Source organism: Octopus bimaculoides, chromosome 13 (genome assembly GCF_046866305.1).
Source record: "Octopus bimaculoides isolate indiv1 chromosome 13, ASM4686630v1, whole genome shotgun sequence".
Classification (NCBI taxonomy): domain Eukaryota; kingdom Metazoa; phylum Mollusca; class Cephalopoda; order Octopoda; family Octopodidae; genus Octopus; species Octopus bimaculoides.
In genome coordinates, this window is record NC_142940.1 from 33,516,060 (window position 1) to 33,588,148 (window position 72,089).

At 36.0% G+C, this 72,089-nt stretch overlaps 2 protein-coding genes across 6 annotated transcripts in view; one reads left to right on the forward strand and one right to left on the reverse strand.

Moving 5' to 3' along the window:
- The first annotated feature begins 16,912 nt into the window (after positions 1-16,912).
- LOC106872062 (uncharacterized) lies at positions 16,913-56,501 on the forward strand. Of its 4 annotated transcripts, none has more exons than XM_052972422.2 (15): positions 16,913-17,118; positions 21,127-21,420; positions 24,426-24,619; positions 27,002-27,085; positions 27,974-28,107; positions 29,353-29,444; positions 30,455-30,657; positions 31,400-31,561; positions 32,411-32,607; positions 33,201-33,338; positions 33,740-33,912; positions 35,378-39,600; positions 47,178-47,264; positions 49,264-49,392; positions 53,025-56,501. In XM_052972422.2, exons 1-15 carry the CDS (start codon positions 17,106-17,108, stop codon positions 53,181-53,183), a joined length of 6,282 nt encoding a protein of 2,093 aa, XP_052828382.1. In that variant the 5' UTR covers positions 16,913-17,105; the 3' UTR covers positions 53,184-56,501. The 4 variants fall into 4 exon arrangements, with proteins under 4 accessions (XP_052828382.1, XP_014774396.1, XP_052828383.1 ...); XM_014918910.3 differs by having other exon boundaries at positions 16,913-16,968; XM_052972423.2 differs by lacking the exon at positions 47,178-47,264.
- A 7,143-nt stretch (positions 56,502-63,644) lies between these two features.
- The window catches only part of LOC106872060 (general transcription factor IIH subunit 1), a 38,206-nt gene continuing 29,761 nt past the window's right edge, over positions 63,645-72,089 (reverse strand). For both annotated transcript variants that reach the window (XM_014918904.3, XM_014918905.3), the window contains 3 exons: positions 70,436-70,551; positions 68,947-69,039; positions 63,645-66,880 (listed from right to left, as the gene is read on the reverse strand). In XM_014918904.3, the coding sequence (XP_014774390.1) occupies positions 66,797-66,880; positions 68,947-69,039; positions 70,436-70,551 (293 nt within the window). In that variant the 3' untranslated portion in view covers positions 63,645-66,796. The remainder of the gene's footprint in view (positions 66,881-68,946; positions 69,040-70,435; positions 70,552-72,089) is intronic.

Genomic DNA, 72,089 nt, shown 5'->3' on the forward strand with positions numbered 1-72,089 from the left:
TACAGGAGAGCTAGGAAGAAGGGGAGATAAAGTAGTGGTGATCCCAAAATGAAGGTGTGCATTTGTGTGTATGTGAGAGCGTGTATGTGTGTGTTGAAGGGGGCTGGTGACATTGACATGTGTGTGTGTGCATGTGTAGGTGTGTGGATGATGATGTAGGTGCTGGAAAGTGGTCAATGCTAGTGTGTGCGCTGGTGTGGTATGGTGGTGTGTAGTGTGGTAGTGTGGTGTGGTGGTGTATGGTTTGGTGTGGTGATGTTGGGGTGTGGGGGAGGCGAAAGTGAAGGAAGCAAGGGCAGGGTCTAAGGTATGGGGTGGGGTGGGATGTATAGGGTTGGTGGGGTTGGAATGTGTAGAGGTGGGGCAACGAGGGGGGTGACCATGAAGGGAGAGGGTGCAAGGGAGAAGGTGGGTAGGAGTGAAGAGAGGAAGTAGGTGCTAGAGCAAGAGAGGAGAGATGGGTGGGAGGAAGTAAGTGTGAGAAGAAGAGAGGAGAGAGGAAGAGGGTTAGAGGAAGAGGGGAGGAGACTTGAGCCCATGTAGCACAAAAGAGCGAAGAGAGAAGATTAATCCCTGCTCATGGTGAAAATGAGAGTCCGGATGGCCCCTGTGCAAGGACAATCCGAACACAGACAGGTGTTGTAAAGAGTGACTGGTAGAGTGGAAATGGCATGAGACTGGGGTGTTGTTGCCAAGTCGGATGTCTCAGAGGTGTTCCATGAACCGGTCAGCCAAGCGTTTGACCGATGTATAGAGAAGGACAGAGAGAGCAGGAGATGCAGTATATGACATTGCTAGAAGTGCAGGTGAAGGAGTCAGTGATATTATGATGTCCATGCAGCGTCAGAGACATTGCAGAGCAAAGAGTTCGGCTGGGGAGATGTTCAGATGTTGGGGATGCTTGGAAAAGTTAAACCGGTCCACAGCATACTGGCAGATACCCACAAAAAGATAGACTGCTTGGAACTGGCCAGGAGCTGGCGTCTGCTGGGATGGTCAGTGACCCAAGTCGGTGAAGCAGTCCTCCTCATTAGATGTAGGTGGACTGTCGTGGAAAAGTGCACACAACCTAACACGACACACAAAGCTGTCCAAAATTCGTTGCTGGATGGAGTGAGGGGGATGAAGTGCAGACCCCTATTGAGGAGGAAGTGCTCTGCCTCAGAGAGGAGAAGATCTGGAGGAATGGTAACAACAGACTGAAGTGGAGAAGGGTGGATGGGATAGAAGTAGGAAGAGGGATGGGACAGATGTAGGGGTGTGGTGGGGTGGAAGGTGGGGAGGGTGGGGAGGGTGGGGTGGAAGGTTGGGTGGGAGGGGTGAGGGGTATGTGTGGGGGAGAGACAAGGGTTGGGAGGGTGGGAGGAAGAGGGTAGGGGAGGGTGGGAGGAAGAGGGTAGGGGAGGGTGGGAGGAAGAGGGTAGGGGAGGGTGGAAGGAAGAGGGTAGGGGAGGGTGGGAGGAAGAGGGTAGGGGAGGTGGGAGAAAGAGGGGTAAGGGAGGAGTTTGAGTAGTGACATCAGGGGTGATGGAATGCGGGAGTGAGTGAAGTTTATGTTGTTTGGTGTGAGCAAGAAATTGATGAAAGAGATGATTTAAATGAATTATGTAACATAAAGTATTATTAGCATGGGAGGGCAACTGAGAGGAGAAGATGGAAAATGCCAGAGGGAGAAGACGGTCGATGGTGTGTATTTTGGAGAGATTAGAATGAATGGTGGTACGCATAAGGCAGTAGGATGTAGTACGGAGTATGAGTAGGATGGTTGAAGTAGAGTGGAGAGTTGGGTGGAAATGGAGGCGGAAACCTTTAGTTATGAGGCGGTAATGAAGGCAGCGACTGAGAAAGGAAAGGTGGCTACAGAAGCGTGTTTTTTTTGAAAATTAGTAAGGAAGGATTAATAGAACGTTGAAAGCAGCAGAAAGGAAGTGTGGAAAGATGTTATTTAGGTGGTGAAGGTGGAGGAGGAAAGGTTTGTAATCAGGAATGATTGAAAAATGAGAAGAAAAGAGAGAGAAAGGAGAAAAAAGGAAAACAGAGGGGGGAGAGAGAAATGTATAAATATATATATATATATATATATATATATATATATATATATATGTATGTATATCACCTTGGTCACCTTGACCGACCAGTCCGTCGGGCGTCCATTTGACACCACTGGTCACAGCACATTGTCCACTCCTCTCTGGATTGTGCCTTCCTCATCTATGTGGTCCCAATTGCCCTCCTAAAATCGTAACTCCACCATCATGGAGGCCTTCTGAGTGGTCATTTCTGCTCGTGTGGGTACCACTCGACAACTGTGCGGGTCCACCAATTATAGGTGAACTGGCCGACGTGTCCAGCCCATCTAAACTTGCTGCATATATATTCTACGATGACATCCCTCACACTGGACTTCTGTCTGATGATATCACTACTGATGTGCTCTCTCAATGAGATTCCAAACATTGACCTCTCCATGGCTCTCTGAGCCGTTACCAATCTCTGCTCTTCTCTCTTTGTTGTAGCCCATGTTTCACTATCATATAACATTGCAGGTAGAACTGTGCTATTTATGAAGTTGGCGTGGGTGATCCTGTCTAACCTTCCCTTGAGCACATCCCTTATGCCATTAAATACCTTCCATCCAGCCCTTATACTCCGTAAGATCTCCTTTTCAATGTCTCGGCACATATTCACTTCCTGTCCCAGGTAGACATATTCCTTTACCACCTCTATTTCATCACTGCCAATCACCGTTCAACCTGTTGGTACATTGTCGGACCGCATGAACTTAGTTTTCATGCAGTTCATCTTGAGACCTACTGCAGAGCTTTTGATGTTGAGCTCCATCAGCATAGTCTGAAGCTGATCCTTGGTTTCAATGATGATTACACCATTGATGTTGACACCACCTTGCCATTCAATGCCTCTGATGATCTGCTCAAGACATGCAGTGAAAAGTTTTGGAGAGATTGCATCTCCTTGCTTCACTCCCTTCTCGACCAGCATTCGTACAGATAATGACAGCAGAGCTATGTCAATAGTGCATCCAGAATTTACCTCCTTGAGCAGTTGCACATACTGCGCCTTGACTCCTTGCCTCTGCAGCGAGTTTAGCACTGCGTTGGTTCCGACGCTGTCGAAGGCCTTCTCATAGTCTATAAACACAACGCAAAGAGGCAGCTTGTGCTTATTCACTTGCTCAAGCAGTTGTGTTAGAGTAAATATATGGTCCATCATGCTGTTGTTCTCCTGGAAGCCGGCTTGCTCCCTCGGTTGTTGTTCATTGAGATAACATGACAACCTGTTCAGAATTATCTTTGCGAACAGCTCGTACACGTGAGACAGGTCACTCTAGAGTGCTACCAGTAACATGTAATCCTGTTGCATGGTCAGGTCGTTGACGACTAAACTGACAACCCCACCAGGCTCGCTTGGTGAGGAGGGTGTTGTTGGACACCCTGTGGGATGAAAAATAAGACCCATCAAAGGGAGGATGAACTCCTGAACAGTCAACAGCCATCCAACAAAATGTTGGCCTGCCCTCCCGCCCAGCCAGTGGGATGGCGTTATATCATGGCTAAAACAGCATGAAGCACGAAGAGAAAAGGAATATGTTTGGATATATATATATATATATATATATATATATATATATATATATATATATATATATATATATATACGTATATGTATATGTATATATGTAACGTTATAGTATTATGATATATGTCGGAGTCGATAGTTACCAATTGCAATGGGTGTTGATGTTGATTCCAATTTTTTATTTACCGTTAATTAATATAATGTCATGCCTTGACGGGCAGGTGTATGTATTAATATAAGTGGAAAAGTATGTGAGGTAAAGAAAGTTAATTTTGGCCTGTATGTGTGTACACAATCTCATAGTAGTATACATAGAGAGAGATATGGTAAGGTTCCAGAAAAAAGAAATTGACCAAATGAAAATGAGAGTGTGGGACGAGACAACTTCTACATCGATTAATTCCATAGTTGTCACTCTGTGATGTTACTTCAGTCTACTGAGTCAGTCAGCCTCCTCTCTGTCAGTTGTTCTCACTAACTAACTTTTCCCTGAAGGCTGCTAGAGTTTATAAGAATGTAAGAAGCAACCAAAACAATGGATATTTTGTGGGGTCCATTGTTATCTCAGTTCACTTCTCTATCGTACACAAGAGGTTAGAAGGGTCAAGTGGCAAAGACATAAGTTGGCTAGGTGAAGCCATCTGGTAAATGTATCTGCTGTCACTATTGTTTTCTCCAAGAGAAAAGTGCTGTTAAAATGTTAAAGGAAATTGGCAGATTCAGGTTCGAATCTACTCTATGCCTAAATGAAGTCACTACATATATATATATATATACTATAGCCTCAGGCTATAGTATATATATATAAAGCCTTGTGAGTGGATTTGGTAGATGGAAACTGAAAGAAGACTGTCGTATATGTGTATATTTGTGTATGTGTGTGTGTATCTGTGTTTATACCCCCACCATTGCTTGACAACCGATATTGGTGTATTTACGTCCCTTGTAACTTAGCAGCTTGGCAAAAAACTCCGATAGAATAAGTAGTAAGCTTATAAAGAATAAATCCTGGGGTCGATTTGTTCAACTAAAGGTAGTGCTCCAGCATAGCTGTAGTCACATGACTGAAACAAGCAAAAGAATAAAAAAACTATGCCATTTTAATCCCAAGCAATGCTGAGTATTTCTGCTAGTCTATATATATCAAACTGAGAATGTGTATCTGTCTGTCTGTATGTGTGAATCCCTAAAACTCAAGTACCCAAATGATTTCATTGAAATTTTACACATGCATTACTTAGGGTTTATGGAGTGTCATGGGCCAAAAAAATTTTCAACTTCTTGCCTAATGCAGGCCCGGAGCAATCTTTTACACTGGTTCGATATTACGTGTCAAAACCGAAACAATAACATCTATATTGGTAATGTGATATAATAATTTCTCTTTTATTCTTTCACTTTTAATTCTAATGTGATGAGACTATGATATTGTTTCACTTTTATTCTTCCACTTCTAATTTTAATATAATAACGCTAAGATCATCTTATTTTACACATTTACCATTCAATTACCAGTTAATAATCATTGCAGCAATTGCAAGGTTGTAAGGTATTTACAGTTACATGTGCTTAATCTATATATATAAAATTCTTTGTCTCTCTGTCTGTCTGTTCCCAATGCGTTCTCAAATGGCTCTACCAAATTATATCAAATACAAGGTAATAGTATCTCACCTCATGAGTGTCAACATGTAATTTTTATTTCCATTTCCATTAAAACAATATAACATTTTATAGAGATAATCTTTCTATACAGGACATTTTATACCACAATGAGGATGATGACAACGTCACATTTTGTATATGAGTGTGTATGTGTCTGTCAGTGTATGTGTGTGAGTGTATGAGTGTGCATGTGTCTGTCAGTGTGTGTGTGTGTTTCCGCATTCGATGACATCACATTTTGTATATGAGTGTTTGTGTGTGTGTGTGTGTGTGTGTTGTGTGTGTATGTGTGTGTAGAACTGTGGTTTATAGACCTGTGATATAGAATTGTGATGTATAGAACTGTGAAGCATAGAACTGTGAAGTATACAATGGTAATGTATAGAACTGATGTATGGAACTGTGATGTATTGCTCTGTGATGTATAGAATTGATATAAAACTGTGATGTATAGAACTATGATATATAGAAATGTGATGTATAGAATTTTGATATACAGAATCGTGATGTATAAAACAATGGTAGAGCTATAAAACTGTAGTGTATAGAATTGTAATAGAATTGATACGTAGAATACCAACATAAAAAACTGATGTATAGAACTAATGAACAGAACTGTGATGTATAGAACTCTAATGTATAGCATTGTGATGCATAGTACCTGTGGCCTATGCCAGTGGTGTAATCAGCCCACCTTTCTTTCATTGGACACTAAACTCTGCTTGTGAAGACCTGTTCAGGCAAGTGAAATCGCAATCGAAATCAAATTCAATGACAGCACCGCATGACTGGCATCCGTGCTAGTGGAGTTCTAAGAGCACCATCCGAGTGTGATCATCACCAGGGCTGCTGACTGGCTCCTGTGCCAGTGGCACATAAAAAGCACCGCCTTACTGGCACTTGTGCCAGTGGTACATGGAAAACAACAATCGAGCAAGGGCATTGCCAGTGCCGCTCGACTGGCTCCTGTGCAAGTGACACATAAAAAGAAGTGTGGCCGTTGCCAGTACTGCCTGACTGGCCTGCATGCCAGTGGCACGTAAAAGTACCCACTACACTCTTGGAGTGGTTGGCCTTAGGAAGGCATCCAGCTGTAGAAACTCTGCCAGATCAGATTGGAGCCTGGTGCAGCCATCTGGCTCACCAGTCCCCAGTCAAACCGTCCAACCCATACCAGCATGGAAAGTGGATGTTAAACGATGTTGATGATGATGATGATGAGAACTATAAGAACTATATGATATATATAAAACTGTGGTATAAAGAACTGATGTATGACACTGATGTGCAAAACTGTGATAAATAGAACTCTGATATACAGAACAGAGAAATGTAGAACTGTAAAGTCTATAACTATGCTGTATAGAACTGTAATGTATGGAACTATGTTATATACAGCTGTGATGTATAGAACTGCGATATATAGTCACATGTTATATAGAAATGTAATGTACAGAACTTTGATATATAGAATTGTGGTTTATAGAACTGTGATAGAACCATGATAGAACATAGAAACATGATATTCAGAACTAATGTATAAAACTCTGATATACAGAAATGAAGAATAGAACTGTGATGTATAGAACTGATATATAGGGCTCTGATGTATAGAATTGTGATGCATAGAGTCACTATGTATAGGAGTATAATATATTTAACTATTATGTATAGAATGAAATGTATAGAAACATGCTATATATAACTGTGATTTACTGAACTGTGATGCAAAAAATTGTGATGTAGAGATAGTAATGCATAAAATTGTAATGTATGGAACTGTGATGTATGAAACTGATAAACAGAACTGTGATGCAAAGAAATGTGATGAATAGAGCTGTGATATATAGAAATGTGATATATAGAACTATGATTTTTAGAACTGTCATGTATGGAACTGTGATATGTAGAACTATGATTTATAGAACTGCCATGTATGGAACTGTGAGATGTAAAACTAGGATTTATACAACTGTAATGTATAGAACTGTAATGTATAGAATTATGATATATAGAAGTGAGATGTATAATTGTGGTAAGTAGAATCATGATTTATAGAATTGATTTATAGTACTGTGGTATATAGCACTGTGACATATAGGAATGTGGTGTATAAAAGTGAAGCTTACAATTGTCGTGTATAGAGCTGTGATGTATAGAAGAATGATGTATAGAACTGGAATGTATAAAACTGAGAAGTATAGATCTATGATGTACAGAATTGTTTGTACAAAACTGATTAAAACAGAAAAGCAATGGGAGGAAACTTGACAGGGAAAACGAAAGACAGATTTGTTGAATATGACAGCCAATAAAATTAAAGTAATTAGTTTAGCTTTGTTGAAGTTGTCATTCAAAAGATATCTGATAGTAAAAATAACAGGCTGCACCAGACTCCAATCTGATCTGACAAAGTTTCTACAGCTGGATACCCTTCCTATCGCCAACCACTCCAAGAGTGTAGTGGGTGCTTTTTATGTTCCACCAGCACGAGGGCCAATCAAGTGGTACTGGCATCGACCACACTCAAATGGTGCCACCAGCACAGGAGCCAGTCAGGTGGCACTGGCAATGACCACACTTGAATGGTGCTTATATATATATATATATATATATATATATATATATATATGTATATATTGTCAATAAAACACATATCAAAAAGGAAGTACACTCTAAAGAATAGAGCAGAAGTATTTATTAAAACAAAAAGTTAAATTCTGGTCATAGAGTTACCAATGGTCTTGTATCCATGAAAGCCACAGCCTTGTGGACAGCTTGTCAGACTCTATATAAAGACAAAGTCTTTCTACCATGCGGATGTGAGGAAACGCTAGGATAACGAGATTTAAGGGCTAGCGTATAAAAACGTTAATGAGGATGGTTTATCTCCCTTGTACCACAATATAAGAAACCTTTACATACTTATGATATATATATTCTTTTATTCTTTTACTTGTTTCACTTATTTGACTGTGGCCATGCTGGAGCACCGCCTTTGTTGTCAGTGAATCATATATATGAAACAGAAGCTCATTCTAAAGGTTAGAGCAGTAATGTATTTACATGAATTAGATATATGTCTGGTCACAGAATGAGCAATGGTTTCACATCCATGAAGCGCTTAGCTTTATAGATGACTCATCAGAATCCAAATACTGAGGGCATATAGCCTGTCTTCAAACTGGAGATAGAAAACTCATAACACTCCATACTATCTGAGAGATGGTGGCTTTCATGATTATGTAGATGTGTGAAATGGTGGTACAGCTATCAAACACAAACCACATGGTGGCTTTTGTAAGATACTCTGTGTCTAGGTTGTGAATGGATTGTCAGTGGATCATACACCTGAAAAAAGAAGCACACTCTAAAAGTTAGAGGAGTAATACTTCCAGTTTGAAGAAAGGCTATATGCCTGCTGCCACTGGAGTCTGACAAGTCATCTATAAAGCTAAGCACTATATATATGTGAAACCATTGATCATTCTATGACGACATATATTTTACTTCATGTAAATATATAAATATATATATCTTAATATATAAAGCTGAAGTTGTGTGTCCGTGTGAAGCCTTTTTAAAAGTGTATAGAAATCCACATTTTCCACTTTTTCGTAAAATTTTTTACATCAATGGACTTTTCTCAATGTGAACTTTCCAGTGCAGAAATTAGATTTTTAAAATTCCGTTTACTTTGTGTGATTTAAGGGAGATTTAGTTGTTGTTTCTAGCAACTTTTATATTTCTTCCCTTCTACCTGTAACGGCGTTCTTATACACATATATATTACACGCTCAACATAAAATATAGAGAGTAAGAGTGAGAGAGGGAGAGAGAAAGTGATACATACAAAGTCTTTCTTCTTCCTCTCTCCCATTTAATAGTTTTCTTGTATCCCTCTACCTCTAACATATTTTTCATAACATAGAAACGTAAAAACACACACAACCACACATACGTGATCTGTGACAACAACAGACACATACACACATCAACATTATAATTGTCTTCCGTTCTCCCTTCCTCCCCTTCTCTCTCCCTCTTCCTCTCTTGCTATTCTCTCTCGCTCTCTCAAACGCATACATGTGCAGGTAGACAATCATTCACTAAAATATAAGTCATGTTCGTCTATGTTTTGTAAATATACCACGATTTTCCCTGGGGTGTTAGGGTTAGGGTTTTAGGGTTTTAGGGTTGGGGTTTTAGGGTTAGGGTTTTAGGGTTAGGGTTTTAGGGTTAGGGTTAGGGTTTAGGGTTACGGTTAGGATTAGGGTTAGTGTTACGGTTACGATTTTAGGGTCAGGGTTAGGGTTTTAGGGTTAGGGTTTAGGGCTAGTGTTAGGGTTATTGTTAGGGTTAGGTTTAGGGCTTTAGGGTTAGGCTTGGGTAATCATGCGGGTGTTAATCTGAAAAATTACAGAAATGTGAAAAGTACCGACCCTGCCATCTATTATAACTTTTGTTGTTCTGTTTAATATATACATAGATTATGCCTCCAAAGAAGAGAGTTTGCTGGAGAAAGAAAGCAACTGGTTTAAAATGACAGCAACAGACTGCAGCAATTCACCATATTCCAGTAGCTACTTTGAACATAATGCAAAATGGTGCATCAACATCTTCTGCCCAATCTGATAGAATTCTGGAAAAACTGTGTAGCAACAGATCGCCAGCAATTGCTTCATCACAAATTGTTGTCCTAGCTCCTGCTGAAAGTGATAGCTCTGCTATGTATAATCAGGGCAGCGCAAAAAGTTGTTTTGCACAAGCATTTCTATAGCCAATTAGACGGATGAAATTTACATACACTTAATAATGTTACACAAAACAGCCTTCAGACTTTTCCTATTAATTATTAATTTCATTGTCTTTTGAATTATGAACATATTTAAATCATAAGGGTTTTTTCGTTGTAAGGCTTTCTTTTTTAGTTGATTTTCCCCGAGCAAGACTTATCGTAGATGGCGTAATAAGTCACACCCGGACATGGTCGAGTTATACTGCTAGTATATATATATATATATATATATGTATATATATATATATATATATATATATATATATATATATATGTATGTATGTATGTATGTATATAGCAAACATTCCCTAGCTACACACAAGAGAGAAAACATGTTAAAAAGACAGGTCAGTTATCCTCCAATTTTTTGTAAATTCTTAAATATATCTCCTTCTGTGTATATATATACTACCAAACAAACATGATTTTTATTGAACTCCTAATACTTTTTGCTGAATACTCTCTTGTAAACTGTTTTTAACATTTTCTTATTATTACCAAAGAATGTATATATGTATTTTAATACTTTTGTGACAACCAGTACTTAACACAACAAAGCTTATACAAAGCTTTACATTTTACTTTTGACAATCTTTTTCTAAAAAAGTGAAGCCGGTCAAGTGAATAAACATCTTTAAAATTGTATTTTCAAACCTTCTTTCATATATATCTCCACTTGTGCGGTATCATGCAACTTTATTTTATTATATATATATATATATATATATATATATATATATATATATATATATATATATATATAGATAGATAGATAGGCAACCTGGCATGCACATACACAACCAATTCCACTCATAAGATATTGGCTGGCTTGTGCTTATAGCACAGTAGACTTGCCAAAGGTGTGTGCATAGAAAGAGTGAACCCAAACCATGTGATTGTGAAGAAAAGATCAGTTTTTAAGGTGATTTGGTACCTAGGTTAGGTTGTGGAAATGGTCTACTTGGAGCCAGATTATTTGGTCTTGCTGCATGCTGTTCCCAAAATAAACAATCACAATATTCAGCTTTTTGTAACATGTTTATTTACAGATAGATGTTACAATAGTTACTCTATGTAAGCTGTTATAGTGAATACCAGTTGCTAGTTTGTGAGAGGAGAAAATGCATTTGTGCTTGGTGAGAAGAGATGTTAACTCTTAGTGCTTAGTGAGAGATGATCTTTTTACTCAAGATCAGAGTGGCATTGAGACCAACAGACCCAGAAAACCTCTATGAGTGCTCTCTCTCTCCTCTGCTATATTCTGTGGTTGTGTATCTCATGCATCTCAATTTATAACCATGATTTGGCACAAAACTGCAAAGAATTTTCCATTGGATCACACCACCATTAAAAATGCATCATAACAGCTATTGACTGAAATATGGGCGAAGATCATTTGGTATTTTGTGGTCTTCATTTGCTATTGGATTGAAAAGGTTCCAGATGCCAAGCACTGTTACAAGGTTTCATGATGGGCAGTGCACGAGAAATAAAAATCTCCTTAGACAATATTACAATCTATTATTGGTAGCAACATTTTTGATGATCTGATTCTATGATCTGATACTAATTCCTGTCAGCAAAGTTACAAAGAATACAACCTGGAAACTCCTGCTGTGTATTTGAACTCACATTTGGAGTTTGTGCTCCAATACCTTATCCACTCAACCATTATGGTTATATGTTTTCAGGAAATTATCAGATTATGAGAATTAACCAACAAGTTTGAATGAAAGAGGCAAAGATGTTTATAAGAAAATATTCCTGGAGATTAGACAAATATTTTGATATAAAACATAGCAAGAAGAGAAACAACAGACAAGAAGTAAGGTTTATGGACTGCTTTTTTCTTATTTTGATGTCATGGTTAGATAAAGGACAAAGTCCAAATTCTTGTTTTAGGACATCAGTAACTGGTGGGATAAAAGAAAGTTATCTTTCCACCAAACACCAGGCCTAAATGTTTAAAATGGGGTAGGCTTCATGAAGGTACTCAAGGGTCAGATGGCAATGTTAAACCGAAGTGGTAGGTTAACATTCTTCCCAAACATTGTGTGGTAGACTTGTCAAGCTCTTCATTAATATTTGATAAGAATTAAGTGGCAAGCTAGAAGAATTGTTAGCACACTGGGCAAAATGCTTAGTGGCATTTCATCTGTCTTTACACTCTGAGTTCAAATTCTGTCAGGGTCAATAAAATAAGTAACAGTTGACTTACATCCCACCACCGAAATTTCAGGCCTTGTGCCTATAGTAGAAATGAATATTTGGTAAGGATAATTAATGAGAAACATTTAGAATTGCAAGACAGAATTTGCACAAAAGGATGTGAGTGGACATGTATTGCGCCTCATTTTATTTATTATGCATGTATTTTGGCTATTATTGTTGTCTCTCTTGACTCATTGCTGCTTTCCGTTCCTTCTCTTATCCTTTTCTGATGAGTTGTAGTGTACCTAAGTACTGTGTGACATTCATTTTTTAATTTTCTTTACCCACTATTTTTGGGATGGTTGCAGGGGCAGAATCTTCGGACACCTCTTCCATACAGTCCTATCAGAAGCAACCACCATTACACTTTCTCATTGGGTTCCCAAGCATGACCAACTGAGACTATGGGTATTATTCAACCATCTTGTTCTTGGTTTATCATTAGGTCTCCTGCTAGTTGCCTTGACTTGAAGAATCTGTCTTGTAATTTTTTTCCTGTGACATTCTAACTACAGTTAAAGTTAATCAAAATTAAATGCAAAAATGTAGTTAACAGCTGTGAGAATTTCTTCGAGTGATACTTTAATAATAATGATGATGATGATAATAATAACACACACACACACAAATGAAAGAGAAAATAAAGAAAGAATACTATACACGATTTTGATCAATACTAAAAACAGAGCTCAATGCTAAAAACAAGATAATAGGTATTAACACTCTAGCTGTCCCAGTTATAAGTTACAGCTACAATATCCTGAACTGGACACTGACCGAACTATCTAAAATAGACAGGAAAACAAGAAAAATAATGACAGTATCTTGGATGCACCACCCAAAATCTGAAATAGAAAGGCTTTATATACCACATACAGAAGGTGGTAGCGGTCTTATACAACTGGAAAACTATTATAAAATAATCACCATAGGACTGCAAAAATACCTACTTGAGAAGCAAGGAAAACTAATACAAATAGTCACAAAACACGAGCAAAACAAAAAACTGTTTTCAGTATTTAAGGAAGCTGACAAATACAAACAAGAAATCATACTACCTAATAAATACGAAGAAGTAGAAGAAGAAGAAGTAGAAGAAGAAGAAGAAGAAGAAGAAGAAGAAGAAGAAGAAGAAGAAGAAGAAGAAGAAGAAGAAACAACAAAAGCTATAAAACAAATGAAATCCAAACTAAAACTAGAACAGCAATGGACCATGATAAAACGATGGCAAGAAAAGCCCCTACATGGTAAATACTGGGCTAAACTAAATGCAAAAGAAATAGACAGACAAAAATCCCAGCAATGGTTGAGAAGTTCAGGACTCAAAGCAGAGACTGAAGGATTTTTAATTGCTGCACAAGACCAAAGCCTCCCCACCAGAAATTACCAAAAACATATAATGAAAAGAAACATAACAAGTAACTGCAGAATATGTGGCAATGGACAAGAAACAATAAATCATATTATCTCTGGCTGCCCAGTCCTGGCTAAGAAGGAATATATTCACAGACACGACAGAGCTGGGACCTACATACACTGGAAGCTATGCCAACACTATGGAATAACAACAGAAAAAAGATGGTATAAACACACGCCAGAAAAGGAGAAAGCAACCATACTCTGGGATATGCCAATACTCACAGATAGAGAAATTAAGGCCAATAGACCAGATATAGTTGTCAAAGACCATGAAGGAAAAAAATGCTTTCTAATTGATGTATTAATACCAGCAGATGTCAACGTTTCCCTAAAAGAACTGGAGAAACTTTCAAAATACAAAGACCTGGAAATAGAGGTAACTCAAATGTGGAATCTAAAAACAGAAACAATTCCTATCATAGTAGGCGCCTTAAGTATAATAAAAAAATATTCAGACAAATACATAAAAACACCAGGACTTACAAATATATATAACATACAGAAAATTGCACTACTGGGCACTGCACACATCCTACGCAAAACACTTTCAATACAGTAACCATAAGAGCATCACAGCAAACCACAGCACATACCCAAGGTACACAGAGCTGTGCTCGGTAGTGAAGTGAAAGCACATTATAAAAATAAAACTACTGAATAATAATAATAATAATAATAATAATAATAATAATAATAATAATAGAAAAATTGGTGCGACCACAAACCTGAAGGCATCGTCGAAAATGGAAATGCAATGATCCTATAGGATTTTATGATTCAGTGCAACCATAAGATAGAAAATAGGAAGCCGGACATAGTCTTAATTGAGAAAGAAAACACACTATGCTGGATCATAGATATAGCATGCCCAGCTGACAACAAGGTATATGATAAGGAAGAAAGAAAAGTCGAGAGATATGACAGGTTAGTTTGGGAAGTTAAGCAGTTGTGGTCGATGAAAAAGGTAGCAGTAGTACCAATAATTGTTGGAGTCCTGGGAACAGTGAGCAAAAATCTCGAGAAGTACGTGGAACAAATAGGGGTTGCAATAAGGGTGGAGCACTTGCAGAAAACAGCACTGCTTGGAACCGCTCGAATACTCCAGAAGGTGCTCGAAAAATAAGAGGTGTTACCTTAGTTCACTGGTAGTGAACAGCTGACACTGTAATACATTTCCAGCATTAGAAGTTGTGCAAAGGCAATAATAATAATAATAATAATAATAATTAGGGGTTGATAAAATAAGTACCAGTTGAATACTGAGGGCCGATGTAATAAACTTACCCACCTCACCTGAAATTGCTGGCCTTGTGCTAAAATTATTATTATTATTATTATTAAAGTATCACTTAAAGGAATTCCCACAGCTGTTAACTACATTTTTGTATTTAATTCTAATTAAATATTTTCAGTTTTACTTGCTGTGTCTGGAGGAAGGCAGCATTGCCCATAGCTCTTGCAAGCTTTCCTAGGCTGGTTAGACAGATAACATTGATATAAACCAACACCTGCTGAGAAAGATATGAGCATAGAGTGAATTCCACACAGCTAACATTTTGGGAAGTGTGAGCTGGATCTAGTGGCTAGGTGTGTGTGGATGCAGTATCAATGATTGGAAGAGGAGAGAGACGAGTAGGACAGGAATACCTGAATGGAGATGGTATGACCCTAAGCTGTTCTGAGGAGCAGAGGCCATTATAATGGTAGGTGAAAAGGCTGAAAAAGGGGATAGTGGGCATGTGGGCCAGATGCCGGAGGGTGTCTGAGTTAGTCAGGAGTTTCTGCGGGGTTGCTCAACTCGCAAGAATTAGCAGACAAATCTCCCCCAAATCAAATCCTATCGTCTTCTGGAAGAATACATTGAATATTGTAGTTCTGTATAATCTCAAACGGACAGGCTGATCGTAGACAGACTGCCTTCAACTATAGAATTGTTCAATGAAGGAAGGTCTGGGTGTAAACAATGTTAAGCCTCATAGATTTTAAAATTTTTATTTCATTTTTACATGTGTGCACACGAAGAGGATATTGTGAGGGGTGTCGAGCAGGTCAACAAAATCGGAGACCCAAGTAAACAGTAGCTAATATGATGTAGAATAGTAGTAGTTAATTTAATATGATGCTCGAAGGCCATGTTAAAAAAACACCGACACACACACACACACACACAGTGTTTAACATGTACCATAACGGAAATCCATAGGGATCCCGGTTCACAACGGGGGATTTCATATCACAATTGTGGGTAATGAAACGCTTTAACTCACATTTCGGTCTTTTATGAAGGTAATTTATAACTGAAAATAGTCTGGCGAAGGACCCAGATATTTACTGCTTTAATCCATTGTTCCTTGCATTAAATTAAAGAAATAATAAACAGTTAATAGTGTGTGTGTTTAAAAAAAATTTAATCCATACATTTCTCTAATCCATTTATGGCATCGTCTGTATAAAGGCTGTATTAAATGTTGACACTGTATAAAGCCAACAGAGCAGACGAAATCGTCACTTCGTCTGTTCTATTTTTGTTCAGAACAAGAAGAAAAAAAAAACAACTTTATTAACATGAGATAATAAATATATAAAAAATAATTATAAAGCGAGTGAAGTAAATACAGCAATCAGTTGGGAAAAGAAGCAGATACATCAATAGTTGTATTCCCAGAAGGCTTTTGTATTTATTCGACAAATTGTAGTCATTTCAGGTTTACTAAGGGGTTCACAACGTCGATAAACAGAAATTAAACCACAATATTGAGTAATGGAGAGAGAGAGGGGGGAGGAGAAATGTTGGGAGAGAAAAAAAAATTTCCGTCACCAAAATTATCAACCGTACCTCACTACATTATCTCACCACACTCACACTTCTTAGGTCTGATCACTAGTCCCCCCCGTCTCTCTTGCCTTTGTTCTCCTCTCTACACATTATCTCTCTTTTCTCTCCATCGCTCTGTTTTTCCGTGTTAGTAACTCTACACACTGTCTTCTGTTCTTATTGTCTCTCTCTCTCTTTACGCTTATAATTATTACGCACCACACTCTTTTTCTTTCCTCTTACTACTACTAATACTACATTCTCTCTATCTGATTAACTTTCTCCCTTCCTCGGTCTACCTGACTCTTTCTCTCTCTCTTTCTCTCCCTCACTCGGATTCGAGTTGAATCCTCCCCCCTTCACTTCATTTCATCTCTTCACTCACTCACACGTCACTTCCGGTCTGCATCCGGGTCTTGAATTAGTCATGGTGGATGCAAGTTTCTTTTAGCGGGTTGAAGAGGTAAGTACACAGACTAATTGTGTGTATCCCTATTACATTTGGCTATTTAGTTCATCCTGGATGTATTAATTAGGACAAACTTCAGATGAAGATAAAATCGTTTACAACAATGGAACAGGCCAATGGTCGTGAGTTAAATGCGAATCCAGAGTGAGTTTCTCGGTGTAATAAGCACAACGGTTTGGTTGAAGAGTCAAACAAAAATGTGTTGAATTTTTCACAGCCGACCATCAGCTTTGCTTTTTTCTCTTTCCTTCAACGTTATTTTGGTTTAATATTAAAGAATCTGACTATGTAGAGACATTGGAATGCAGATATTTAACACTAGACTTCTGACTTTGGCAAAAAAAAAACCATTTTCTGTTTCATATTTTCTCCTCTTCCGAAATGAAATTCTAATATGCAATTAATCCTGTCATTTCAGAGGGAAGTCTTGCTCTGTAAATTCTGGGTCATATTTCTTCTGATTAGTTTTACTATTGAGAACTACAAATATAGGTACTTACGTAGATATATATGTATATGTGTGTATGTATATAGTTATATAATGAGAATAAGAATAATAATGGAATTAAAAAAAGACATTTTCAGAGTTGAATATAAAATCCGAAACCATGGAACCATTATACCTCTTTCATGTAAACCTGTTTATAAACAACTGATGCTTAAAACGTATCCTTTATATATGTATATGTATTATACACACTCTGACACATTGTGTATTCTATACGTATTTGAGTATGTACATTTGTGTGTGTGTATGTATGTATATATATACAGCGAAAGATAGGTCAGTTTAGGTTTCCTTAAACAGAGATTATTTCATCTGTGCATTCTAAATTATTTCCATCTCAAATCTGTAACTTTTTCTTTAGGTTTATTTAATTATTTCACTGTCTTTAGATTCTGTATTCTTATACATATAGATGGCACCAACCCACAGCCCTCCCTGCCGCTCAGAGGCCTACCTCTTACCCTTTCCTACTACAGATATTGTAAACAAGATTTATGTCTATCTATCTATGTCTTCATTGTGATAGATCTGTATATTTTGTCAATAATCAATTTAGTTTCAACTCAAGTAGGCGTGTGTTATGGAACTGTTTGCCATTGTTTGATGCTTTTTGCATTTATTTTTCCTTGTCCATCTTGCCAAAGGTAGCAGACATATGTGTATGTGTGTTTCTGTCTGTATGTATGTGCTTATATATGAATATGTAATTATATTTGTGTATGTATATAAAAATTTGTGTATATATGTGCATGTGAATAGTATATTGTGTGTGTATATATATATATATATATATATATATATATATATATATATATATACATATACATACATATATATACACGTGTGAATACATATAATATATGCACAATCTGTATATAAATATGCAGATGTATGTATATAGTTCTGTATTTGTATGCAAATATGTATCCATGTATTTAAGCGTATATATGTATATATTTATGCATAAATTTGGGTTCATATGTACATACATATGCATTAATATCTTCGTGTCCTTACATGTTTTTTGTATGGTATACACACGTGTGTATATATATATATATATATATATATATATATATATACACACACACTTATTTCTGTATCTATATATAGATATCCATATATTTGTATGTATATGTCTGTTCTATATATATTTGTGTATGTATATAATACACACACACACGTGTGTTTGGGAGTGAAAAAGAGTACTCAATAAGGTGTGTAGTTTTCCCAACTCCTGTTAATAGTCGCTTATGTCACCAACTTTTCATTACATGTGTGTATCTATTTATCTGTACACATACACAATGTGTTGAAATGCTTTTATGAACTTCATGTGATAATCTACCACTTTCTGTATAAAGTGCTTCTTTAGCTCGTCATACCAACATATAATACACACATTTGTGTGGTTTCTGTCTTCAATATATTTGTGGCAATGTACGAGTACAATAAATAATTGTTTACTGCTATTATTATTGCAATACATTTGGCGATATTTGGTCTGCTTGTGGAATAGTTAAATGAGGCAGCAAGAATTATCGTTAATTTTGTTATTAAAGCTAAGAAAGTGATGAAGAATATTGAATGTTAATAGAAGACGACCATCGGAATGGTAGTTTTTTTTTTTTTTGTCTCTTCAACACCTGACATAGCGAACGCTTCTTCGGCACCTCACATCGAGACATGGAACTGTGTGTGTATGTATAACGTCTGCATACATCAATGACATTGTAGAGTAGCAAATGTTTAATGTCGGTGTATATGACTCTACCTTTCCTCTCTGCAATGTTTAATGTAACCTAAATAATCCTCTATGTCTAGCAAGAAATGAATGCTTTGTTTCTATTTATTTATGACTTTATTTCTGTTTGTCCGTTTTTGTCCTGGCACATTATTGTTTAGACAACATTTCACAAACTTTTCTTAAAGCCAAGAAATTAGTTTCACTTTTTATTCGACCTTATTTGATATTTACGTTATTTTAAAACACCTTTTTTGTTATTCCATTTCGTAAAACCCAAACAAAACATTGAAATAAAATTTCTATTTTCATTTGTTAACCTATATATTTATCTATATTTGTTATTTATTTCTCCGTTTATTGTTTATAATTCTTGGATTATATTCAAAACCTATGTATAGGATGTTTGATAGACCTAAATACTCGCCCCTTGCGCTCGCTCTCTCTCTTTCTCTCCAAAGAACTGGTATAGCAGGGTTGTAGTTTCAAATAAATAGTATAATAACTTCCATGCGACTACTTGTAAGGAATAACAGCCAAATCTCCCTCAAGTCACACCCTATTGTCTTAAAGGGACACTTCGTTCTTATGTTATGCTTAAAACAAACAGAGGTGATGATCGCGGCTTAAATACTTTTAATTATAGGTCTACTCGGTTAGGGCAGAACTGGTATTAACTAAAAGTGCTCTGTCCGAATCACCGAACTCTTCTCCCTCGTCTCGACACACACGCATACACACGGTTTACAAAATTTACTGTTTCGAATACTTGGGTCTCTGTATCAAGACGATGAGTTCTATTTGTATAATACGATGTAAATAACAGCATCGTTGACTAAGTTTTCTATAAAGTCTGCGAATCGGTTCCAGTGTCCGCTTGTTGCCATTCCACTGGTAAAAGTGAAGGTAGGAACATGATTTCCTTAAATAAATCACAGCCTAGGTATTTATAAAGATATTAATCGACTACTAACCCCCGGTAAAGATGAATTATAAAGAGATTATAGTATTTATTTTGCTTGCTTTTAGTCACTTCTTTAAATCTTTCTTTTTATAAGTTTCAAGTTGTATGTTGTGAATAACTAGCAAAGTGAAATTTTAATATCAAATATAACTTTAATTATAATTATCAGTTTCTTTTGATGAGGCTCTGAATTCCAATGTTTTTGTTGAGAGAAGGATTTGATAAAATAAGTATTATAGTAATGTGGTTTCTGATTTACTGATAGAATTTGATCTTGGAATTGTGATATAGAAATTTATAATATAGCACAGTTTTTAATATTCTGCACACTTGGCCATCTCAAATGCCCTTACAGTTATTGCTTTGTGAGACACAACCCCTATTTCATTTATTGATTATATTAAAGGAGTGTATTTCTGGAACTTAAGGTATCAACTCTGAACTTGGATAATGACAATTGTGTGATCTAACTGGGTGGGGGTGAGACATGAATTAGTATTGTGTATTTCATTACTGACTTTAACCACTTCTCTCATTTCACTACTCTCTAATTTATTGACAGGTGAATGGCTAATGTTTTAGACAATTACATGTTTAGAAATGATAAATTGTTTTATTATTTACATCTACATTCCGTTTTGATTGATTTCTCCAGTCTTCATCAGGTATCTTATTTCTGGATGTGTAAACACTACCAGATTGAATTAGAAGTAAAAGTTTATAGTTTGATTTCTGTTTCATATCATCTAACATCATCCAGGAATAAAACGTTTGCTAGTGATTGATGATGAAACTATTCCAAATGTAATAGGTGTTAATATTAAAATATTTTTGTTAATGAGAAGCATAAATTGATAATTTTTCACCTTGTTAAGGACAGTATTGCTGTTGGTTTTTGTTACATATTGTTTCAACTGATGACACCATCTTTTACAGATGATTCTGTTTGGCCCAGATTAAAAAAAAAAAACGAAAAGATACCCAGCTTTTCTGGAAAGTTACTACATGAAGTGCTACTGGAAATGGAAGAAGAACGATTAAAGAGAGATGCACAAGGTAAAGCTTCTGCATTACTTTCTTGTTCTGGCAGCGAATCTGAAGGTGATGAGGTGAAATCTCAATTCCATTGTAAAAGTGATGAAGTTATGATGGAGGAGAACCCTAATCCTGAAGATCTAGAAGAGGATGATGACTCAGATGATGATGAGGAAACTGATGATGAGGACGAAGGTAAAATAAATGGTTTTAATTCCTCTGAAATCTTTCCCTTGTTCTTTTTCCTTAATATTTCTCTATCAAAAATTTTTTTTTTCTTGGATAACACCAATGTTGTCTTTTATTGTGCATCCTTTCAAATCTAGTGCTTATAGGCCTCTATACTTGTTTGTTGATAACTAAATAGCCATATGCAGGTGATGTACATCAGCCCAAAGTTATGGTAAGTCCTTTACACAACTGGTATTTTATCAATTCCAAAAAGATAAAGGCAAAATAATGCTGAGTGGGCTTTGAACACAGGAAATAAGGAGCTGTAATGCAGCGCAGCAAATATATAGGATTATTTTGAGTCAAAGACAGCTCCTGAGAATCCATTAGGGGAAGCATTTACAGTGTTTACATAGGAAGTAGCAGATTTCTTGTTTTTCCTAAGTTTAAATTTATCATTGGACAGTATCAGAATTTTTATTATCATTATATAAGAATACATATATAATGTTGACTTAATTTGTTAATTATATAGTTCTCCTGTTGGTTATTGTAATGAGCTATGCCGCTTACCAATATGATAACTCTTTACTACAAGGCTACAGATATCTCAGTGAATAGCAAGAGACTGGCAGTGTAACTGTTGGGTTATATATTGTCACTGGTACTATGGACATCTGGTTCTCAATAGCTGAGTATTTCTGTTTTTTGTATAGCCAGAAGTCAACCCTCTTCAAGTATATCTATGATTATAAAGCATTCCAGCTGTGACTATCTCATTTTTTTTCTCCAGGCACAGTGTGTCTAGTATCACATTATCTAATGCATATCTCCTTTTGTATGAATCAAAGGAGATTGTGGCTATCTGTAGTAGATTGTGTGGACACAAACAGATTCCTTTTTTTTGTCTTATCAAGTTCTAAACATGTTAAACAAACAATCCAAGTGGAAAGTGATTGTGGATGAGGAATATATGGGAAGATTTTGTATTCTAAGACACAGCTCTTCTATCTTTCCTTCTTTTACTTTCAGATTTCCACCTGGAAACCATGCAGTTTATCATTTAGTTAAGCTGTAGGTTCTATTCAAGTAATGTGTTGAGAATTCTTTAGATTTAAATAGTTTTATAACTGCACTCATCTATTTTGCTTGATTTTGTTGGTGATAGTTCAAAAATTTTAAACAATATGTTTGTGAAGTCTGTTCCAAAGTTGGGAAGACAAATGTTTTGGTACCAGTAGAACAGAGAAGCCAATCACCTTAATCTTAGTGGGAGTGGGACAAGAGGAAAGTTTTTTTTTTTTTTTGTTCGATTCAATAATAAAACATAATTTTGCCTAATATTATGAAATATAGTGTGTGGGGTAAGTTGCTTCAATGCAGGCATATCCAAACCATTCCTGTAAAGGCTCCAGGTTTATACCATAATTCACAAATGGCTTTCAACCTGGATTATTGGATTGTTTTGTAATTGACTAATTGCTTTTAAGAAAAGCATTTGGTTGTAGAAGTTTATGAATGTCCAAGTTATCTAAAAATTTCAGCAACACATTGCAAGAATGTGCCTCTTGTAAATATATCGTATATAAACTTGTTCCTTTGATAACCATCATATGCACACATTCACACTCAAACATTGTGTGTGTGTGTGTGTGTGTGTGTATATATATATATGCACATGTATGCATGAAGGAAACAACTTTTCTTTCTAACATTTATTAAAAACATGTTTGTTCAACTTTGAACTTGTTTCATTAAAGATTTTTCAAATTTTTTTATTAGTCTTTTATGTTGGGTTTAGAAGAATGACTTTCCTAAATCTGTTAGTTTGACTTTTGCAACTATTTTCGAAATAAATTGTGGTAATGGCATGTTATTTGCATATTCTCTGGAAAGTTTGAAAGGATCTTGAGAATAATTTTGATAACTCATAGAATTATCAATGCCTAATTTAAAATTATATAATAGAAAATCCTGGTGGATTGAATGATACATTTCTTTTATGTATGATATATGTATCTTTTTAATGTCTATGCCTCTGCATCATATCTATTTCTTTCCTACAACTCCTCTTCCTAATCCCACTTCCACCACTCTTATTGGCACTATTCACTTAGATGCTATAATGATATGAAAGTGAAACTGAACATATTTCACCCCCTCCCCTCACCTTTTTGCACTCCTGCTTATCCTCCTTGGAGTCACTTACTTTGTTTTTTGCATTCTGAATAAAATCCCACACCCTCTTATTTTCTGCTGAATGCCCCTTTCACCTCCATTCTTCCCCTGTACACTTTCTCTTTCTGCCAATGGCAGCCCTCACTACTTATGTTTATCTCTTACTATTTCTCCCCATATGCTTCTGATCTTGTCCCTGGCACTGTACATTACTTGCACATCACCCACACTTCCTGTCACCCCCTTTTTCAATCTTATTTTCTCCACATTTCCTCTTCAAACTGATATTGACCATTGACCTCACCACTGTCCCTATCTTGATCTAGCTGCTGCTATCTTTTGACACTCTTGCAATCTTGCCTACCTACTCATGCAGTCTAACCCTCTGAAACCTCTTCGCTATCTTCTTCCCTTTACCAGCGGAGTAGCCATATACCTCTTCTTCTGAGACACCTGTTTCTGTCCCTGTATTTTACTTCTACTGCTCATTACTTGGCATGTAGCCATCCCCCAATCAGTACTACACCCACTTCAGTTGAGGGTTCTTGTCTTGCAAGTTACCTAGTGACTTTACCAGTGCTAGTGTCCATTAAAAGGCATCCATTACACTGTCAAGTGGTTGGCATTGGGAAGGGCATCCAGCTGCAGAAATCATGCCAATGCAGACATTGGAGCTTGGCACAGTTTTATGGCTCATTGGTTCCTATCAAACCATCCAGTCCATGCCAGCATATAAAACATGAGTGATGATTGTGCATGTGTGTGTGTATTCAACGACTCTTACACAACTAAAAAATGATTGCTGTTGCATTCTTTTTTTTTTCATGGAATTTCAATTTGTTTTTTCATAGAAACTGATGACGACGACGATGATGTTACGAAAGGTGTTTGTGACAAAGTCAGCCTTTTAGAAGAGGAATCTTCTGATCAAGGAGATGGTGATGATTGTCCAATTTGTTTAAATCGGTTAAAATATCAAGATATTGGAACTCCAGAATCTTGTGATCACAGTTTTTGTTTAGATTGTATTCAACTTTGGGCCAGGGTGAGTTACTGGACTGCTTTATTTGTTTCTCTCCAAATTTTGAATTTCTATCCCCTGTAATAGTGCTTTCTTCTTGTCTTTAGTCTATAAAAAGAATATTTTCTTGAATAAATGTGTTGAAGAACTGTGGATCTTTTTTATGTAAGAAAATTATTTCATAAATTGGTTTCTCTTTTTTAGTTAAAACTTTTGCATCATTGAAATATGGTGCAAAGATTTTTGTAAGAAAGGAATGGAAAAGAATAGAACCCGTTACTATGACATAATCTGTAATATTCTGTTGTGGTATGTAGGTGGGTGTTAAATATGGAATGAAATTGAATACATAATTAAACGTTTCAGCATAGCAAAACAATGTTATAAAAGCGGTAAATAAAACATTTATGGAATGTGGAATTTCCATGAGTGTCACTTATAACTGTATTGTGAAGTTTCAAAGTAGAAGAAACTATGCTATTTAAATCAATATGTAGAAGAGGTGTTTTCACTGATTTGGACATGTGTAAATACATGATACTGGGTGAGGTAAGTGTTGTGTGTTTGCTTAGAACTTCACTTGAAATAAGTATATATATATATATATATACTTATTGCACCCATGCTGGTGGTACATAAAAAGCACCATTCAAGCATGGCTGATGCCAGTGCCACCTGACTGGCTCCCATGCTGGTGCCACCATTTGAGCATGACTGATACCAGTACTGCCTGACTGGCACCCGTTCCAGTGGCACATAAAAAGCACCATTTGAGCATGGTCGATGCCAGTCCCGCTGACTGGTTCCTATGCTGGTGGCGCATAAAAAGCACCCACTACACTCAATGAGTGGTTGGTGTTAGGAAGAGCATCCATTTGTAGAAACCTTGCCAAATCAGATTGGAACCTGGTACAGCCTCTCGGCTTGCCAGTCCTCTGTCAAACCCATGCCAGCATGGAAAGTGGACATTAAATAATGATGATATGTAGCAGATAGGATAACTTAGTTCATCCATTGTTGAACTGATGTGGATTACATGTCTCAGTGAACATTAGCACACATTAACACCTTAAATATGCATTATGACCCTGGGATCCCATTGTCCTGGGATTCTGACTGGTTGAGTGGTGTAATCCAACCCATACCAGCATGGAACACATTAAATGATGATCTCACACACACATAAATATAGTTGTACTACTTAGATAATTCTATTTCCATTTGGCATTTCTTCACTGTTTTTATACATATCCTGTCATTTAAGTGTATATGAGTGTGAATTGATATAATAGCAGACAGCCATCTGAGAGATCTACTATTCATTACCAGCATTCTGTTGTGCTCCTTGGTCAACAGACATTAACTTTAAAATAATTGCCAAGTAGTTCATTTAGTTGTAGTTGTCCATGCTGAAAGTTAAGAACTAATCACTGTAAATAGTGATATCACTATAAATTTGATGGCTTTGGTAGTTTGTACTGCTGAGTTGAATTCCTTTTGTGGCTATTTCTTGGAGGCACTGTTTCTATCAAGTTTAGCTGCTGTAGATGCACTACATAAAGAAGTTACGCTTCACAGTGACACCTCCTTAACTCGATGGATTATGGGAGTCATCACCCTATCTTTGATAGTAACATTTAAATGCTATGTTTAACATATCCTGTTTCACCGTTCAAAGTATGTCTCTGGTAAAACAACAAAGCCTTGGGATTGGCTTTAGAAGTTGAATAATTGAAGATTATAATACAAAGGGTTCTTAATTGTAAGCTTGGCTCCTTCATTAACACCACTCTTTGAGATAATATTTTCTTAATGATTAATGTTGATGATAATTATATACAGTAACACTATATTCTATTAGTCTGGTCAATGGCATTATCATGTGTAACCTATTGTATTTTAACTTCTTTCTGTATTACATGTATATCTCATGAGAATGTTAGACTTTTAGAGTGAGCAGTTTAAGACAACTATAGCTTTGTTACAATTAATAATGTGCTAAAATTAAATATATAATTCTTCAAAAAGAATGATAGGTTGTTTACTATTACTATTACAACTGTGACAACTAAAGGCAATATATCATCCCACCTGCCAATCATATTTGTATACTTCCTTGTCTACTGTCCAGTTATCAGCCTTACTAAATAGATTTCATTGCTTTTATAAAATATTGTTTCCAAGTTGAACTACATTTTCACATATTTGCATGTTATAAATTGTGTATAATTTTTTTTTAATAAGACAAAAAAAATTCATGCTGTATTTTTTAAAGTTTAAATTTGTCTTTTCATCAAATAATTTTTTTACAAAATATGTTGCATAAAATTTTTCATCTATTGCATTAACAAGAATTTTAAGGAACATTTTTGTGCCTTAATGATTCCAATTTTTGTTTTTCTTTAGAATGTCAATACTTGTCCTGTAGATCGACGAGAATTTGAATTAATCTTGGCTAGACATGCTGGTGAAGATGAGATTTTTAAAAAGGTGTGTTACATTTTTTTTTGAGAACAGTAAATATTGCATTCATTCTATATTTTATAGCCAATAACTATGTTTGTATTTTAGAATTAGTTTTGAATTAACACAATTCTTAGGTTTCTTTTTGATTTGCTTTACTAATTAATACTGAGTTAGAGATTTAAATTTCTCAGTTTTGATTATGGTGCCAATAAAAATTCTAGACGGTTTAAATGTATTTGTATTTTTCAGTTTGGCTTAGTTCTTTTAATTAAATCTCATTGACAAGCACACTTGTCAATGAACCTTAATTCAGACTGACATTGTGTATATTAGGATATAGTAAAGGTTGTTTTTGATATACTTTATTTCCTGAAGGTTGTTACTTGTTAACAGTATTAGAAGGTTCTTGCAAATTTAGAAAATGGCATGCTGTTGGAATTATTTTTATTATAGTAATTGCGCACTTTTTTTGCAAATAACTTGAATTTAATGTTAGGGTAGAACCTGAGGATGTGTTTAGAATTATGTTGTGGTTTATCTCTTGATTTATTGTCAGTAACTCAGCTAATTTCAAAACTGAATTTTAGATTTTAATTTTCACATGTGAAGGTCAACTATAAATACTTGTAGGAAACCTGTGGTTCAGTTTACATGGTTTCACTTCCTGTAGTGCATGGAAGATGCTATGATGCCTACTTTTTTATGCATAATCAATGTACTTGATACATTATATGACACTCCCCTCTCTCTTCTCACCTAGAAATGGCTTGTTCCTCAATTTAGATATTTGTGGTATCGTAACCAATAAATATTATTGAAAACTTGATTGTAATTTTCATGAAGTATTATCAGATTGCAATTAATATATTTAATCAATATTTGTGTTCAAATTTGTTTATCTTGTCTATTTAGATTCCTGTGGCTGAAAAGAGTTTTGAGGCTGAAGAAGATGCAAGTGAAGCAGAAAATGATTTGACTTACTGTGAAGTTTGTGGCCAAAGTAACCGAGAAGATAGGCTTTTACTGTGTGATGGGTGTGATCTAGGGTATGTTAATTATCAGTATTGTGTGATGGTGTGGATTATATTACCATTATATAGTTATTAACACTGATGGGTGTGGTTTAGGGTATGTTCATAATCGTTATATATAGGTGGGTCACTAATATTATATGATGAGCGTGATAATAATCTTAATTTTAACATTTCATAAATTTTTATTTATATTGAAATGGTAGATTGGTAGTATTGCTTGAACATTGAATAAAATACCTTGTGGTGTTTGGTTATATCCAGTGGTGAGCTGGTCTCTGCATTCACACAAATCAATAATTAGTATCTTTTTAAAAGTGAGAACCACTTGTTAACTTCTTGCTGGAAGGTGAAATGAGACTTACTCAGGAAAGTTAGGGTGTTAATCACACTACAAAATCTAGTCTATTTGCTGTACAAAATTGTCCATTTTAAAATCAAACTTGGAAGGTTTATAAGCATTATTTTCTGGAATGAAACTAAATGTGCAAGTGTGTGTGTGTGTATTTGGATACTTGGTATGATTTGTTTACATGTGTGTTTGTGTGTTCCTGCCACACCTATTGTTTCTATTTGTACTCACCTCCACAATACTTGAACCTGTTATGTATGAGGGACATATCAATCTTCCTTTGGCCCTTCTCTCTACTCACTTTGTTCCCTTAGCTCCTCATCCTCTTGCATCACCTGGAAGACCAAATGGATGTAGCATGATATTCTATAAATCTTACAGCAAATAAACTTTATCAATCTTCCAAACATTGGTATTTCTTTTCCCCAACACTGACCATCACAATTTTCATTGGACTTAGGATTTTACCATTATTTTATTGTTGAAGGAGAGATAAATTGCCAAATTCTTCAAAATCTTTTATTCAGAATCCTTGGTTAACAGTTTTGTAACTCAGTGTAGCTGAATGAACTGGTTGTTGAAACTTTAACTGCTCACCACTGGTTATGCCTATATGTTGAGAGGTCAACTGTGCTATTTCTCTTTTTGGGGTTGATAAAATGTCTGACTGAAATAAACAGTTGACTAACTAAAAGCCTTGAAGAGTGCAGCAATCCAATAGCTGGAAAAGAGCTGGGTGGGGATTTTTTTTAGTATTTCATATAAGAATTTAGTTAGTAGCTAACACTTTTGAAAACAGCTTTTTTATCAATTGAAAATTTCAACTTTGAAAAATTATTTGCAAAAATTTTTTTTACTTTAAATGAAAAGCTTGTTTTTTAAATTTTTTCTTTGAAAATCTTGAACAGATTTCATTGTGAGTGCTTGGACCCACCTCTTGATAGTGTTCCAGTTGAAGAGTGGTTCTGTCCAGATTGTGCTGAAGCTAATGATTCACATCGTAAGTAATAGAAATAGAAGAGAAACTTTATGGAAATTACAGTAAAATGGAGGAGCATTGTCTTGTCCTGATGTTAAAGTAGAATATTGTGTGTGTCATCTTTCAGTTGCTATTGTTTTTGTTGTTTTAATATTAGTAGTGTGGATTTAAACAAACACACATGTACAGAAACAAGAGAAACCTGTAGTAGCTTATTTGTTTAAAACTGATTACTTCCTGTCAGTATGATGTTGCACTAAATGTGGATGCTTTTTGGTGGGTAGAGAGCTACAATCTGCTGGATATGCAATATTAGTCTGCAAGACCTGCTACAAGTGAGGTGAGAAGACATTAATGAGGCAGTATTGTTGTAGAAAATAATGTAGAGTTGGTGCATGTTGACCATGTAAGAGAGAGGTTAAGGACCTAACAATGTGATACAAGATTATAAAATAGGTTTACAGTACAGTATATTACCATATATAGTCTTAGCAGCCTATTTCACCTTAAAGTAAAGGGCTCAGGAGTAGTTCTCTTAACTGCTTGTGGCTGGAAATCTTGAAGGTGAAGCTAAGCATGCGTAGAGACACATGCCACCCATTAAACTGAAATACATACTGCAAAATTCTGCTCAAATTTTTTACCACCATCATATCCACATGCTAGTAGAGGAATTTCTATGAAATCGCTTGTTACGAGAAATAGCAACTAAATTCCTACAGAAAATCACAACTATCTTTAAAAAAGGATCCCTTGGGCAGTGTAGTCCTAGATGTACAAAAAGAGGTGATGGTTTTGATCATAGTTTTATTCAAGAGTTGATCTAGGGCTAAATACCATCACTAAGCATCTTCATATCCATAACCCACCCCTTTAGTATCCTCAGTTTTTCTGTCCTAATTTATTTAGAGTGGGTTACAAGAAATGAACATACACAATTAGTAGTGATTTTATTAGACATAAGGATGAAACTATCGTAATACAGTTGTTGATGTTTATGTATTGACTCTGCATAAATTTCTTTTGTTTAGGTTGTGTACTGAATGATTTTGAATATGAACCACAATATTTATTAGAAGAAAACTCCCCCTCAGAAGCTCTTCCTTATCTACGTCCAAGACGAAGACAAATTGCTCGCACAAGGATCAGTGAAAGAGTTCGCGCTCGCATTCAGGAATACCGTGAAGGCTTAGCACGTCTTGTATGTGATGATAAAGATTCTGGAGCCTTTGAGGTATGGCCTAATTTTTCTGATTTGTTTCTGGTCTGCAGTTATCATTCCTGCACCTTATATTCTATTGTCTGTGTTGCTTAGCTTTTCTACTTTGGGAAATCCATGCTTCATTGCAGATTTTATTGCACTACCAAGATTAAATTTCAAAATACAAAAAAAAAAAGACTTGAAAAATTAATTAAAAAACAATTTTTTCGTGTATTTACATACTTAAGAAGGTATCAGCTTATTTTTCTTTTTTCTATTATCATAATGATGATAATAGAAACAAATGGTTTTAGGATTTGGAGACAAATAACTAGCAAGACTGCAAATATCTCAAAAACTACATAGTATTGACACTATATTTTGATGATATTAAAGTATCTTATTTAAAGATGAAGGGTTAGTGACAGCAGTAGCAACAGTAGAACTTTGTTTCCTTATTGGTGTAAGTTTGAAGACATCTTGTTAGAACTGGTGTTTATATTGTCTATCTTTTTCAATTGCGAATTAATCATAAAGTAACTGCTATTTAATTTGTAGCTGTAAGTCATGTACAGTAATAAAAGATAGATCAGAGTATCTGCTATATGTATTATGCTGTGTTAATAAAAGAGGTTATATTATAAAATTGCACTTCAGAACTTTGGTATCTCTTGATTGGTTTTTGAGTTGTTAATTGAATGCTTTTAAGAACAGTTCTGTTATAAATATTGGCTGATGTACAAATGAATTTTTTTCTTCTTTGTATGTCTTTCAGAGAGGGAGTACATCAACAGAATTAAGTCGAACACGAAGCCAGACTCGGCAGTCAGAGGCAAGCAAAAAACAATCAACAAGAAGGAAATCCAAAAGATTGGTATCTGGTAAAAAAAAAGTTCTCTCCAGGAGAAAACAACGGCGTGCCAAGACCTTAAAAAAGGTTTTTGCTTTATCTATGTCTAATATATAATTGATATTTGAAGTGAAGATTGCCATTGGCAGTCATTAAAGTGCAGGCTTAACTGATGATCTGTAGTTGATTTTTAGACACATATAGCCAATTGAATTGACTCCAGAGTATTACTGCTACGTAATCAGTATTTGGTTTATATAGCTATCTAATTAAGAAGGTTGCTTTTCATTCATGTGGATTCAAGTTTGATTCCACTACAAGACCTCAGATAAGTGTCTTCTATTCAACCTTTGGAAAAGTGGTTGTAAAAATGATATATATGTGAGAGAGAGAGACAGTGTGTGTGCATCTGTTGTAAACTGGTATGATGAGCTGAAGAGGTTGGTGTTAGGAAGGACATCCAGCTGTAGAAACCATGATAATGCAGTCATTTAGAGCTTGGTGCAGACATCTGGTTTGTCAGTTCATGTTGAACCAACCAACATGTCAGCTTGATGACTGAAATAAGTAGTGGATGTCTATGTGGTGAAGTAAAACCCTCGAAGCCCCTTTTTCAGCATGGTTGCAGCTCAGTTACTGTACTCAGTATATAAATAATCTTGAGTTATTCAGATTATGAAAGGATGAAACTACTGAAAACTATTTCTTTACAGTCTGTTGTTTCTGTCTGCTTAACATTTTTAGTTTATTTGAAATTACTTATCAAGTGGAATCAGTTGTTGAGAATAAGAATCTTGGAAGTTTTCAATTTTAATTAAAAAATTTTTTTAATTTGTGGCGAGTGAGGTCAGGTGTATTAAGATGGATGTATAAAACTATTTTATTTAAATGTAATGATCCCTTTCTTTTTTTTTTTTTCTTCTTCTCTTCCACCAGAATCAAATACTTGACAGACTCTGCAATACAACTAAGAGCCCTAAATCCCGTCTTGCTGGTAAACTTGGATTAACCAAGTCAACAGGTTTAAGGAAATCTGAGCGAACAACAGCTGAACAGGTAGCCAAAGAAAACCTGTATGGAATAAAACCTTTGTCAATTATGGGACACAAGCATGAATTGGATCAATTTGATGAGTAAGGAAGAACATTTATCCCTGCTTTGTTCTTCTATAAACATAGCTTAGAATTTCTTGATAGTAATGGATTATTTTTCAGTCATAGAAACCGTCCTTTGTCATTCTACTTGTTGTGACTTTTATTATTTTGTTGAGCTGGGTATTGATATTGTAAATCTGTATTCATGGCAGTAGCATCACTAATAGTGATCGTTCTCTGAAGTATCCAGAAGATTCCTCATTTCATTTTTTAAAATTCTGATCTAAGAATTAGATTTATCTATTCCTGAACCTCATTGGGACATTGTTGCTTCAATGAAATCCATTATGTTGCACGAAAAATATTGCTGAGTTACAGATGGTAATGTTAACATTTCTTTGTCAATAAACTGTCTGGTAGCTTTGTGTTTTGAAAGATGTGTAGAACGATAACTTCCTTACTTCAAATCAAATAATGGTTAGTAAAAGGAAGACCATTTGGCTGTAAAACAGTCTCACTAATATGTATTCATGTAACCCATACTTGCTTGGCAAACTGAACATAAAATGAACTAACAAAATTTACGACTTTCTGTAATTTCTTTTATAAACACATTGCTCTGTGTTTTATAGAGATGATTCCTTTGGTCGATCAAGTGAACCACAGGCAAGTACCTCAATGTTATCTGCAGCAGCCTCAAAAAGATCTTCAAAATATTCGGCCTCAGCTTTACTCTCCCGACAACCGGTTGCTCGCCCATTGTTATGCAAGTAAGGACTTTACCAAATGTTTATGTAACTCTGTCTTAGCTGTTGTCTGTGTTGAGTTTATATGATATATATGTAATTGTGTTTGCATAAAGTATATATAATGTATTTCCTCCCAACTGTAGTGTGTCTGACCAGTGAAACACACTTGCACTGAGAACATTTTAACACACACATGCACATGCTACACATTTCAAAGAAATCAAACTTGTAACACTACTTCCTATTTCCTATACATGAACAGTCACAGTAAAACAGTAACTTGGATTTTTACTGTTTGACCATTGATAACTTTTGCAATTTAATCATGAATCAATGCAGATTTTTGTACTGTTTTCTCCCATATCATGTAGTATTTCTCTTAAATGCTGAAAGTAAGTTTCTTTTCTCTATTTTTATAATAGGTTGCCAGATGATAAAGCCAACAGTAGTCTTTTCTCTTGTCAGAGTAGTAGCTCTGGTGCCAGTAACAGCAGCAGTGGTGTTGGTGGGGCTGGACTTGATTTGTTAGGAACTATTATGATGGAACAAAGTATTCTTCATATGAAAAGTAAAGACATCAAAATAAACCGAGATGGTATGTGGGACTTATAAAATTAATCCTTGACTTCTTTTATGTCTTCTCAGATCGTACATTCTGCCCTTTATGAATTATTCTAAATTAAATGAATGAAAACTAGGCATTTTCCTCTGTAACTATACATCTAACAACCCAGTGGTACTATCTCAACCCTATAATTAAATACTGATCAAGCATAATTTACTGACTTCATTCACATGTTAATTAATAGTTGAATCAGTAAAGGTTTCTAAGGATTAACTGTACTGTCACTTAGTTGTTGATGGCCTCCAGCCCTGACTTGCACCCTTGAGAGATCATTTCAGTTTTAAATTCCATTACCTTTCAGCACATGGATATCAAAGAAGACTCATAAAATCATGAAGTATTTTTGACTTTGGTGACAGCTTATAGTTAAGACACCTTTATAAAATTTAGTCCTTAGTGCTGTTAAGAATATACACACACACAGTTATTTTTTCCAGTCACAATATTGATATTGATTAAATCCTATAGCAAATTGGGTGGGTGGTTGATGCAACTAATGTAAATATTTTCTACATGTCTAAATCCCATACAAAGCTTTTTAAACTAAGCACTGTATAATAATACTTGTTAATTACACAGCACTTCTGTTGCCTGTGATAGTGAACTACTGTTATATGATACCTATTTATAGTTCAGTGGACTTAGCCAGTGGTAGATTTTTGTATATGGTTAATATATAACTGAGTGTTGTCTAAAATCGTAGGAGGTGTTTATATTTTGATGTATATTGCATACTCAATTACAGTAAGCTTTATGTTTATTACTAAGAGCTTTTTGTAGTTAATTTCACTAGAACATAGTGTCGACAAAAATATCACTGTTTATATTTTCATTTTGATTCATGATTGTTTGATAAAACTGTCATTCTTGTTTATACCAATCTTCAATTTTATGTACTGTAATTTATGATACCAAACAAGACAAGGAATCGATTATTGGCCTGTATTGTACACTATCATAGTGGAAGAAAAAACCTTTGCTTAATTGTTCTCCTATCACTGGTCATTTATAAATAATTCCTTGAATAAAAAAAAGTTTTTTTTATTCAAATCTTATGTATCACGGTCATTGCATTAGTGACAAAGATACAAACCCTTCAGCAAGGAGGCCTGCATCTTGTTAACTAATTATCTAAAACTCTGTTTCCTTGTAACTTATCAAAATAATTCATATTTTTGCACATGCAAAGGAATCAACCAATTTATTTGGTATTTTAATTTTTTGTTTAGAGGCTGATTTTCTGGGATGTCCTTTCTATCTCTATACTATCTTTTCATTGGTTTAATCTCTGACCCTAAATGTAGATGTAAATATTGAAATATCTCTTGAGATGGGGTTAATGGTGTGAAAAAGGTCCATCTGTGATTAGTTACTTTTGTGTTTAAAATTTTATTGAACAAGAAGTCTTTTTAAATGATACATTCTTCTTTTTTAGGTTCATTGACTGCCAAGAAGCCGGTTCCTGTCAGTGTAGAAGAATGCCAAAGCAAACCTTCACAGTTGCATTTTGATTACTCAACATCTAAAGAAGATGAAAATTCCAAAATCCAGGTGGATAATGATTCTGAAAAGAATCTAGAATCTCCCGAGGAGGAAAATTCTACCACTTCTGTTGCAAGTCCTCAGACTAAAAACGATTGTGGACTTGAAAAGATTCATAACAGTTCTAGTGAATCAAAAGAGGAAAGATCTCCTGTAGCATCTGGTGAGAGTGAACCAGAGGCAAAGTTATCCGAACCTGAAGAAGAAGAAGAAGAAGAAGAAGAGGAAGTAGAAACAGAATGTTCTGAAACTGTTGATGAAAATCTTGCTTGTGTAAATGAGGAAGAGGAAGCAGAAGAAGAGGAGGAAGGTGAAAGGGAGGAGGACATGGGTGAGGAGGAAGAATGTAAAGGAAATGTCAGCGATGACACTAAAACTAATAACAATAACAACAACAAAAGTGTTGGAGATGAAAGTCAGGAAGAAACAGAAGACAGTTCACAGGATGGTGTGTTAGATGCAGCAACAGTGAGTAATAACTCGGATGGTGAGGATATCAAAAGTGCTTCACCAGAAACCGAAGTGAACAGTCAGCTATACAAGAGTGATGACAGCTGTGCTGAGGAGAACAATAAGGAAAGTTCTGAACCAGAAATGGAAAATACGTATGATCCAATACTAGAAGAGAAAACTATTTCCGAGGTGGATTCAGTTGGCTTCAGTCCTGAACTTGATCTGGAACAACAGAGTGAACCTGAGGATACAGCTCCTATTAAGGAAGGAGAGTCAAGTTGTGAAGATGTTTCTTCTGTGAATGTTGACAGTGAGAGAAATAAGGTAGAATCTGAAAGTGTTGGTGAACAGCAAGAGGAAAGTGATGAAGAGGAGGGCTGTCCTGATGAGGTGGACAAATCAGACAAGGAAGAAGACACGAAACAAACTGGTGAAACTTCAGATATTGAAGACAATATTAAATCAGCTGAGGAAGATGTTGATGAGGAAGTGCCTGAAGAAGAGTGTAAATTTGATACAGAAGATGACAATGCTCAGAAGGAGAGCACTGTTGATGAATTAGAATCATCAGTTGATTTTGACAAAGCTGATAGTCATAAGGACCTTGCTGCCGACGAACAACCTTCCAAAGAAATGTCTCCGCTAGACAACTTTGAGAAATCTGAATCTGTGAGGGATGAGGAATCTGACGAAAACGTTGACTCTGGAGTTGCAGGAGAGAATTTAGTATCTGATGAACCAACTTCTAAGAAGTTTGAGATTATTGAAGAAATGTCAGACCATTTTGATGATGCAACATCTACAAATATGACTGATTTAGAAAAAGTTTATCAAGAAAGTTCTGAAAACTATGAAGAAACCAATGAAATGGTAGAGAAGGAAGTATCTGGCAGTGAGAGTGATGCCAGTTCTGTTGCAGAGGGTGAGAGAGAACGGGATAAACCCAAAGTACCAATATCTGAGCTACCAAGGATCCCTAAGAGAAGCCGAAGGGATTTGTATAAACGGGAGAAATCATCCAGAAGTGATGGTCCTGAGTTGAAGAGTGTTCTTGGAAGAGTAGACATGTCTGATTATAAAATGAAACGAGGCTGGGGAAAGAAAGATCGTAAAAGTCGGTGGGATCCTGATGACTGGAATCAATCAGAAAGGGATCTTGATTTTATCAGTAGCCGAGACCGTAAGTCAGATGGAAATAAAAGTTACCATTCAGATCGTTCTGAAAGTAGTCATGAGAGTGAAAAATACGGCTTTGAGTACAAAGAATCAAGATCTCGGAAGAAACGACATGATATTTCTCGAAGTCACTCAAAAAGCCATAAAGAAAGTACAATAGATTACAGAGACATTCCACACTGTCGTTATTCTCCAGAGAAATCCAAAACCCGAAAACGAGAGCGTAGTCGTAACCACAGTCGCTCATGTTCTCGGGATAAAATCTTTGATTATGACAAATCAAGCAAGAGAAAGAGTAGAGGGCGTAGCAGGGACAAAAGTCCCAGCAGAAAGTCCAAAAGACATCGCTCTTACTCTAGAAGCCCATCACGTAAATCTCATAAAGACAGAGGTTTGAGTGATAAGAGGCGGCACAGAGATGAACGCAGGAGAGTTGAAGACCGTGTCCATAAGCGATATTCTGACAGATTGGAATATGAAGAGAAAAAAAATAGACATCACCCAGAAGACTTTGATGAATGGGATGATGGTTCTTGCCAAGTCATTGATTATCCTGTAGAACAAAATGAATCCCCTCCAGCTAAATCAGAGCGAAGCAAAAAGTCCTCTGACCGTTTCTATAAAACTTCTCCAAATGATAAAGTAAGTGAAAATTTCTTTGAAAAAAGATCGTCACAAGAAAGAAGTGCTTTTAAAGGAAATAAGTTAGATGATACAGGGCATTTCTATAATGCACGCACAACAACTAAAAAGCAAAAATTTGTTGATCGCTTTTATAAAGCTCCGCATCTCCGAGATGCTGGTACAGAAAAATTCCCAATTCATTTGTCTGAAGATGAAGCTGAAGTTGAGTCAACTCCCAGCAAACCTGAGCCCGAGGAAGTCCAGAAGAGCAATGATGAAAATCGAGTGAAAGAAAATGAAACTGACAGTGGAAATAGTGAGTATGATCCTGCATTTCCAACAGAGTCAGGAAGTCCAATGCGACAGGAAGAGGCTCCAAAATTGCTTGAAACAGTTGAGGAAGAGAGCCCACCAGCTTTGTCTGAATCTGAAAGTAGTTCTGCACCTTGCACAACTATTGAAGACACCTCACCCACTTGCACACAGACCGTTGTAGCAAGTGACCCTCCATTCATACTCCAAGAAAACCCCAGTGTACAAAATCTTCCAGTGCAATCCCAGAACATTACATTTCCTATGGGTCTTCGAATGATGCCCCCCAATATGCCTCAGCATCTGATGATGAACCCCATGTTTTTAAGTCGCCCTCCTCCATTCGGTAGGTTACCTCGTATGGCTGGACCTGTAAATCGAATGGGTTGGCCCATGAATCCTTCAGGAATGATACAGTTACCTCCCAATCGTTTTGGTCCAGCACGTATGGGTCCTGGTGGTGCAATGCCTCCAAGGCCGGGTCTACTCAATGGAGGGTTTGAGAGCATGCCTCAAGAACCTGGGCAACCTATGTCTTCTTTCAAGCAACACCCATGTGACCCCAGACACCTTCCTTCCCAAACCCACTCGCCTGGACAAATTTCTCGCACTGGCCTTCCCACCCCACCCAATATGTCACACATACCTCCTCCTGGGCCTTTGCTCACACAGCAGCACCCGCCTCCTCCTCCTCCAACCTCACAAATGCATTTGCCCCTACCCACCACATCAATTGCAACGGCATCGTCTCAATCTCTGAACCTGGAATTAGACGATAGTCAAAGCCCAGCCTCAGTTCACTTGCCACAGCACCAGCAACAGAGTCTTGGCACGATAGGGATTAGCAAAGCTCAACCGTCCTCTGAAAAGTCTCTGCCACCAAATTTCATTGTACCTGAAATGAATCAGTTAACAAAACTGCTTGAAGCCCAGGCACAACTGGCAATGTTAGCTGAAGACAGCAGTAAGAGCGAGGGCAAGCAGAGGAACAAACAACAGCTGTCTATCTCTCAGAACAGTGATATTGATGTTTTTAAAATTCCCTTGCCTCCCATGGCCCCACCCTCTATACCACCTCCCGCTTTAGCATTACAGTTAATGCCTCCCCCAGATTCTCTTAGTTTCTCTACTAACACCACTTCTACTACTAACAATTTTGTTACTACCAATACATTTAGTAATAGTAATAGTAGTAGTAACAATATCAGTAGCAGCAGCAGCAACAACAACAACAACAACAGCAGCGGCGGCAGTAGTAGCAGCAGCAACATTACCAGTAATAATGTAAAAGTCTATAAAAGCCATCAATTGAAATTATCGAACAGCCACAGGTCATCAGAACCACCATCAGAGTCAACGGAAGTGGTGGACATGGATGTTGCTTCACCCCTTGATGATGATGTTGAAATTGAATTGCCTGCATCACCAGAACTTGATGATATTGATGACAGTAAGCTGAGTTCCAAAGACTCTTCTGTAATAGAATTGTCTGTGGTTGAAGATATGCCAGCATCTGCAGTGGAATTGACCAATTTAACCAACAAAGAAAAGGTAGGTACTCCTCTTTTTATCTTGCAATTAATGTTTTCCTCCTCCTCTCTCTCTCTCTCTCTCCATTGTTACAGGTGAAAAAGAATCAGTTATCATCTGTTTATTGTGGTTTAAACCTGTTTTAATTTTAAGTGAGGTATGAATGAAAGAAACTTTTCAGAAAGAACCAAAACAAAAAAAACTGAAGATTTAGGATTATTTACCCTCTTACCATTTGTTTCAGTTAATTGTGAAAACTGTGAAGAATTTAGCAAAATAACTTTGTCATTATTATGCTGGTGTTAAATAAACATGAAACTTTGATGAAAGCTTTTAATTTGGATCACTTTAAAACAAGAAGCTTATATGATAGAACCAGAGGTGGTTTCTGGTGGGTTTGATGATATTAGAAGAGGTTAACTTCAAGTCAGGTTAGCTTGCTTGCTTCTATATAATTGTTTCTTAGTGCCCCATCTAAGACACATTTTTAAAGGAAAAAAAAAACGGAAATAAATCACTCCAGGTCCTATATGTGGAGTTGAACCTATATAACATGCTTTAACCCTTTAGCATTCAGATTTCTTTGTCAAATGTAAGGCTTATTTATTCACATTGTTTTGAATTATGCATATATCGTCAAATTTAGTAATACATAGTAAACCTGTGGGGAAGGATATTCTAATCATGCTCATTCCATCTTTTTATTTTCCACACAGTCTCTCTCTGATAACATTATTTGATGTTTTAATTTTATTTTTAAGATGAGCCAAGTGAAATTGTAGTCATGGCCGTTGCCAGTGTCATGTAAATGGCACCTGTGTCAGTGGCATGTAAAGAGCACTCATTACACTCTGAGTGGTTAGCGTTAGGAAGGACATCTGGCCATAGAAACCATGCTAAAATAGATTCGAACCTGGCGCAACCCTATGGCTTACCAGTTCCAGTCAAACCATCTAACCCATGCCAGCATGGAAAGTGAACGTTAAATGATGATGATGTAGGGTATTATTTGATGAAAATTTAGTTGCTATTTTTAGCTGGTCAAGCAATAGTATAAAAGCTCTTTTTTGGTGGTAGAAGCTGATTTTTTGATTTTCCCCAAATGTTCTAACACAATCTCTTCTACTTGTCCTTTCAATGGTTGTGTGAGTAGACTGTTGAGCTTAGCTGTTCCTACATTGACAGTTCAAATCCTTTGTATTCAGTTTGTAATGTTTATGGGTAAGACACTTTAGTCTGCATCGTTTTAGTGCATGTAGCTTATTGGGCAATAACTGTCAGATTTAGGAAAGGATCAATAGAATTTGGTCATCCATTGATTTTTAGACCACTGATTATGAAAAGTCAAGAAACTGACTTGGTTACTTTTATTAAGAGAAGCAAAATATCTTCAACCAGGAATTGAAATTATATCTTAAACTTGGGTAAGCGGAAAAACAACAGTAATAATAATATAATTAATATAAAAAGTTTATAAAGGACTGTTAAGAATTTGCAACTGAAGTGAATATTGATGTCTTATATTGATTCCACAAGTTTGTAGAGATGGAGTTGGGGTGGAGAAATTTAGTCTTTAATTTTGACTGGAGCTATTAAAAGGAAGCCAACTCAAAGTAATTTGAACTCAGAATGTTTGTTTGTTGTGGTAAGTGCGTCAGTCCACCCTTGACCCTCTCTCTTGTCAATCCACTCTCTTCAGCCACTGTAATATTAGTAACAACAGACAATATTATGTTACACCCTTACACAACCAACAATAATAGTTGTTGTAAGTGCAAGTTTTCCACGTATATATACCAGCTATTGCCATGCAGATCTTACAATTTTCAAATTGTTATATTGATAATGTTAGCTGTTGATGCCATAGTAGGAAAGTCTCAATAAGCTTGTAATTCTTTGTCCTAATTTCATTTCCTGGTTGGAGCTATTTCTGTTTTGAAGTGATGTGTGTTTCGAAATTGTAGGTGTTGTCTGTTGTTGTCACTTCCTTGTCAATAAATTGTCTAGTAGGTCTGAGATTCCAAAGACAAGCAGAATGAAAATTCCTCAGTTTGAAAAACAGGTAAGGATTAGTGGCAGGAAGGGCATCTGGCTGTAGTGTAAGAATTCCTTAATAATGTATGTGTGTGTGTGTATACATATATAACCTGTGCTAGCATGGGAACATGGATGTAAAACAAACAAGGTGAACAGATATACATGAGCATAAGCATGTCTGAATGGCTAAGTAGTTTTCTTTGCAACTATGAGGTCCCAGGTTTGATCCCACTTCAGGTTATTTGAACCAAGTGTATTTTCCATAGCATGGAATTGTGAATCTAAGTTGGCAGAGGCTGTATTGAAGCCTGCCAGAAGGATTGTATTTTGGAATTTAAAGGTCCAGCCTTGTCACATGTATTACACTGATTTTGCTTCAGAGTTACATTAAGGCTAAATTTTGTCAGTCGCTTCACACACACATCTGTAGGTTGTCTAATTGTTCAAACGTCAAACTGTCATGAGTCACCACCACCACCACCATGATCGTTTTAATGACCACTTTTCCACCCTCAGATGGATCAGATGGAATTTGTTGAAATGGATTACCTGTGGCTGGATGCCCTTTCTGTTGCTAACTCTCATTTGTTTCCAAGAGTAATATTTCCCCATGACCAGACATGTTATCATAGAATATTGGAAATAGACACTTTACATGACAGTGACATTTCTTTACAGCCATCATGCAATATTAAGGCATTGAAATAGTAACACAGACACACAGGCTTCTTTCAATTTCTGTCTATCAAATCCACTCACAATGCTGTGATCAACCTGGAGCTATAGAAAACACTTGTCCAAGGTAGCATACAGTGAGATTGAACCCCAAATTATATGATTGGGAAGTAAACTTCTTACCACACAACCAAACTTGTGCCCTTGTGTGTATATATAAATGACATGTGATTAGCAAGTAAATACATGATGTGAGAATGAGAGGACTCTTTAGTTTTATGGTGGATATGTGGAAGCACATGGCTTAGTGGTTAGAGCATTCAGCTTACGATGGTAAGGTCATGAGTTCAATTCCCAGTGACGCATTGTGTCCTTAAGCAAGACACTTTATTTCATGCTGCTCCAGTTCACTCAGCTGGCAAACATGAGTAGTACTTGTATTTCAAAGGGTTGGCCGTGTCACACTTTGTGTCATGCTGAATCTCCCTGAGAACTACGTTAAGGGTACATGTCTGTGGAGTGTTCAGCCACTTGCATGTTAATTTCACGAGCAAGCTGTTCTGTTGATCGTATCAGCTGGGACCATTGTCATCATAACCGACGGCATGCTCCTTATTGTGGATATAATCTCCTCTTCTGTTATAGTGCCACAATAAAATGTACCTGACATGGTGTGTAAGATGGTTGGTGTTAATACTTCTCGCTGTACAAAGCATGCTAAACAATAGTATGTATGGAACATAAGTTACAAAGTGAATATAACCTGCAATAAAGATTTTATCCCTGGTTTTCAATATGTATATATATATATATATGTGTGTGTGTGTGTGTATACACACACACACATCCATGTGTACATATATACAGGCTTTGTTCATGCTGGGGTACTTATTTTGAATGCCATGCTTCTGAATAGTTAAAATAATACTTAATAGGAAATAGATAGCAATAGTGTATCTGAGTGCCACTCCTTAAATATACATTTGGTCCGTCAGTAAGTCTGTTATACACATTACAGGCAAAATATAAGCTGTTTAAACATTTTCTTTGTTTTACAGTGTAACTTTTGTTATCTATATTCCATCCCTGTTTGCTTTCCTATAGATATTGCTTTATTAAACCTACCTCTTAAAATATTGCTCTTCTCCATATTGACAAATAGTTGTAACCAAATATTATTCCAAATAAACAGGAATCTAAATTCTCTTACATTTCTCATTTGATTTTGTTGTCTCTCACACACTCTCCATTTTTCTTTAACTCAGGATTTAACTGTATTTTTAAAAAGTCTTGAATAAAATTATTAGAGCATTGTCTTATGCAACTGATTCTTTAGTAATAATAAAATGTTAACCAATCCAGAAAGTTTAAAATCATGTTTTGTAATTCAAGGATTCCGTTAGAGCAATGTTCATTCTTCTCCAGATTACTTCTCTCCGGCTAGACTCAAAAATATGTGATGGGTAACAGCTAAATGAAAAATCTGTTAAGAATGCAGCGCCTAAGGAATTTAGCACCACTCTTTACCATTCCATATCAAATGCACTATGATTCTTAATGTATGGAATTTACTATTAAAGATGTTTTATTTACACATTAATTCTGAATAGGAAAATAGGAAAGTGATTGATTATTTCTCTTTGTTTCATTTTGCATGTCACTTGATAAGCAGTATTGTAGGGGATATTTAGCACTCCTCTTTGGGATCACTTTCCTATGAAAGAATGGTGATGAGAAAGTGCTGATTTGAGATATTGTCCACCACAAATGATTGTTTAATATTGTTATTGTACTGAATTTAGATTGTAGTTGAGTGGGGTCAGTGTTTGTTGCTTTCATTTGCTGTACTTGACCACTGGTACTCAGCTCTTTCATTGCACATTTCAAAATAACATGTCAAATATACCAGGTAGGTGATCCTTTAGTCTAGTCTTAAAAAGTTGAGCTACCACATTGACCAGTGTTTGTGTGGAACACTCTGTGAAATGTGTACATATTTTGATGGTATTGTAACTGAGACTAAATAATGGAATTGATGCAGTTTCAATGTAATTGGGTGAAACTATTTCATAAGAACCAACATGCTATTTGAGTGTTATTACTATATTAGGGAAACAATGCAAAAGTGAACAGTTTAAGTGGCCAAAATAACTAACAAGGTGCAGTTATTAAGATTAAGTTTTATTTTGAAAGAGTTGACCCAGGTAAGGTTTTTAACTTTCTTTGTGAATACCATTTATAAGTTAGCAATTTTCTTCATTTTTTTTCTAAAATTACTAAGCTTCAGTATATAATACTATTACATAAATATGTAAGAAGACTATGTTGATGTATTTCTGGTACTTACTGAGGTGTAATTCCAAAATATTTGTTTAAAGAGTGACTTCATGCTGGAAGTTTGTGAGGTTTTAAAGGAGGATAACATGAAGTTGTTGATGTTTTATTTCTCCACAAAAGCATTAACTATTTAAAAGAAGTGCAACTGGTTCGGCAAGAATATAGCAATGCACACTGTCTAATTGTCCCAAGATGAAATCTACATGGCACCAATTTGTCTTTCTGGTGTTGAATAAAATAGTCAATAAAATTCACTAAATAATGCCATCTCATTTCCATTCAGCTTGGAAATTTGTTGCTATTTCTTTGGAAAATATTCCTGTTCCCAGATTATTTTTAATCTATGAGCATCACAACCAACTCTTTTTCTCTCTCCCTTAAAACCTTTAGGATATTTATCACTGAAAGAATCTACCATTTCCCATTATCAATAAGTACCAATAATATACTCAGTTGGTCACTCACCTCCATCTTTCTCTTACAAATTGGTAAACCTAAGTTAATGTGATAAATTGCTGTTATGTCCATCAATCTGTTTTCAAGTCTCACCCAGGTCAACTTCTATCTTATCTATTCACATCTTTAAAATACTTAACTGTTAAATACTGTAGTTGATTTAATTAACTACATATAGCCTCCCACAAAATGTTTGACTTTGTACCTGTGTTAGAAACCATTGTTGTTGTTATTGCAGGTGCTGTGATATAATAAAGTTATGTTAAGTCATATCTTCTAGCTGGTTTCAGTTCACATCACATCTTCTACCACCTGTCTTTTCAAAAAAGCATATTTCCTTTCTCTTGTGAATAAATATAATTTTGTACATAAGAAGGAGATCCTTATTTGAGGCCTGGAATTATCTCTGAAAGAGGCAGAAAGAGGCCAAGTTGAATCTAATGTGATTGAAACATGAAATACAGTGTGTCCTACCATTACAATTTGAAAAATTCAGTAAAAATTGAAAACTAAGGCCAACTCAGCTGAGTATATTGGAAAAGAGGCAAAATTTTATTAGAAACATCAGAACACTTCTATGTGGGCTCTATTGGTTGCATGCAAGTTGATTGATGGATGTCAATTTCACTAGATACAATAAATTGTGGAAGTTGTAAAAATAATTTATGAACCTACTGTAATATATAGCCTAAGTCATCATTGGACTTGATACTGACAATAGCATCATCTGGTAGGGTGGTGGACTTAATGCATTGAGTATTTGGTCTCATTTTGATGGGTCAGCTTTGCCTTTTATTGTTCTGGGGTCAATAACTACTGGTTAAAGTTGAACAACAGAAATGATACAATATTAGACTAAATTACTTTGCTCAATATACTTCTCAGTTTAGTTCAATAAAATACCTGTAATGTATTACTGCACCTTTCCCTGTAACTCTGTCAGAAATCTCTATTTTTATGATTCATTCTAAAATTTATGATCTGTCTTATATATTCAGCACTCTTCTCTTTCACATGATGTCATTTGTGTTTCAATTTATAATTTGTCTTTTTCATTCAAACCTAAATTAGTCAGTAACATTATTATTATTAAGGCAGTGAGCTAGCAGAATTGTTAGTGCATTGGATAAAATGCTTAGTGGCATTCCTTCTGGCTCTACATTCTATGTTCATATTTCACAGAGATTGACTTTGCCTCTCATCCTTTTGGTGGTTGGTAAAAGTACTTGGGGCAATGTAATTGACTAACTCCCTCCCATAAAACTGCTGGCCTTGTCCAAAATTTAAAACCATTATTATTATTATTATATTATTTTATGTTAGTAGTATTATTGTCATGGCACAACTATTAATTCTCAGCAAGTTTGCTAAATTGGTTTGACTACCACTTTAAGCACTTTTTGTTTCACTTAGCTCACTGATGCTGTTGAGAAAAATCATGAACATGACCCTTGTATACCTCTCCTGTTGTCTCACTGCTAAAGGAAGATCTTGGTCATCTTGAAATATTATGTAACAAGGAAAAAAGTCTCAATTTTGTTTTCTTTATAGAAATATCATTTCTCTATGAAATTGATACTTAATCAACAAAATAGAATTTTTATTTCTCTTTATTGATATGCTAAAGAGAATGACTAAAATTCTGTTATTATGAACAGAGATGCCACTTATCTGTAGAGTTATGTAGAATATTCATGCAAAAAAATACAAAAATTAGATTTCTTGTAGTTTCCCCATCTTTAGGTTAAAATTATTTCTTTTCAGCACTAAATATATTTGTCTTTCTTTTATAAACACACACATTTCTGTACATATGTATATGCACGTGTGTGTGTGTGTGTATGTATATATATGTATATATTATATATATGCATATATAAAATGTGTATACAAATATGTTTAAATTGTGTGTAGCTAGTGATGCAGTAGAAAGCTATTTCTTTGGTTGTTTGTTTTAGGCCATTAGTATTGTTGATAAAATATCTTCATAAATCTCTCTGCCTGTCTCATCTTTGTTGCAATTATTTGGCACAAAGATATGGACCCCCTGAATTGATCAGATTTTCTTAGCGCTATATTTATCATCCCCACAGCACGCATCAAGGCTCGCAAAGGGCAATCGAAAGACATGTCAACAACGAACCCTATCACCCACATCTACCAAGGTCAGCTACATGGGGGTGAGCATTCCAAATTTTTGAATTATTTCATTGAAAAAGCTGCCTTCCGTCACTCACGGATTGTTCTCATATCTCCTGTTGTTTATTTGTTTAAGCCGCATAACAGTTTAAAAGAAATTTGTCTTATATATATTTATCTGCTTAATTTACTTTTTGTATCTCTAAAAATAAAAATCTTTTGGTTTTGTAAACTCTGTTTCCAAAATTATTACTACTATATTTAATTGAGATGGTAGTGTTCGATTGTGTCTTGTGTTTCTATGTTCAATTCATGACAGTATTGAATTCTCTGCCACCCCTACTACAGCGTTAAGTAAATTCCAGTAAGATATATTCTAACATTGATTAGCCTCTACTTTATGAAAACTACATTGTGTGCCTTGATAAAAGGAATGATTAGCATGAAGATCTAATCAACTTTTGATAATTTTATTTTAATGTCAGGTAATAATGTGACAAATGAATTGTGTTAGTTTTTATATGTTGATGAGGTACAGCTTCTCAGCCTAACTCCATTGACAGCTTTCATTGTTTTCCTGATTTACAAAATGAAGAGAGGGGCTTCAGTAAGGTTGCTGTGGTATTTTATTTGATTGGAAATTTTTATTATTGTTAGTATTTATGTAAAAAAAATAAGAGAATCAGTGTAGTTGTCCAAAATATGTTTAGCTTTCTAGAAATAATTTTCAAGATTTTCAATTAGAAATAGAAATACTAACAATTTGGGTAAAAAAAACAAATCCTGTAATAATAATTTGACCAGGAACTTTAGTAATTTCTATTAAAATCAGACAGAATTGTTGTTTCTGAAGCAATACTTTGGAATTAATTTTCTTTTTAATAATTTTATATAAAATTGGGTCAGCACAGTTATTTTAAGGTTGTTAGTTAACATGTGGCATCTCTGAAAAAATTCGTTGATACAGAATTTTGTCCTTCAATTATCTCTTATTCTTTGTCTTTTCCTTTTGTTAAAAAAAAATATTGATATTGTTCCAGTTGTATTTTTGTGTGTATAGACTGTTTCCTACTTCAAAGATTTATCTTTTCCTTAAAACCAACTGAAATAAAGATCTTGATAGAAGAAGATATTTGGTTGATCAAAGTCATTTTTGCAACACCTCAGTTTTAGTCATGCATTCTCAATAGTAAGTGTTTGGCAAGCTGAGACCATTACTTCATAGTTTTGATTCTGTTTCACTTCACATTCTTAATAATTTTGTAAATTCAGATATTACTGTCAGAATCCTATTTTGCATGCTTTTTAAATGTTCAACATTGTATCATTTGAAAGAAACAGAATGGAACTATTGAAGCATTAATTTTTTAATCCAACTAGTGTATATTTTAACAAGTTATGTCTATTTTTCCCCCGAAGAGACATATCTGCACCATCGGATGCTCCTGAACCAGTTAAGTGTCTCACCTGTGAGGGATTGATGCTAGATGTGTTGAAACAATTGTAGTGATTAATAGAAATTCTCGTATTTTCCATCTTCTGTCTTTCATTTACCATATATTTATTTAGTCAAGAGGGAATGCAGTGTCTATAATCCTTAACAGGGCCTCTGAGAACTGTGAGAGGGAAGAGGACATAAGGTACCCACAACAAAATGGTTTCTGCTAAAAACACTCAGAGCCATGTGGTGGTATTAAACCAGGCAAAAGGTTTAATTTACCACCCTTAGTGATTCACTCTTCTACACTCTCGGAGTGGTTGGCATTAGGAAGGGCATCCAGCTGTAGAAACTCTGCCAAATCAGATTGGAGCCTGGTGTAGCCATCTGGTTCACCAGTCCTCAGTCAAATCGTCCAACCCATGCTAGTATGGAAAGTGGATGTTAAACGATGATGATGATGATTTGCTGATGAGGTCTCATAAGACCAAAATGTGTTAAGAGTTGTTTTCCATATATGTTCAGATAATTTGTATCATTTAATCAGTGACTTACGTCGTACTTTCTTCAACGTATAAATGTGAAATTTTTCTGTTTTTCAGTATATGAAGAAGTTGCAAATACAAGAGCGTGTTGTAGATGAAGTGAAATTGGCCATAAAGCCTTTTTATAGTGGCAAAAAAATAGACAAAAACGAATATAAAGAAATTCTACGGAAAGCTGTTCCGAAAGTAAGTCACTTTTTAAAAAAAATTTTATCAAATTTTTAAAAGACTAATTAACACCAGTGAGTTAATCTTTTCTGAACTATAGTTATTAGGTAATGCACATAAAAAACATAAGGAATTTTGTTTTTGATATTGCCTCAGGAAGAGGAGCAATACTCAACTATTCCAACCTGTCTTGTACTGGTGAGGGATCAATATATTAATAATAATAATCTTATTGTATACAATGCTCAGGTGCTTTACAACTCATCAGAAGAGGGTAAAAGAGTGGCAGAAAGGTGTAGCTATGTGGTTAAGAAATTTACTTCCTAACCACAAGGTTTCGGGTTCAATTCCACAGCATGGCACTTTGGGCAAGGGTCTTCTATTACAGCTCTGAGCTGACAAAACCCTTGTGAGTCAGTTTGAAAGATGGAAACTGAAAGAAGCCTATTGTTTGTGTGTGCACATTATGTGATAATTGTAGAATGAATGTCACTGTCATACAATCAGTGTCCTTCATTTCCAGTATTCTGCAAAATCATGTCTCACCATGAGGAATATTACCTTGCTTGGAAACAAGGTGAGGCTTGGTGACTGGAATGGCATCAAGTTGTAGAAAATCTGTCTCAAACTCATTTTGACCCATGCAATCACAGAAAAGCAGATGTTACGTGATGATGAAGCCAAGTAAAGAATGACAACAGTGAAAGTAAAAAGTGCCTGCACAGTAGACAGTTACAATTAGTTTTAAGCTTGTGTCAGAAAGTATGGGCACAGAGGGAATTCCAGATGGTTTTTGTTCTTGAAAAGAATTGGAGAATATATTTGTAGGCGTAGTGTTGCTTGCATGTCAGACGGAATTTCTTGAGGCAGATTTTCTATGGTCAAATACTCTTTCTGACAACACCGACCTATTTCCATGGCCTGACTTGTTTTCTACAGAAGATTGTAAATGAACACTTATATGACATTAATGTTAATTTTTTAACCATCAAATGATGTTGAGACAAAAGCACACACAAACATAAACTCATACAGTGGGCTTCTTTCAGTTTCTGTCTTCCAAATCCACTCATAAGGCTTTGGTTGGCCTAGAGCTATAATAGAAGGCTGGGACGGAACCTTAGACCACATGGTTGTGAAACAAGCTTCTTAACTACATAGCCAAACATTGGAACACAATGCAGTCTTTCAACCTATTGGATGCTGTCAAACTCATGCTAGAAGTTTAAAAAACTGTATATGGTGTTGAGATATGTGTTTGGTACAACTGATAAACATTTGTAGCTTAATGTAGGAGAAGATGGACACTTTGTGTGGTGAAATGATTAAAACATTCGTCTCTTAAGGAATAAGTGTATGGAACTATAACATTGTAATGTCTTAATGTTGAATTCTTGTTCACAAAGCTGTAGCAGTAAAAAAAAAAATCTGAATTATTAATTTATATGTGTGTGAATGAATCACAGGGTACAAGAAAATTTAGTAGTGAACTGCAGCAATGGTAAATGTATGGAATGTGCACATATAAAAGACAGAAGAAACAAAATATTTGTCTTCATCGGCTGTCTTACATTGCATTGAGATAGTAATACTTAGTGGCAATAACAAGCATTGGATTGTGCTTGTAGTGTGGTGACAAGATAAAAAAAATATTGATTCTTGGTGATTGGGACAAGTAAAAGCAAGGACAGAGAAAGGAACATCTAGGACAAGGGTTCTCAGCACCTCTGAGCAAAGATAATTTTAGAGCTCCACTGTAATTAACTGCCATGGTAAGCAAGGAACAAAAAATGTCTGCTTAGGATGGAATTAAATAAAGCATTAGTCTTTTTTCATAAAATAAAATGAGACTAAACAACAGGATAGAACAGTGAAACATGAACTGGAAAGAAAATAAAGTCAGTGTGAGAAGATGGTGGGAGGATGTCTTTATACTATGTACCCTTTCATTCATAGAAATAATGGAGAGTAAAAGGGTAGATGTGGTTGGAATTGAATGGGAAAAGAGAGAAAAGATGAGAAAAGGAGTGGAAGATAGTTGTAGCATTTAGAATAAACAAAACACGTGCAAAAAACTTAGGTTGTGCATTAGTAATCATAGATGTGACAGATGTGCAGGTGTGTTCAGGTGGAACTGTTAGAGAATGAGGAATCAGTACATGAAGAGTTTATTCAATAGAGAAGGCCAAGGAAGACTTTTTATTGCTTTAATTTGAAGTAGCAACAGTGATCTGTCAGCTCTTATTTAGATATATGACACACACACACACACACACACGCATGGCTGTGTATCAAGTTTGCTTCCCAACCATGTGGATTTGGATTCAGATCTATTGCATAACATCTTGGGTGAATGTCTTTTATTGTCATCCCAGGTTGACCAAAGCCTTGTTAGTGGATTTGGCTGACAGAAACTGAAAGAAGCCCATCATATTCATCATGAGTGTGTGTATGTGTACATGATATATATATATATATATATATATATATATATATATATATATATATATATATATATATATATATACACACACACACACACACTAATCGGACAAAGTGTCATTACCCAGCCAGAGGAGATGTCTTCCTGCTGGCTAAAAACAACAGTAACATCATCTTCTACGGGACTGCCACATTTAGTTGGCAAATATATTTTACGATTCTGTTACTGTTTGCCTCTCACTCAGAGATTTAATATAGCTTATTTCTCCTTTTTTGTGATCAGCAATAGTTTGTTGCTTTTAAAAAGCATATAGTATTTTGTGAGTGGAGTGAATTTTCATCACTAGCTGGTGATTATCACACACTAAATATGGGTAACTACTCAGAAACCTAGGTCTATGTGTATCACATAAGGCTAGAGATGGGATCGCTGACCTCCCCTCACAAATACTAATTGGACACAGTGTGTCGTTAGCCAAATGGAGGAGATGTCTTCCTGGGGCTAAAAATAACAATAATAACATCATCCTCTATGGGACTGCCATATTTAGTTGGGAAATATATCTTATGATTCTGTACTGTTACTGTTTACCTCTCGCTCAGAGATTTAATATAGCTCTCTCTATATATATATACACACACACGCACACACACCCATCATCAACATTGTTTAATACCATGTTCTCCATGCTGCCATGGGCTGGTTGGTTTGACAGGAGTGTGTTGAGCTCCAATGTCCACTTTGGCATGGTTTCCATGGCCTTGATGCCCTTCCTAACATTAACCACTTTACAGAATGTACTGGGTGCTTTTTGCTTGGCACCAGCACTAGCGAGGTCATCAAGTAACTCACAAGACAAGCCTCCTCAACTGAGTAAAATGTTTTAAGGAAGGTGGCTTTACACATGCATGTATGTATATGTACATATACACACACACACATACTCACACACAACACATGTCTGTACATATGTATGTGTTTGTCTCTGTCTTGACATTGCATGATAACTGTAAAGTGTCACCATCACAGAAGCAGTATCATTTGCTTCCAGTCTTCTGTGAAAACCTTGCTTGGAAACAGGTGAGAGTGGGCAACAAGAATAGAATCTGAGCATAGAAAATTTATTTCAATGAATTCTATCTGATCCATGATGGTATATATAATGAATACACACACATGTAATGCATTAACTATTTTTGTATTTCAGATCTGCCATAGCAAGAGTGGAAACATCAACCCGGCCAAAATCAAAGCTTTAATTGAGGCATATGTGGACAAACTGTGTAAAACGCGCCGGTGTTTGGAACGCAGAAAGAAAAGCAGTGTCAAAGCTAATGGTGAACGGGTAAAGAAACCTTCAAGATAACTAGCAGCATCTGACTAGCTTTCAAAGAAAACCTAGGACCATTTTACTAGCCTTCAGAGAGATAACTGGGATCATCCGACTGTTTTGAAAATCTGGTTTTGTAAAATACATGTGTGTGTGTGTGTCTGTGTATGTGTGTGTATATACATACACACACATATATATATATGTATATGTATGTGGAGTGGGGAGGGGGTGTTCAAAGCTGTTCAAAAATGCATTTTTAATCACACAAGGAAAGAGAAGAGAGAAGAAACGAAGGAAAACAAAAAGAGGAGTAAGTGAAACAATGAGTTTTTGATGGCCAGCAGTATCATTATTTTACTCTTTTGATGAGTGGCCACCTCACTGAGACTATCCTAAACCTCATTTAAATCAAACTTGCATAACAGTGTGGCTCAAGCTTCAAACTTTCTGGATTTTTTACTACCATGAAACTCATTTTTCCATCCGTATATCTTCATATTATTATTATTATTATTATGGTGGTGAGTGGCAGAATTGGTAGAGCACTGGACAAATGCCTTACAGTATATATATATATAGTTATGTCCCTTTGTGTTTTGGGTTCAAATCTTGCTAGGGTCAACTTTGGCTTTTATCCTCTCCCTAGTAGCATAGGAAAGGTCTTCAGCACCCAGGAGCAAAGACAGTTTTGGCATCCCACCATAACCACCATGGTAAATGTGGGCGACTGCCACCTTATCATGCTAGATTTTTGTTTTCTGAGTTGATATCAAATAAACAACCAGTCAACTATTGATGTTGATAAATTTGACTCCTGCCCTGTGCTCTTGTAAGCCTTTATTTGATTTGACAATAGAAAGGAAACTAAAGGGTTAGGGTGGTAGATTGGCAGACTTGTCAGAGCAATGGAAGCAATGCCCTGTGGCATTTCTTCTATTTCTTTACATTCTGAGTTCAAACCCCCACCGTGGTCAACTTTGCTTTCCATCCCTCTGCGGTTGATAAAATAAAGTACTACTTAACGTGCTGATGTTGATGGCATCCACTAAGTCCCCTCCCTTCAGGATTGCTGGCTTTGTGCCTAAATTAGAAACTATTGTTATTATTAATGTTATTAGAAATTATTACTAAGGCAGAAATGGTAAAGTAAATCACTAAATATGTTTACGATGTTTACTCTGATCTGATCCCATCAAGTTCTGCTTTGATGTGTCACATTGTGATGAGGATCCTTAGTCTATAACAACCTCTGTACCAGTGATATATTGGCTATTATACTCAATAGACTACACCTTCCATCCCTACAAACATTGGCCTTGAATTTCTGAATCATTTTCATTAATTAAAATAACTAATCAAAGAGTAATGGGTAGCAGGCAGAGTGGTGAATGAAATGCCTTGTGGTATTACATCCCATCCCTTTTAAAGTGAAATTTTTGTCTGGGCCTGACTTTACCTTTCATCTCTTTAGCATTGTGGCGGTGAGTTCCAGCCAAGTATGGCGCGAAGGGTTCGATATCTATATGTGGCTTTGTACCGATGTTAGGATTATCATTAAAGTATTTTTCTTTTGATATAAACCAATCTAAAATGCGACCCTGGAAATACAAGAATAATGAACTACATCTGAGAGACCTGACATATTTCATTGTGTGGACAATAACTTAATTCTCTGTCAATTTTGGGGTCTCCTGTGCTTGTGTCACTCATAACTATTGGCTTTTCAGTCAATTTTTAGACATCGGATAGCATCTTCTGCTGTGATGATGCTGTCTCTCTCTCGCTCTCTTCATCCATTCATAGAAAAATCTACTCCAGCATAAATGTTACCAAATTCTTAGTGAGACTGACTGCTGCCAGCCACACTGCCTTCTTTTAATGATGTTACCATGGATACTGGTTGACATTTATTTTTTCTTTTGGCTACATTCTACACTTGACAACATTGGGTCTAGCTAGATATTTTCAAAACTGGTTGATTTATACACACGTGTGTCTGTGTGTGTGTGTCTGTTTATATGTGTATATATATAGAGAAGTATGTATATAGGTGTGTATAAATGTGTATATAGATGTATATATATGTATGTACTGATGTGTATATGTATATATATATACATATATATATATATAGGTAGATGTATGTATGAGTGTGTGTATATAAAATACCTTGTTGGATTTTTTGTCCTGTGTACTAATGCCAAGACTAAGTGTGATAAAGATTCAACATTTTCAGTGATATAAAATTGGGGGGTACAAAAAAAAACACATGTAAAACAAACAGTAATAATAATAATTAGTAACAGAATATATAAAGAAAAAACATTGAAGTACAATAAACGAAACCAACAAACAATTGATGGTTATTGGTCGCAGTTACTAGCTAAGATTACTTTTGATCTGTGATTGATGATTGTTTTGTTATCTGTGAAAACCTGAAGGAAGGGAATAATAACCAGAAACGGACTAAAATAAGCAAAATTCTCTTGAAAACCTGAGCAAAATGATATTGGATTTGAAAAATGGAAAAAAAAAAATGCAACAGAGATGTATCAGAGACAATTGATGTTTGAGATTTTCTTGTTTTAAAGAAACAAATTGAAACTGGTGAAGAGAGGAAAATATAAAACATTTTTTTTTTTTTTTATGTGTGGAAAAATAAGTGACTGAATGAATGCCTAAAGGACATCAACATCAAGAACAACAATAAAATCAACATGTAAACATTTCTTATGATTTTCCAACTAAATTATATTGCAGTTTACATGCTAGTGGTTCTAGCAGACTCTCTTTCTCTCTACCTCTCTCTCTCTCTCTCTCTCTCTCCATAAATTTTCTAAACTGTAAATATTTTTCTGGTATTTAAAGAAGAGTGAACAATAAACTCCGTAGTGCTGCCATTTCCATTAGTTCTTCAAGAACTTTTTCCTAAGACTAAAGGCAATGAAGAAAAAAGAAATTTTATTTTGTTTTGTTTTGAATAATTCAGTCACGTTTGAATTTTTCCTTTTTTTTTTTAATTAATTAATTCAACAAACTGTTTTAGTCGAACTGTTTTCAAAACGACTAAAAAAAAAAAATGATAAAAAACCCAAACAAACCACAAAACAATTCAGACTTTGAAGAAATGATTAAACAATAATAAATTATTAAAGTGTAAAATTATTATTATTAATTCATCTTCACTCTGCAATTCATAATCATGTTACAAACAAAAGAAAAAAAATTGAGTTGGTTTTTCTGGAAATAGTCTTTAATTCCTGACTTGTTTTATTGTCTACCATAAAAAACAAAAAAATTGATAGATGTAAAATAAATTTTGACTGGGATGTTTTCCAAGTGACAACCTTATCTTTTTGTATAATTAGTTCATCTGCTTCTTGCTTCTTCTGTTCTTTCTTTTCTAATTTTAATTAGTGTTGATTAATCTGATTTTAATGTACATGTAATTGTTAATTAGTCATGTTTCTACACAGCTTCATCTTATTACTTTTCACAATGTTCAACTGTATCTCCTGTACCAAAGACACCCCCCTCAGCTCTCCTCCCCAAAATAATTGTCCTTGTTGACCTTATAGCTGCCTTTCATACAAACTCAGCTAATTCAGAAAATAATTTTTCTATTTTAAACAGTTTACACAATCCTTACTATTAATCATTCTATTCAGGTATTTAAGTGCCTCGACACTTCTCCAAATCATCTTTTATAATTTCCTTTTTTTTTTTTATTACTTCAGTTAGCTTTCCTTCATGTTACTGATTAGATGATTCATCATCATCATTCTGAAAGATCAAATGCATCAGTCAAACTCCACCATTTTGATGGGGAGTCACTCATAAAGATGTATTCATCTGCATATTCTCTTCCAGGAATGGATTACATTTTGTGGTAGTGGTATAGGAGTGGTTGTCTGTTAAAGACTGATGTGTTCCCTCCATACTGTGTCCAGTTTGTACTTGGATTTACTTTTCTCCAAAGCAACCTGCTGTCACTACAGCTAGCAATGTCTTCCAGACCACCATTTGTTGAATCTCATTCAAAGGTATGAAAAGCTGAGGAAACTGTTGTAGGGGACAGAGAGGAGCTGTTCTTACTTGCCAAGATAAGGGGCTACTCATATTTGTGAATAGTAGTAGTAGTAGTTGGGTCTGTCACCATGATAGAAATTAAGAAGTGTTGATAAAATACCAGTCAAATATCTGGGGCTTTGCATCTGAATCAGAATCCATTATAAGAACATCATTTGTTCTAGCTTTTTATATTGTGTTCAAATCCTACCCAGATCAACTTTTTCTTTCATCCTTTTGGGGTTGATGAAATAAAATACCAGCCAAGTATTAGGGATTTCCCCCTCAAAATACCGCTACTGTGCCTAGATTAGCAACTATTTACTCCTGAGAGTAAACAAAGTTTTTTAAAGTGCTTTTACAGTATTAAATCAGTCACTAATGAAGACAAGTGTGGGATTTCAACTTGTACCAACCAACTCACTACTGTGGCTGTAAACAAGTTTATTGCTGCTAATATAGATATATTTTTGCATAAAACAGGATCTCTATTTGACCCCAATGTAAATGTATTTTGGCCAAAAGTTGTATCTCTATTGTTACCATCATAATTTTAGCCGAAAGGAGAGCTATTTATTGCTGCAAATCTGTATTTCAACCAAAAGATGGGTCTCTTAGCACCAACATAAAGATATTTCAATCAAAAGGAGAACCTCCATTACCATCAACATGAATATATTTTGAACTCTCAACACCATTAGATCGTTTATTTAATGTGTAATTATTGATGCTAGCATGGCTGGGAAGTGTGTGTGCAGGGAACTAATTTGGAGGTGAGTAAGAGCTGGATTCTCTTACTGCCACTTGCTTTTGAGGTAAAGAAATTTTATGCTCCACAGGTTTTCTGAAACAAATTAACCAATCATAATGTCAACAGGGAATGTCACCATCAGCTCCATTTTCTTCTAATAATGGCAAGGGAATTACCAATGTACAACCATATATACAGTGTGGACCATATTTAATATTCTCTGGAATTGTCAAAACCACTTCAATTCTAAAATTGAATAAAATAATGATGAATAATAATAATAAAATGTCAAATGTTTTGGTGCATGACTTTTGACTCGCCCTGTATATTTATATGTATACATGACAGATTTAATAGTTTCTATTAACAATACGCAGTTACAAAGCATTCATTGGCTTGGAGCAATAGAAGACATTTGCCCAATAAGATGCAGCAGGTTTGAACCTGAAACCATGTGCCTACAAGGCGACCTACTTAACTACATTGCCAGTTATTTCACAATTATGTATCTCAATCAAGACAGAACATTTGTTAGCTTAAGTCCGATTTGTTGATTAATTGTGTGTGTAAATGTCATACAAATGGTGGTGGTGTTTGCAGTCTTTATAAATTCATTTCTGACCATTGTGCTGTTGTTGTTTGAAGGTCTAAGGCTGTGGTTCTCAACTGAGGTCCATATAAGATTTTGTTAAAATTTGTGTGTAATTGCTTATACTTCAAAAGATTTTAATGATTTTTGTGTATCATTCCTAATAATATTTAATTATGAAAAATATAATAGGGTTTTTAAACATCAAATGGCTAAGAGGATCCACTTGAGTAAAATATGAATCAAAGGGGTCCATAAAAAAAATGGTTGAGAATCGCTTGTTTAAGAGGAATATTATCTTAGAAACTGGAAAGGGTTGGCAACAGGAAGGATATCCAACCATAAACCATCTGCATCAATGAATTTCATCTAACCCATGCAAGAATGGAAAAGTGAATGTTAAAATGGTGATAATGAAATAAGAATTACCTAATAGAAGAGCTGTGACAACTTTAAGATGCATGCAAGTGGTATATATTCTGTATTGATTAATTTCTTGAGTCATACAATATGAAAGGTCAACATGTCTTGTTGAACAGCTTTCACCTGGCCACTGACAACTCCATTGCAGCAAAGCATGATATGATATTAAGAAACTTTATGCTACACAATACTATTAATGTTTTTGTGTATGTGTGGTAAGGCTTCAACAAGTAGAAAAGCACTTGATCAGCAAAGAGAGTCAAGATAATGTTATAAAAACCAATAATCTTGTTGAATACAGCTACCCAGGGTTTCATAGTTGAAATAATTTCATCACTTTGAACTCAGCAGACAACTGACAAACAGCTTGAAAAATGGCAAAATAAATTATTATTTTGACCTGGATAGCTGTTACGAACAAGATTTGTAGTTTTTATTATAACATCATCATCATTTAACGTCGTTTTCCATGTTGGCATGGGTTGGACGGTTTGACTGAGGTCTGGAGAGCCAGTGGCTGCACCAGGCTCCAATCTGATCTGGCAACATTTCTATAGCTGGATGCCTTTCTTAATGCCAACCACTCTGAGAGTGTAGTGGGTGCTTTTTACGTGCCACCTGCACAAGAGCCAGTCAGGCAGGCCAAGCATTGATCACGCTTGGATAGTGCTTTTTATGTGTCACTGGCACAGGAGCCAGTCAGATGGACCTGGCATTGACCATGTTTGGTTGGTACTTTTTACGTGCCACTGGCACAGGAGCCATTCATGGCACACTGGCATCGACCATGTTCAGATGATGCCAGTGGATAGTACTTTTTACGTACCACTGGAACCAGTCAGGGGGCACTGCCCACAGCTACGATTTTGGTTTTACTTGACTCAACAGGTCTTCTCAAGCATATCATATCGCCCGACACATCAAGGGCACTCTTAAATGGGCTGGACATGACTGTCATCTCACTTTAGTTGCCGGGTCTTGATCTGTCAATGCCTCTGTGAAGCCTAATGTTTGAAAGTCATGCTTCATCATCTCATCCCATGTCTTTCTGGGTCTCCCTCTTCCACAGTTAGGGAGTGGCACTTCCTCACACAGCTGTCCTCATCCATACGTAACATATGACCATACCAGCGCAGTCGTCTCTCTTGTACACCACATCTGATACTTCTTATGTCCAACTTTTCTCTCATGGCACTTACACTCTGTTGTGTATGCACACTGACATTACACATCCAGCGGATTATACTAGTTTCATTTTTTTCAAGCCTATGCATGTCCTCAGCAGTCATGGCCCATGTTTCACTGCTGTGTAGCATGGCAGTTTGCACACATGCATTAGTTGCCAGCAGAGGTAGGAGCTCCCCGAACTTTGCCCAGACAACTCTTATTCTAGCAGCTACATTCTCAGAGCAATCACCCCCACTACAGACTTGGTCACCTAGGTAGCGGAAGCTATTAACTAGTTTTTCTCCCTGGCATGTGATGGAATCTGTTTTCTATACATCTTCAGTGTTTATTGTTCATGTGCAAATGCCACACACAAAAACTATCTTCCCGGTTAACCTTCCTTTTATGTGTCCATTGTATGGAGTTTCTACCAATGTCTTTTCTACATATCAGGTAGGGCCACCTACCTAACGGGGTTTCTGATTTGTCAGCCTTCCTACTTACTAAGACTTAGGTTTTTGCTAGGTTAACCCTAAGACCCTTCGATTCTAGACCTTGCTTCTACACCCTAAACTTCGTCTCTAGTTCTGGCAGTGACTCGTCTATTAGAGCAAGGTCATCAGCATAGAAGAGCTCCCAGGGGTAACCTGTCTTGAATTCCTCTGTTATTGCCTGGAGGACTATAATGAAGAAGAGGGGCTGAAGACTGATCCTTGGTAAACCACTGCTTCTACTCGGAATTCTTCACTATACTCATTGCCAATCCTCACCTTACTGACAGCATCCCTGTAGAGGGCTTGTACAGCTCTTACCAACCACTCGTCTATCCTCAATTTCAGCATTGACCACCAGATAAGGGATTGGGGAACCCTGTCAAAGGCTTTCTCCAAGTCAGCAAAAGCGAAGTACAGAGTTTTATCTCTGGCAAGATATTTCTCCTGCAGTTTGCTTTACCAGAAATATAGCATCAGTGGTGCTTCTACCTGGCACAAAACCAAACTGCATTTCATCTAGGGTAACTCTTTCCCTAATTAGTTGGGCTATGACTCTCTGTAACTTTCATCACCTTTTTCTCATTTTGTATGAGGAATACTGAATGTCTTCATACACTACCTGCCTGATAAGAAACTCAGACACTTGCAATGGACCTGATTGACTTGGAGGGATCGCTGTCAATCATAGCCTGAATCTCACTAACAAATTCAATTCTTTTCTTATCAGAATGAGTTTTCCGAGCTGCTGTACCTTCTTAATCACTATTAGACTCATCCAACTCTTTCTGAATCCTCTGCACTGTCCTCAGGTTGACACCCAAACACTCTGCAACCTTCATGTTGGAGCTTCCGGTGCAAATGCTAAGTAGTACAGCATGTTATTTCCAAATTTCTGACACAATGAATTGTGTCATTGTGCTGTTTTTCTTACAGATGATGCCCAACTGTCCCTACTATATAGTGTAGTTGACAAAATCGAAAACAAACAATGTGCATGCCCGAAATTAAAAATATAGAATGGTGACAATTTACGCATCGCACCCAGTGTGTGTGTATAGACACACACATATCTATACATATAAATTTGACATGGGCGATTCTTTCTTGTCTTGGAATTCAAGGTCAAACGGCTGGGTGGAATTGTGTGGCACAGGAGTGGCTGTGTGGTAAGTAGCTTGCCTACCAACCACATGGTTCTGGGTTCAGTCCCACTGCGTGGCACCTTGGGCAAGTGTCTTCTACTATAGTCTCAGGCTGACCAAAGCCTTGTGAGTGAATTTGGTAGACGGAAACTGAAAGAAGCCCGTCACATATATGTATGTGTGTGTGTGTGTCTGTGTTTGTCACCCCAACTTCGCTTGACAACCGATGCTGGTGTGTTTACGTCCCCATAACTTAGAAGTTCGGCAAAAAAGACCGATAGAATAAGTACTAGGCTTACAAAGAATAAGTCCTGGGGTTGATTTGCTCGACTAAAGGTGGTGCTCCAGCATGGGCACAGTAAAATGACTGAAACAAGTAAAAGAGTAAGAGTAGATGTGTAGAATGATCCGGAGGTGATATATATATATACACGCAAACGCATACATATATCTACATATGCATACATATGAAGGGGTGATGATGTAAAGTTACTGACTTTAAAGGTATCATGAAAGGCCTGGTTGGAAGCCTAACCTTCTGAGTTCTTTTACAGGGATTAGGAAAACTGAAGAACCGCTGCAATAGTGTGTGAACTGGAGAGGGGAATACGTTGAATACAATCATAATTAACTGGCCCCGCCGCTTGTATTTTCATTTACCCAAAGCCAGGAACTTATCAGCACCCCTCATACATATATGTATATATACACACACACATATATTTTATTTTTGTTTCTTCATTCTAGTCTGTTTTCCTGTGTTTGCCTTTCTCAATGCTACTAAGGTTAATGTTAGGGTTTCTTCAGCGTAGAAGAAATTATACTTCATGTAAAGGGGTGTTCTTTGTTTAGTCTTTCACGTAATTGTGTTTAGGCATGGCGAACTATTACCTTACTTGGAAACAGGTTAGGGTTGGTGATGGAAATGGCATCTGGTTATACAAAATCTGTCTGATCCATATGAGCATAGAAAAGTAGATGTTTCATATATATACATAGATGTTAATATTTTCAACTGAGACATTACAATCATATCTGATTGTTCAAGTGCTTCAATTCTGTACAGCTACATTTATTTACTTGATTGCTGACACTTTTCAATGATTTCTCCCATTGTTTTGATGGTACAGGTATGCTAGTATATAGCTTTTCATGTCCATATATTTCTCTCTCTCTTTCTGTATATAAATATACACAGGAGTGGCTGTGTGGTAAGTAGCTTGCTTACCAACCACATGGTTCCGGGTTCAGTCCCACTGCATGGATTCTTAGGCAAGTGTCTTCCACTATAGCCTCGGGCCGACTGAAGCCTTGTGAGTAGATTTGGTAGACGGAAACTGAAAGAAGCCCGTCGTATATATGTATATTTGTGTTTGTGTTCGTTCCCCTAGCATTGCTTGACAACCGATGCTGGTGTGTTTATGTCACCGTCACTTAGTAGTTCGGCAAAGGAGACTGATAGAATAAGTACTAGGCTTACAAAGAATAAGTCCCGGGGTCGATTTGCTCAACTAAAGGTGGTGCTCCAGCATGGCCGCAGTCAAATGACTGAAACAAGTAAAAGAGTATGTAAATGTATATATAAATCTTAAAATTAAATCACAAATCTTGTAATTACAGCTGCCCAGGGTTTCCTGGTCAAAATAATAATTTATTCTGCCACTTATCAAGCTGAAAACATACAGGATCTTTAGGCCTAGTAATGTCTTTACATTTCCATAAAGATGTATACAATGAATTGATACACATATATTGCTGGTATAAATATATGTATACCAATAATACACAAACACAAATAGTGTGTCACTAGTGAATCAAGTTTGAAATTTGGGAGATAGAATGAGAAACACAGAAACAGAGAATGTTCAAAAAAGTTTGACATTTATTACAAATATATACCCCCACTGCATTGCTGTGTGTGTGTGAGATAGAGATATAGCAATTGAGAGGTAGATACAAAGAGTTTGTAAAATCTTCATGTGTGTGTGTGTGCACATACACACACACATATATATAATGAAATCACTCAATCTTTTAATATGAATACAATATTAATAACACAAACACATACATAAATGTATACATTTAGTTATGTAAAAAAAACCAAGACTTTTTCTTTCAGACATATTGTAGAAAAGACATTGTGTTTGAGTTTAATCTTTTATATTGAAAGTTGATCATATTTTTCAAGTTTTGTTCTGAACAATAGCATTCTGAAGTGAATTCAAGTTTCTCAACCTGCTTAGCCTCTTCGTCAAATTAAGAAGGTAACAGTTGTGACATATTATTTGTGCATTTTGTAGTGGATCACAAAGGAACATGGGAATAGCATTGTAAATGATAAAAATCATTACTGTTGGACTTAACTCCAGATAAATTTCATAGTTTATGTCAACTTGTGTTGTATCAAAATGGTTGACTACATCAGTAAAAACCAGAAAACATGGCTCACATCATATAAACTCACAGAATATATTACAAAAACACCAAACTGAAAACTTTTTTATCAACTTGAAACTACCTGAAATTTGCCAACACTACAACTGATACCCCCCCCCCCCCACTCCATATGCATGCACACATGTATATCAGGACTCATACACTGTTCACTTTCCTAACTCTTGTACATAATTCTATGTACTATACATGCACCTTTGGTGAGTTGTAGTGCACCTGAGCACTATACACAATCATTTCATTATCATTATCATAAACCAACAACCAATGTAATGTGGAAGTTGTAAACTTCCTGTGTCAACCTGTTACATCAGCTACACAAAAAAAGTTTCTCATGGATTGACCATGTAACTAGGAACAGTCGCAGTCTGTTGTAATACAGTGGATGAAACAAAACTAGATGGCAAAAACCATTAGCTGACAACGCTACAATTCTCTATAGAATTGGTAATACAACCACCTTTGATGGAATTTCATATGAAAATCAGATTAACTTTGCAAAGTTTATAAATAAATAACAAAATACAAAGAGACAATCCATAGATACAGACCCGGCACATTAAATTAAGTAGAATATATTGTTATCTACTGAACAGTTTTAAAGGTGGCATAAATATTTTATTAGTTATAATATTAGTCCCATAATCCTTTACAATCTATGGCAAAAAGAGAAAAAAATATCGCTGCAATAATCATCACGTTCTACCAATGATGAGGCTGAGAACTCTTTGAAACAAATGAAATTAGGGATGTTAAGGTTCTGCCATGAAAAATTAAGGACTAATAGGGATACAGGAAAAATGTCTTTAATAGAAAAAAGTAAACTCAAACAATTTCATTTTTAATACAATATGTATGTATATATGTAGAATATACAATATACACATATATACACATATGAAGGCAATGAATACAAAAACAAAAAAGTGATATGAGAGGAACAAGTTTTAACAATGTTGTATTAGTATAATGCTTGAACATGTGTGTGTGTGTGTGTGTATATCATCATCATCATCATCATCATCGTTTAACGTCCGCTTTCCATGCTAGCATGGGTTGGACGATTTGACTGAGGACTGGTGAAACCGGATGGCAACACCAGGCTCCAGTCTATGTATACATACATGCACACACACACACACAAACTCTGCTGTCTCTCATTAAATTCTCTCCTTTCAACTTTTCTTTGAAGAAGGACTGTCCAAAACAATGAGTTCCCACTCCTCATATGTTCAGCTCTCTTTTTATTGATTTTACTACATAATGTCTTGCCAATGCAGACAAACATGTCTTTTTGGAGTCCAGTTGATCACACACACACATTAATATTGTCTACATATAAAAATCTTACCTAAATCAATTAGAAACATATCTGAACACACTTTCAATTCTGTGCGTGTGAGTTTATGTGCACAATGACACATGATACAGACAATATACATAACCATAAACAAACACAAACAAAGGGGAAAATATGTACTCAATACAGAGACAAGATTTTATTTATTTAGATTATATTCATTTGAAGCTGAGAAGTGTTTCTGTCATGACTGAGTTTTATATTTTCGTTCTTCACTGCAATATAAGGTTGTCATAACTAAAGAGTTATAATGGTGACAAACCTCACATTCGTATACACACACATACATGCATGCACACACACACGTGTGCATGCGCATATGTCAATCTACATACAAATATACACAGTTGAAAAAGTTAGTTTCACAAACATTCAAAAATTAGAACCCTGCCTCTCATTCTTGGAATATGTTGAACAAATCAATAGAAAATCAAAAACAGGAATTAGCCTTGCATTCTAATTTAGTGTTGTGGAATGTGTGTGTGAGTGACAGGTGATAGATAGATAGAGAGAGAGAGAGAGAGAAGACGCATGAGTGGATCAGGGCAGGAAATGTGAATGACAACTGATCAGTGTGGGTGTGTTTGATGAGAAATTCTTTGTTCAAAAGATCAACAAAATCAAATGTTTAGGATATGTGAATGAGGGAAAAGAAAATATATTACAACACACACACACGCATGTATGCAAAAAGAAGTCTTGTATAGTTAACACCATCATAACTACTAGGTAGCTTAATCCAACTGAGAGGTGTTGGTAAAACAAAAAATAAAGAAAAACAATAATTCAATGAAATGTTATTAAAAAGTGCAGCAAACAAAGTAGTGTTGTTGGTGGTGGAGTGGGGGGTTGGGGGAGAGGGGTAGACACAGAAGGATTTCTGATCACAATCTCCAGCAAATATAACAGTTGTTGGTAAATGTGGTGGAGGTGATGGTGACAATCAGAACAATTTCCAGTCACCACTACCAAATAATAATATTGAAATAGTGTCGCTGCTGTTGGCTTTCATGGTGGTAGTGGAGGTAGACAGAGTAATTCCCCACTCCCCACTCTATCACCAAATGATAGTATTGTTGTTAGCAGTGGTGGTGGTGGTTATTTTGGTGGACAGAAGGATTCCCAGCCGTCATTTCCACCACCATCATCACTAAATAAATCATAACACTGTACAATATACCTAAACTGTATGGTTTCATCTCTTGGCAAGGCGTTTGCTCTGCCAAGTTTCAAATTTGTTGTACGCAGCATTTAACATCTCCTCCATGTGGCCAGTAAGCTGAATGACAAAGAAAAAAAATTATGTGTGTGTGAGTATGTGCACAAATATATTTATATATAAAATCAATAAGGTAATATATAACATTTATTAATGACATGGTAATTTATAGTACAGAATACATAAGTACAAAAAAATTTTAAATCCTAAAAAAATGGACCAAATTTATAAATATAAAAACATCATAAAGCATTTTGAATTCCTGATTCAATAAATCTAATTTTATATAAAGTGCTATCAAGAAAATGACTGAGGCAGAGGTAATAGTCATGTGGTTCTTGCCTTGGGGCAAGTGTTATCTATTGTAGCATTGTAGATAACAATGCTATGGTAGAAATCTGGGAGATGAAAACTAAGCAGCAACCTGGCATACATACATATGTACAGACACACATGCACACACACCTACATATACAAAATGTGTGTGTGTGCATGCACGTCAGTGTGTATAATGGTGTAAATTGGTGGTTCAAGCCACATTCCAATAAAACTTTGCTTTTTGATAGAGAACAGTTATAATAAATATCAGACTGGAATAAGTATTGCTTCATTTCAATTTCAAACTCACCCCTGTTTCTCTGCTAGCATGGGTTTCACTCATTTCATATTTATGTGTATCTATATATATATAATATTGAGTGTCAAAACAAACACCCCTATCCTACCTACTGAGCTGTTGGTTTCTCCTGTTTTATAGTCTTCACATCCTCTAATTATATTCAGACAATGTTGGTTCTACCACAAACATATTGTCATTATTATATTTCTGGTTTTATGTTCAGAGTTCAAATTCTGTTGAGGTTAACTCTGCCTTTTATTCTTTTTGGGTCAATAAAATAAGTACCTGCTGAGTACTGGGGTTGAAGTAATCAACAAGCTCCATCCCATCAAATTTCAGGCCTTGTGCTTATATTAGAAAGACTTATTATTATTACTTTATGAAGATTTATGTAACTCCTCATGAAGGTAAATACATAAGGAGAGAGCAATGTGATATGTAATAAAATGCAGGCTGACTCTGTTATTGAACTGAACAATATCTGTGCATTATTATTGTACAACTTAAGGCAGTAAGCTGGCAGAATCATTAGCAAGCCGGGCTAAATGCTCAGTAGTATTTCGCTCGTTTTTACATTCTGAGTTCAAATTCTGCTGCGGTTAAGTTAGCTACTCATCTTCCACGGTCAATAAAATAAGTATCAGTTGAACACTGGGGTTGATGTAATTGACTTACATCTTCTGGAATTGCTGGCCTTGTGCCAAAATTTGAAAGCATTATTATAATACAACTTTGTTTTTCTTCCTTTTGAGGTCGATAAAATAAATACGTCAAGTTACTGCGGTTAATGTAACTGACAAACCCCTCCCCTCAAAATACAGATTTGTAACTGTGGATTTGATAAATAAATGTAACTCTCTTGCAATAACATGTTACTGTAACAACTGTTTTTTTTTTGTGTCTCACACTATCTGTATCTCTCTCTAGTGACAGTCCTCCATGTCTCACAGGTGGACAGGAAGATGGAGAGTACAAGTCAGAGCATGCAACAGTCTGATTTTGCCATCTTTGTCCCCATTGATTTGAGTTTTAGTTTGTGCAAAGAGGTATTAGTTTTGAGGGCTGGCATGCTGCTCCCTGATTGACAGGTGGATGGGCATCAGTGGTCCTTATCAATCTTGTGGCTCCAAGGGCCATATCTTGGTAAACACTTTAGCTGGAGAGTAAAACTAGATAAGGGAATGGTGTTAACATGGCACAGCTGGGCAAATGACTTCCATAAAGGAGTCACTTGTCAGGGTGGAAATTAAAATGATTTTGTGTTCACAACCAAGGAGAGTCACACAGCTGGAAGTAACTGGGTGTGGTCAAAGTTATATAGAAACAGGACCTCCCAAGCCTCCATGCCCAAAACACACACTATATGATGATGTACAAACTGACACTATAAAAACAACCTAAAGAAAAAAGAAATTTCAGATAATTTTAAATGGACAAAGCCTGCAAAAGAAAAAAGAAAAAGAGGAAGAGAGAGAAAAAAGAGAAGGGTTAAGTGTTTGTTACTTACATTAATGGAATAATGCTGACTAATCAAATGTTCTTTGAATGCGTTCAGTTTATTGATATGGAATCTCTCCAAAGTTGACTTCATCTTGATAACCTGGAAAATGAAACAGGTATTTGAATAGATTTGAACACTGCACATCAAATGTGCAATATTTCTTAACCTGTTAGTTCCTCTCCAATTATTGCTGGTCTTAGTAGATGATGTATGGAGGAGAAATAATTACAATGACATAATATTATATGACCTTTGGTTGATGCTCACAAAGCAAAGCCATAATCAGACATTCCTCTATTGTAGTAAATCAATTAAAAACACTTCACAATTTCAAAATGCAGTGGCAGTGTATTATGATGTAATACTTTGTCTTGTGGTATCTGCTTGTAGCTAAGCAGACTGAGGTCAAATATACTGATAGTATATTACTGCTGACTCTTGAGCTAATCATTCAATATAGATCCTTTTAATTTAGCCTAACTCTTCTTGTTGTGTGCCCCTCATTCTCATAACAGAAATATCCTGACTTTATCTTTACAATTGCTTTATTTATTTACGGCTGTTAACTTTCCTAAAAATTGCCCAATGCTAGAAACCACTGTCACCATTACTATTATAATTATTATTCAAAGGTGTTAAGCTGTCAGAATCATTAGCATGCTGGATAAAAAGCTTAGTGACATTTCTTTTGGCTTTATGTTCCAAGTTCAAATTCTGCTGAGGTTAACTTTGCTTTCATTCTTCCGGGGTTGATAGAATAAGTACCAGTCCAGCACTGGGATCGATTTAGTTGACTGGCCCTTTCCCACAAAATTTTTGGCCTTGTGCCTATCGTAGAAAGAACTACTACTAAGGCAGCAAGCTGGTAGAATCATTTGTGCAGTGGACAAAAGACAAAGCAGTATTTCTTCCAGCTCTTCACATTCTTAGTCAAAATCCAGCTGAGGTCAACTTTGACTTTCAATGTTTTGAGGTTATCAAAATAAAGTACCAGTCAAATGATGGGGTTGATGTAATGGACTACCCCTCTAAAATTACTGGCCTTGTGCCAAAATTTGAAACTATTATCATTATCAAGGTGATGGATGGGCAGAATTGTTAGGGTCAGACAAAATGCCCTCTGTGATATTTAGTCATGACTTTTTATGTTCTGTTTTGAAATCCCACTGAAGTTTTTTCATCCCTCTAGGGTTGATGAAAGACCAGTCAAATACTGACATCAATTTAATCAACTAAACCCTTCACCACGAATTTGTTCTTGAGCCAATAATATTATTATCATTGATGGAATGAAGGCAATGGAATGGCAGAATCAGATAAAATGATTTGCAGAATTTGTTCGGGCTCTGAGTTCTAATCCCACTAAGGTCATCTTTGCCCTTAATCCTTCCATGGCTATTTAAGTATCAGCCACGTACTGGGCTTTACTTAATACAAAAAGGTCAACAATCCAAGATATCATTTCACTAGAATTATCAAATTTTCTAGAACAAACCTTTTCTTCTAAGAACTTGGAAGATGCTGGAAAACAGGACCAAAAGTGTCTCAATAGTTCACACAATGCACTGTAGATCTGTTGGAGTTCTTCTTGAGTATCGAAAGGAATTATTTCTAAAATTACAGAAAATAAACATTCAAAATAACATTACAAGTCAAATAATAAATAGGGGAGGGAGGTGGTGGTTTACAAATGATCTCATTAATACTGGCTTGAGACTGACAACAATTGGTTTTTACAGCTGGATGATAGGGCCACGTAAAAAGCATCTAGCACACTGTAAAGTGGTTGGTATGAGGAAGGGCATCCAGCTGTAGAAACCAAGCCAAATTAGACTGGAACCTGGTGCAGCTCTCCTATTTGCCAGCTCTTATTAAACTGTCCAACCCATGCCAGAATGGAAAACGGCGGTGAGCTGGCAGAAATGATAACATGCAAAGCGAAATGCTTAGCAGTATTTCGTCTGCCACTATGCTCTGAGTTCAAATACCTTTGAGGTTGACTTTGCTTTTCATCCTTTTGGGGTCGATTAAATAAGTACCAGTTATGCACTGGGGTCAATATAATCGACTTAGTCCGTTTGTCTGTCCCCTCTGTGTGTAGCCCCTTGTGGACAGTAAAGAAATAAGAGTGGAAAACGGATGTTAAATGATGATGATGTATAATATTGTATACTCCCTATAATAACCACTCAACTGTGGTGAGTCACATGATCTAGGTTTTATTGCTATGTCCATTTCCTCCCCATCATACACTTCTTCCTTCCATCCCACCCCACCCATTCTGGTCAATATCCTTTCTCTCCATTTCCCCTGCATAGTCACATACACACACTCACCAATTAATTGAGTACTCCCCTATCCTCACCTCCCTCATAATCCTTTCTGACAACATCGTTCCCTCTCCAAATTTACATTTACTATATACAAAACACTCTCGCCCCACAGTTCACACAATGAAATGGTTGGCTGAATAAGCTGAGAATGTGCAGGGTCATGAGGTCCCTCTCATTTTGGCTCACTGATATCTATTTAGCCTTTCTAAAGTTGATATCACAAGAAAATGTGCATTGTATTTTGGACAATGTAAGTAAGTAAAATCCCTCGTTGGCAATTGGAGGGGGAGGCTGTCCTCTCAATCAATACACTGCTGTGGGTTCCACTGGATGATGGACACTGTTGGTGATGTTATTCCACACTTTCTGATCCATGGTGCCAGCCTTAGCATGCTTGAGGTCAAGGTACTGCGACTTCAGGTCTTCCTCAATTTTTTTCGCCCATGTCTTCTTTGGTGCACTGGATTCTCCTGTGTGTGGGTCACTGCCACCATAAAAGTTGGTGTGGTAGTCTTCTGGTGCTCATCCTGCAGAAGTGGCCAGTGTAATCCCAGATAAGTGAAAAGATGGGTCAGCCACAGTTAGAATGTCTTTTGATCTTAGGTCTGCTTAATAAGGGCTGACTCAAGATCAAACAGCTCAACCATGAAGTTTGAATTTTTTCTCCTTTAATTAACACAGCTGCATGACATGTGGTAACAGCTTGACAAATGCACTATTACCTTAGAGGGCCTCTTTTAACTGTTGTTGTTGCTTAACCACATGATCAAAGGCACTCCAGCCATGACCATCCCATTCTATTTTCAGGCACTGTGA

What these genes read in the sequence shown, in the direction of transcription:
- LOC106872062 (XM_052972422.2), top strand. An exon ending in TGAAGCTAATGATTCACATC is followed by an intron (nt 29,445 to 30,454) that starts GTAAGTAATAGA and finishes TCTTTTGTTTAG; the next exon opens with GTTGTGTACTGAATGATTTT. An exon ending in ATTTAACCAACAAAGAAAAG is followed by an intron (nt 39,601 to 47,177) that starts GTAGGTACTCCT and finishes TCATCCCCACAG; the next exon opens with CACGCATCAAGGCTCGCAAA.